At 39.6% G+C, this 72,089-nt stretch overlaps 2 protein-coding genes across 3 annotated transcripts; both read right to left on the bottom strand.

Moving 5' to 3' along the window:
- Nucleotides 1-1,123: 1,123 nt before the first annotated feature.
- Nucleotides 1,124-2,146, bottom strand: LOC149063743 (uncharacterized). The gene has a single exon (XM_089255661.1). The coding sequence runs from the start codon at nt 2,144-2,146 to the stop codon at nt 1,124-1,126; it is 1,023 nt and encodes a 340-aa protein (XP_089111787.1).
- Nucleotides 2,147-36,908: 34,762 nt separating this feature from the next.
- mEFG1 (mitochondrial translation elongation factor G 1) lies at nt 36,909-70,989 on the bottom strand. Of its 2 annotated transcripts, none has more exons than XM_089255664.1 (18): nt 70,905-70,989; nt 68,091-68,117; nt 65,156-65,275; nt 64,717-65,054; nt 64,473-64,589; nt 62,577-62,650; nt 61,006-61,082; nt 58,443-58,597; nt 57,455-57,533; nt 57,116-57,355; nt 56,202-56,348; nt 53,159-53,206; nt 52,898-53,050; nt 48,142-48,234; nt 43,243-43,318; nt 39,705-39,773; nt 38,577-38,737; nt 36,909-37,153 (listed from the first exon to the last, which is right to left on the bottom strand). In XM_089255664.1, exons 3-18 carry the CDS (start codon nt 65,162-65,164, stop codon nt 36,980-36,982), a joined length of 2,010 nt encoding a protein of 669 aa, XP_089111790.1. In that variant the 5' UTR covers nt 65,165-65,275; nt 68,091-68,117; nt 70,905-70,989; the 3' UTR covers nt 36,909-36,979. The 2 variants fall into 2 exon arrangements, with proteins under 2 accessions (XP_089111790.1, XP_089111789.1); XM_089255663.1 differs by having other exon boundaries at nt 70,774-70,975.
- Between the last annotated feature and the right edge of the window lie 1,100 nt (nt 70,990-72,089).

Genomic DNA, 72,089 nt, shown 5'->3' with positions numbered 1-72,089 from the left:
GGACCAACAGATTTAGGTCTAAGGTAACTCCAGAATTTTGTTGGATTGGTTTTTAAGTAATGGGGTAGAGAATGAGAGAGGTATCTGGACTTTTGGACGGAAATGAGGTTTCTGAGGTCTCGGGTGGAGGCTGAAATTATGGATTTGAGTGAATTGGATTTGTTAGTTTTATATTTGAAGGCGATTCGGCGGATTTTCCTCTTTAAATGAATAATATCTCTGGTGATCCATGGATTAAAAAAAGACTTAGGAGAAACATTTTTAATTGGAACTGTAGTTAAGCATTTGTCTATAATACATTTAAAAGAGGTCCAGAGGGTGTGGATATTGTTAGAAGAGGATATGGATAAGAAATCATTGAAGTGAGAGCGAAAAATATTTTGCATAAGTGGATAATTTGCCTTGTTGAAATTACGTTTAGGGGCGAGTTTGTAGGATGGGATAGAGTGGCGGAGGGAAAAGTTAATGACTGGGATATTATGGTCGGAGCAACCCTCAAAGATGGAGGTGGAAAGGACTGAAATTCGATTGGAGGTAGCAATGAGATCTAAGGTAGAGCTGGAGTAGAGGGTGGTTCTTGTGGGTTCAAAAATGGATTGGACCAAGTTAAATTTAAGGAAGATATCTAGGACTTTGTTATTAATTCCGTGATTGCCGGACAGGGATTCCATATTTTTCCAGTCAATGCCGGGAAGATTCCAGTCTCCGGAGATAAGAATAGAATGTGTGTTATAAAATTTTTCAAGAATAATTTCCAGTTGTTCAAAAAGGTGGAAATCAGGAGAGGGAGGGAAATAGACAGAAAAGATGGCAAGTGGGGGACAGTTGGGTTGAAGCCATTCGGCTCCAACAATTTCGAGTTCGGAATCTAATAGAATTTCAGTTAAAGGGATAGATTTTTTGAAAATAAGTAAGACCCCGCCCCCCCCCCCCCGAGTGTTTCTATCCTTTCGAAAAGCATTGTAATCGGGTGGCAAAATTTCGGAATTAGAGATTGTATTATTTAGCCATGACTCTGTAACACCAAGAAAATGGGGATTATGGATGAGTAAGAATGATTCTAGAAAATCAGTTTTGTTTTTCAGGCTGCGAGTGTTAATAGTTCCCAACTGGTAGGTATTTTTTAATTTGGAGGTTGTGTAGACGGAAGGGTTGCTCGGGGGGAGTAGCCTAAAGGGGGTACCGGGGAAATATGGGAGGAGAGGGAGGGCATAGAAAGGTTCGAAGCAGTATGAGCGGGGAAGATGGGGCGGATATCATTAATATCGGGATCCCAGACATATTTGGTATTATTTATGAGTGCAAAATTGTGGATAAGTTTTACTTTAATGCCTTCGTCACGGTATTTTTGACTGGCTCTCCAAATTTGACCACGAAGCTTGCGTGTATCGAGAGAGAAATCTTCTGAGATAGATATGTTGCTGTTTTTAAGTTTCGAGGCATTTTTTAGAATCTCACTTTTTATTTTAAATTTGTTGAATTTTATTATGGTAAGTCTGGATCCGTGGGTCTTTTTGGAACCTAATCTGTGACAGCGGTCTATCTCACTAGGTGTAATATTTACGTCAAGGTGATCAGAACAGCATTGGATGATTTTGGATTCGAGGGTGGAGGAGGACTCGAAGTCAGATTCTTCAGGAATGTTTCGGAAAATCAAGTTATCCCGTCGAGAACGATCCTCAAGATCGATGACTTTATTGGTAAGGGAGGATTGGAGTTCAGAGAGATTAGAGGAGAGGTCGTAGACTTGGCTTTGGAGTTCCACTACTGGGGAAAGTTTTTCCTCAACTGCACTAAGACGGTGGGATAGATCACTTAGCTGATGACTGAATGAGTCCTGTTTTTGGGTGAGGAGGGTAAGTTTGTCAAGAATGGCTACTTGGGTGTCTTGAATATTACGGAGAATGGATGAGTTATCCGAAAGAGTCGAAGATTCAGACGAAGGATTTGATCTATTTTGAGAGCGTGTTGGGGAGTGGCTGACCCTAGGCCCAGGGTTGGATTCGATATCTCCCGCCAGTAGAAGCAAGCTAGCCAAGTGGGTAAAAAGGACAAGAGGGAAAAAGGGAAGAGGTTTTGAATGGAGCAATTTCGAATGGTGGTAACAAGGACCGGAGCGAAAAGGGTTTTTCTTTAGAGCACACATATATTTTAAGTTAAAAATTGATGGTTGAGCAAAAAATAGAAACACACAGTACATAATAATTTTAAACGTCGGATGCAGGATCGACACAAAGAATATTAAATTTATAAAGATTAAATAAGTTGGTATGAAAATGTGAAGCGAACTAACCTGTAAAAATAGACTTGAATATAACATTTTTTTTGACGAAATGTCGATCCTGCATCGTGAAAGTCCATGGGTAGCGACACTTAAATACCAGCGGTGAAACGCCCACTTCGACAGCGAAATCCAGGTGGCAGCAGTAGTTGCGAGACGAGACCACTCTCGGGGAGGGGTGGTTTGGCGGCTACGTTCCGAATCGAATGGTGACGTCATACGGCTCTTGTATCGGGAGGAGATGGCGGAGAAAAACCCAGAGACGGCTGCGAGACGAGACCACTCTTGGGGAGGGGTGGTTTGGCGGCTACGTTCCGAATCGAATGGTGACGTCATACGGCTCTTGTATCTGGAGGAGATGGCGGAGAAAAACCCAGAGACGGCATGACGAGTATTTTTTCCTCCCAGAAGTGTACAGTAGAGAAGAGTCGATGGTTCCCGCAGGTTTATCACCAAGAAAATCTGTAAAAATAGACTTGAATATAACATTTTTTTTGACGAAATGTCGATCCTGCATCGTGTCTCTACTTCGATAAAGTAAGCCCAGAGCCGTCTCAACAGCATCGTAGGCCTTACCTAGCTATATATACACCTGCATACCACACACAATTTGTATACTTACTCTCTCAAAAATGTTAACCACATCAAATTATTACCAGGTCTTTCCGTCACTCGAGGCTCACGAGCCGTAGCATGACAGGCACAGAGAAAATGACTCTTCTGCTCTCTCCCCCCCCCCCATAAAAATATCTGCTTATCAATTTGCATACCTATACTAGAAAATTGTAAACAAATCTAACTGTCATGGGGGGGGGGGGGCAACAAAATCACTCGAGTGCTTAGGGCCTTCATATGGGTTAATTCGGCCCTGCACTGTTAGCAGCCTGTCATTTCAACTGGAGAATCCACGAGACACCCAGTCTCTGTCACAAGTTCCTGTGCAGTTCTTCTAAGCAACGTAAACACTCCCCCCCCCCCAGGGGGGGGGGGCCTCATCTTCTGGCGAAACCACAATTTTTATTGATATATATCAAAGGTTACATATAGTGCATCGTAATTAAAGGTACGTAAATCGAAGAATCAAATGAAAATCAAAGTGCAACGGGCACCAATAACAAACAATTTTAGAAAGTTGCACAAAATCGTATCTCAAAACGCTCAATCAGAGGTTTGATCGATTTGAGAGCATCCGATTCCAACTCGGACAGTTCAATCCCACGCACCAAGTCCAACTCATTCTTTTATTTCGACTGATCAAACAAATTACGTTATGCCGAAATGCTTACGTTGCTTCTTGCGGCATAGCCTGGGCGTCTAGCGGTTTCTCCAGTTTCAGTTCGAGACATTGCAAAAGACGGGTTCTGGCGATGCTTCCAGAAGCGCAGTCAAGAGTCGTGTTTATGGTTTTACTGCGTGTGGGCAACACGAATTTTGCCGCCCTTCTCCCATTCCATTCAATTTTCTTGCCCACTCTTTCCTCGAATTCTCCACCCCGTGGTGTATCTCGCTTGGCCTTCCCCCCCCCCCGTACCACTCCTGTAAGTACATCTGTGTCTCTAAAGTTACTCTTATAGTCATTCACATACTTGCACACTGTTTTGGTCATTCACATGCTTGCACACTGTTTTGGTCATCCACGTGCTTGCACACTGTTTTAGTCACTCACATGCTGTGTTTATACACTGTTTTGGTCACTCACTGACCTGGTCCTTCACTCTGTAAATCACTCGATTGTTCATTCACATGCTTGCTCACAATCTAAGTCACTCTTTTGCTCCCTCACGTGCTTGTAAATCCTCTAGGTGTCACTCTTTTGCTCCCTCACGTGCTTGTAAATCCTCTAGGTGTCACTCTTTTGCTCCCTCACGTGCTTGTAAATAATCTAGGTGTCACTCTTTTGCTCCCTCACGTGATTGTAAATAATCTAGGTGTCACTCTTTTGCTCCCTCACGTGCTTGTAAATCCTCTAGGTGTCACTCTTTTGCTCCCTCACGTGCTTGTAAATTATCTAGGTGTCACTCTTTTGCTCTAAATGTCACTCTTTTGCTCCCTCACGTGCTTGCAAATACTAGGCGTCACTCTTTTGCTCCCTCACGGGCTTGCAAACACTAGGCGTCACTCTTTTGGTCATTCACGTAGTTCCTTGCTGCCTGGGCAGAGGTGGATTTATTGAGGGTCATACAAATTTCGTCGCCCTTCTCCCATTCTGCGAATTCCCTTGGCGACCTATTCACCAAATTTGCCGCCTCTGTCTGAAATTGTCGCCCTGGGCTATATCCCGCTAAGCCCTCCAGCCCTGTAAATACGCCACTGGAAGCAGCGGTGGTAAAATGTGTTTCGACACTCAAGGAGACCATTTTCAGGATGGTTGTGCGTTCACTATCCTGAATTGTTCAAGTTAACGCCAAGTGCCTGAACCTTTGGATACTCGCACATAAAACATGATTAAAAAATACCAGAACGTTTTTCGATAGGAATATTCACACTATTTGTCAATGTAAGGGGTTGATGTATTATTTCAAGCAGGCGCGGATTCAGGACGATGTGATGGGTAGGGCGAATCGTGTAAGTTCATTAGATCGTCCCATATTTTACGGGACAGTTAAATTTTCCCATATTATTCTACTCATGGGGTAGGAGAGCGGTCGTTCCCATCTCCCCTCCTCTGGATCTGTACCTGGGTGAAAGCAGACAGTTTCAGCTACGAATGGAGCGGAGCCAGGCACCTTCAGCTGCGAATGAAGCCAAAGCAGATATCTTCAGCCGCGCATGCAGCTAAAAACAGACATCTTCAGAGTCTAACGGAGCGAAAGTAGACATCTTCAGTTTCCAATGGAGCGAAGGTAGACGTCTTCAGCTGCGAATGGAGCGAAGGTACACGTCTTCAGCTGCGAATGGAACGGAGGCAGCCATTTCAGAGTCTAATGAAGCGAAGATAGACATCTTCAGAGTCTAATGGAGCGAAGGTCTGCTTTCACTCAGCAAAAGAGTGACACCTAAAGACGTCTTCAGCTGCGAATGGAACGGTGGCAGACATCTTCAGAGTCTAATGGAGCGAAGGTAGACATCTTCAGCTGTAAACGGAGTAGGGATAGGCATCTTTAGCTGCGAATGAGCCGAGACAAATATCTTAAGCTGTGAATAAAGCCGAGGTTGACATCTTGACCTCCGAATGAAGCGAAGGCAGACATCTTCAGGTGCAAATGAAGACTAGGCAGATATTTTCAGTTGCGCATGGAGTGGAGGCAGACGGATGCAGAGCGATGTGCCGGAGAAGTCACGTACTGTGCAGGTGCAACAGATCATAATCACATCCCGTATTTTACGGGACAAAAAAAAAATTTCCAATTATTATTCGGCTCTTAGGGAAGGGGAGGGGGGCGATCGCTCCCATCTGGATCCGCGCTTGATTTCAGGGGGGTTTACGTGCTGCTCTATCAAATGCTTCAGGCAAATCCGGAAAGAAATTAAAGAAAACAAATGCCGTTTGGCTAACAGATCGGACAAAGGAAAAGAGATTCATGACATTCATTGAAATGCTTCGGTGTTCATTAATTATCAGATGAGCAACAACAACATTATCTGCGTCGGAAAAAAAGATGGCGGATAGAAGACAACAACTCCTTGCGGAATCGATTCTCCCCTCAAAAAAAGAAGGCAATTAAATGCTATTAATCTCACGCGCACCTTTTTAATTAACTGCGAAGGATTTACATTTGGGACAAATAATTACGGAAACAAATTAATCAATGATTTTTACATTATTTATTCATTCTAACTGTTGATTAATTGTTTCGGTTTGCGCTTGTACGTACTGCAGCGGGTTGATTAAATTCTTTTATCTGGGGAAACATTTAGAATCGATTAATCGAAACTGTTGGAGGTTAACGTAATGGGCATCTCCATTGTAAAAAACAACAACAATTTGAAAAAATATTGGCAATCTAATATTAGTTGCTAAAATTATCACTAGTTACAGACAAGTATAATCAACTAAAGCAATTCACCGACATCAGTTCAACATGAGTGAATGAATGATCGAGTGAGCAAGTGAACGAGCAAATGAATCAATGAGCGAAACCATCCTGTCACTAGAGCTGGCTCGCTCTCGCTCACTCACCAGGTCACTCAGCCAATCACTGTAGGTAGCTCTTTGTATCACTCACTCACAGGTTCACACCCTGTGTTATTCACTTTCTAGGTTGCTCATTATATCACTCACATACAGGTCAGTCACTCTCACTTGCTCACTCACTGTGTCATTCAATCACTCTCTATCTTTCTGTAGGCCGGTCACTCACTTGATGTCTAGGGCTCCACTTAGTCATACACTCATGGCCCCCACATCCTCGAGAGGGGCCCCCAGGCCGGAATCTTTCGAGGGCCCCTTCTGTAGTTAATTTATAGCGTGAAAAAGCAAAAAATGATGAGAACTGCCCGGGCCCCAGGGCTAGAGCTCTGTCAGCCCCCCCCCCTTTGTGGGGGCCATGCATTCACTAGCTGGGTCACTCATTCTATCATCAACTCACTAGGTTGCTCACTGTTACCACACAACACACTCAATCACCAGAACGTGGGTTGAACGGAAGTGCTTGATTCAAGATGGCTGACGAAGGAGCTTACAGTAGTTTTCGCGGCACAAAGGATTATGGGAGAGAAGGTCGGTGACGACCACCAATCCACCCCAAGAAAGATGGGGTTTTTTTGTGATGAGCTTCTGTCCCACCTTTTTTTTCCCCATGTTGCCATGAAAAGTTGCCATGCCGGTAATTATCACCAAAGCGACCCCCAATCTTGCACATGTGAACGGGGCTATAAGGTCACTTACTGTATCTCTAGGTCGCTAACTCACTAGTTTTCTCACTCACCAACAGTAACCACTCTGTCACTCACTAACTACTGTGTAATTTACTGATTCACTCACTCGGTCATTCCTCGCTCACCCTCCTGCTGGCTCACTGACTCGTGTTGAACGGTTGTCGGTGAACCGTTTTAGTTACTACCAACTGTTTTTTAAGGGTTTTGAACTTGAACTTTCATTCGAGGTTGGGTTTCGTGAGATTTGAATGTGGTTTCCCGGGAAAAGTAAAATGCGTGTGTGGTTTAGTAGTAGCAGCAACGTGTTCACGGGGGAACGTAGCGGCCCAGGGTGGGGCAAGTTCAAAGGGGGCGGCAGATTTGAGGAATGAATGGCCACAGAATGGGAATTCAATCACAACTGACTTTTCATCGAATCTCTCCTCTTGTGATCGCCTCACTATTTATAGCTCTGGTCGAAACTTCGAGGAAAAGGACATTCCACAAATTTCTATTTCATAATACCAGGTTCGTGGCGCCACTGTCTGGAGGGGCGGATCCCTCTGGAATGTTCTCGACCCCTCCACCGGTTCTCCGCTAATCGCACGTCTTTGCGCTAAACCGAAACCGGTATCAACTGCTGTTGCCAACAGATTTCGATATTTCTGAGAGCCATCTATCATCTATAGATCGCAACATTGCCCCCTTTCATAGAATTGTTCGTCCCGACAATTCAGTCCTTTGATCGGCGGGTTGTATTCACTGTGGTAAGAGGTAAGAGGCCACTCTGTTGAAGTGGACCACCTTGCACTTATAGGGCACTTCGTGCTTAGGGCATCAAGAGAAAAGGGGCACCACGAAAATTTTTTGCTCCCAGTGGTTAGGGAGCTAGCCTTCCTAACAACTGGACGTCTTCATTCTAAAATACGTGAAACATATTTTATAGAATGATCACGTAAAACGCATTCTAAAACACATTTCACGTGATCTTTGTACAACGGAATTTCCGCGATCATTTTAAAGTAAGTTTTCTGGTGGTCTTTCGATAACGAGGTTTCATTCATTGTTAAAATGAGTATCTCTCTTGGTCCGCCTGTGACTAGCTTCCGTGGACTTTCAAAGATTCCTTTGTTACCTCTGTTAAAGGTTCTTGTGGTTCTTCTGTAACATGGTTTCAGTGGTCTTCCTAAGGATTAGCTTCCCGTGGATATTGTATGGGGGTCATTCAAGTATTACGTCAGCATCGGGGGGGGGGGTTCGGATTTGCTGACAAAGGGGGAGGAGGGATTTGGAGGTTGCTTACGTCATCAACCACCCCTTTTTGAAGATATGAAACATTCTAAGCTGCTGACGAAATTTTGCTGACGGGGGGGGGGGGGGGGGGGGGTGTCAAAAATGGCTAAAAATTTGCTTACGCAATACTTTAACGGCCCCTATGGTAAAGTTTCCGTGATTTTCCATTCGCGTGCACTGTTAGCCCATTTATCAAGGAACAAGAATCGACGTCAGCTCCTCTCATCCTGACGTTTTTTTATAGCGCCATATCACGTCTTTCATGTGCTCAAATTTTCGGGGTCCCTCACGATATAAAATTTATTGATGAGTACTCATATATGAGGTAAATGATCTTCCTTGTCTCCAAGTCTTAGAGGTCTCCAACCTTTCTTTTTTTCTCATAAAATAGACTAGAGACGTGCCAGTTTCCCCGATGTGGGGGGGGGGGGGGAGGCACCTCATGATGTACTTGTGGTCATGCCGGAACCTCCTCCTTCCCCTTGCTGAGTGATCCGAACAAGTAAACATCGAGTCTTCCTAATAGCTGCGAAATAGAATGCCCAATATCCACTCAGGATCCCAAGAGAATTGGTTTGTGCTAGCGGAAATGCCACAAAAACTTTATGGATTTCCCTCATTGGCTTGAATTTCCGTTGCATTTGGAGCACTTGAATATCTCACGAACCCAGTCGCCCGAGCATATAACTTCATCTTAGCAAGCATGTCCTTCTTAAAGGGTGGTGCGGACATGACACCAGTACGAGACGATTAATATTATTGGTTTTTTTTTCGCACTATAAATTCACTAATATAAGGGCCCCCCGAATATCACAGGGTCCTTCTGTAGAATGTCAGGGATGGGTAGTTAATTGGGGGGGGGGGGCTGAGTTTGGTCAAACACCTCGAATCAGAAAGGAAGGACCGTATTGAAAAAAGTTTTCACTGAATCTGATATTATATATGTCTTAAACCGGGATTACTCTGTAAAAGTTTGATAAAAGATGAAATGGGCGAAAGTGTGCTAAAAACTGTCGGACAACAATTGTTTATGAACCTCAACAATGTTTTTTTTGAATGTTTACTTTGGTTGCCGTGGTTCCCAAACAATGCGTTTCAGGCATGTTTATTCCTTCACAATGGTTTGTTACTTCTTTAATGCTGCCAGTAAATGGAGAAAACCGGGCATTATAGCTGGTCTATGTATATACAGAGTGTCCTTTTAGTGCTAGCACGGCCTTTATCTCATCAACTGTCCGTCGCAGAGTTATGATTCTAATTCAAAAAATGCTCAAAAGGCGTGAAAATACAGTGTATAACAAAATTAAAAAAAAATCTAAATTTTTATACCGTCCTCCCCAGTGCTGCAACTTCCAATTAGAAAGTTATTGTCATGTCTATCGTGATGCCAACAAAACAAATTCCATGTTTCTAAGTGAAATATTCACAGAGATATTCGAATTCGGAAAACAGAGGAAATTTGGGAAAGAACAGCATTAAATGCGGGTAAAACGGTTTTTCCGCATTTAACGCTGTTCTTTTCCAAATTTCTTCTTGGCGCATCGGGAGAACCAAAGCAACAACTTTCTAATTGGAAGTTAGAGCACAGACAGACACGAGACCGCCCAGAGAGCACAGTTAGAGCAAAAGGGGGATCGTATAAAAATTTTGATATTTTTATTTTGCTACACACACTGTATTTTCACACAAAAGAGTTAGTACGGGGTAAGACGCCTTGATATACGAGCGGAACCGTCAGCCATTTTGGTCCTCGCTGAGGTCCTACAGGGTTGCTGCACTTAATCGTCGCTTCGAAAATGGCCGCCAAGTAGATTAAAGGGTATAAGGGGGTTCTATAAGACGCTGTCGCCACAAGAATTACCCCGTACTAATTCTTTGGCGACAGCGTCCACCAATGGATGGCGCTGTCCGCGTAATAGGGAAAAGAGCACGCCTGCGCGATGGAGGAACTGGACTTGCGTTTTGCGGCCCAAACCAGACAGTCACGCGGTCCGCTCGTTCTTGTAGGTGCGTACAGTTGCGTCCGCGGATTGAAGTAGCGGTTTCGCAAGCTTCAGTTCGTCTGGGCCAAGTGCGCTGATGATGAGGTGGAACTTCGTGAGATGATCTTTGATCTTGTGAATGAAGAACGATGATTCTACGCTGCTGAAGAAGAGTTCAGGTTTCTGGCTCCAGAAAGGTGGCAGTTTCTTCACATTCGTCGCCATGACAGCATGGGCGGAGATACGGGGGGGGGGGGCGTCAAAGGTGGAATCGACTGATCTAATGTATATATGAATTGACATCATCATCATCTTGCCCCCCCCCCCAGCAATAACGACCGTGCCCACCCCCTCCCCAAACTTCCAAGTCTATTTCCGCCTATGCATGACAGTAATAGAAATTAAGGCAGAAGAGCGTTCGGGATGGGCCGAGTTACCAATTATTGTAGGAGTGTGGCGGTTGAAGACAAACATTTCCTTCTACAATTAAAAGATATAACATTTATTATATAACTAACCTACCGAAATGTACAAAAACTAGCGGACCGCGTCACTGTCTGGTTTGACCCGCAAAACGCAAGTCGCGCTCTTTTCCTCTTACGCGGACAGCGCCATCCAGTGGTGGACGCTGTCGCCACATTCTTGAACGCCTGTTGAGCATCTTTTATAGTGGAATCATACCTCTGGGTTCGTTCAATTATTACGTCACCATCGATGGGAGGAAGGGGTTTCCGATTCGCTGACTTTTGATGTGAAGAGGGGGGGGGGGTTGGATGATGCTTACGTCATCGACCACCCTTTATGAAGATATGAAATATCCTTAATTTCAACTTATTCGGTGCGCCAAAAAATGGAAAAAACCTTTCGATAGTTATTGGACACTTGAACTAACATTCTACCTATTGACAAGTCCCCTACAGAGCCACTTTAGTGATCTCTAAATGTTTCACGGTTCCATCAAGTGCTCTGGGAATGTTTCCGGGCCGCTTAAGTGCTCTGGAACTGTCCCACGCATCATTCAAGTGATCCGTAATTATACCACGGATCACTTAAGTAATCTGGGAATGTTCCGCGTGCAACTTGAGTGATGTAGTACCACACTGGGGACCGCTTAAGTGCTCTAAAACTGTGCCACATGTCACTCAAGGGATCTCTAAATGCCACGGATCGTTTAAGTGTTCTGGAACTGTGTCACGAGTGACTTAGGTGATCTTTGAGGCCTACTTCAGTGATCTGAAAATGTGCCACGGGCCACTTAAATGCTCTGGAATTGTGCCACAGGTCATTTAAGCGATTTGTAAACGTGTCGCTTAGTTTATTTTTACAAAATTAGGTTTGGGGGGGGGGGGGGCAAGCCACATCAGATAACCTCCAGGACCACATTTGGTCGGCGGGTCAAGGGTTTACCATATATGGCTTAAAAGGTGGGTCGCAATGAATTTCTTAAAGAGAAATTTTTGAGTTCTTACCCTTCAAATAGCTTTGAAATCAACAGAAATCGATTACAATAATACACATGTAAGGTATTTTCTTTCGAAATTTTAATTTTTTTTAAATATCATATTTTTTGCATTAAAAAATATTTTTTTGTCGTCTGGGCGGGGGGAAGGCGCACAAACCTCCTACGCCCCCTCCCTCGTTTTTGATCGCACCAATTTGCGTTAGGAGGTAGGGGCCAGTGATGACGAAATTTTGCTGACAAGGGGGGAGGGGGTTAGAGTTTTGCTGAGGGGTCATTCAAGTATTACGTCAGCATCGAGGGGGAAGGGGGTTTCGGGTTTGCTGACTCTTGATGACAGGGGGGGGGGGGAAGGTTTAAAGGTTGCTTAAGTCATCAACCACCCCTTTTTGAAGATATGAAATATTCTAAGCTGCTGACGAAATTTTGCTGACAGTGGGGAGGGAGCCAGTGTTTTGCTGACAAGGGAGGGGGTCAAAAATGGCTGAAAATCTGCTTACTTAATACTTGAATGACCCCTCTACGACGGACGGTTGATAAGACAAAGGCCGTGCTAGCGCTTATAGGACACCCTGTATATAAAATTGATTTTCTGTCTGTCTGTCAGACAGACCGACACAATTTTAGACCGATCGTCGCCAGATTTTGCACATATACGACACTGGGTGCTAATTGAACGATAGGCTACATTTATAGTAGGGCAAAAAAACCTTTCAGGCAACAATGGTTTTTGGGCCTCAACAATCACTTTCGGAATGTTTACTTTGGTTACCATGGTTCCCTAGCAATGCGTTTCAGACGTGTATATGCCTTTACAACGGTTTGTCACTTCTTTAATGCTGGCAGTATTGTGTGCACATGATAGTTTATTCCTTTATAATGGGGTGGGGGGTTGTTACTTTTTTCAACCCTTCCAGTAATTGAAGGAAACCCGGGCAGAGCACCGGGTACTATAGCTAGTTGACTATAATTTTCATTCAATATCGATCCTTCATCAGTTTTCAATATACAAACTACACTAACGTTGTGGAATGAATGGCAATTGAACTGATCTCCGCACAATCGGATATTGTGTGCTGGAGTGGTCGGTGTTTTCGACTAAGCGGGGCAGAATGTAATTTGAAATTACCTAAACCCTATGCCAGAGCAGGGCCGTAACTAGGATTTTTACCGCCCCCACAGATTTAAAATTCAATAATTTTGTAATGGTTTTCTTTGTTTCCCCCCGAAAAAACTGCCGCCACCTAAATTTTGCCGCCCGGGACAGTTGCTCCCTTATTGATATACCAATAGAAGGTGGATAATAATAATAATTGGATGCACCTTTTGTAAAGAATGTAGATAATTTACGTATTCAAATAAAGCATGCAGGGGATTTTTGGGGTCGGGCCTCTGGGGCGGTGGCGGCTCTCGGGTTTGTCGGGTCTGTTCGGGTTTGTAAGCCCCATGGCCCGTTTTGAGTGGGGGCTGCGGGTTGCTCTGGACAATGGGGGGTAGGGTGCCCAGGCCATTCAGCCTGGAACCCCAATCGTAGGGACTGAGGGCCGCGGGGTTTGTTTTTTAAGCCTTGTGGCCCGGCGCAATTGGTTCTCTCCAGCATGGCCCAACCTCTCGGGGTAATTGGCGTATATCCCCTTAGGGACAGAGCCTGGGTCATGTCTGGTCTTAAAGTTGCTCCCTTATAGTTACGGCCTTGTGTCAGAGCATGTGATAATGTAGAGGGCTATACAAAAAAGTTCTCGCACCTGACTTCAAAATATGCAAGCCCTGCGTTGGGAAATTTTAAACAGTTTCGTCTTAAGAAGCATGGGGCCACACCCGGACACGAACTGGAGGGGGGGAGGGTTTCATGATAATGAGATATTCTAAAGATTTTCGGGAGATTAAACACATGCTAATATTGGTAAGAAAACGCTCCTAGTCGGGGGGGGGGGGGAGCAGAAAAATCAATTTGCCCGGTCCACCATATTTCACTTGAAACTTTATTTTTTCACAGCCCCCTGTGCCCCCTCTCCCTTTCAGCGTTTGTCGTGGATCCTTCCTTTCATCTGATTTTCACCCGGCAGCACACCTCAAAATATCCCAGGACCGCGGGGGTGCATATGAAACCAACCAGGTTAAGAACCACCGCTTTAGGGAACCCCTAAAAATATTCCACACCCACTGATATCCATGACTGTTTTGGAATACGTAGCGATGTCTCGGGGAACCTAAGGGTTCCTCGGAACCTCGGTTGAGAAACCGTTGCTGTGTGCAAACGATCCGATTCCAAATCGTTTTACGGAGTCGCATGCACCCTGCGGTGTTTATATTTCCCTTCCTCCGGATTTGGTGAGTTTCTCGTGTGGCCTTTTCCCATTTAAAGTGCAAGTTTTGGGTCGATTGTCCTTGGCATTCAGCACGCCATCGAATGGAACGCCGCCTGGTGGCTAATTAGCGAAGCCACGCGAAAAAGTCGTGTCCGGTTCTAAAAATAGAAGATTAAAATGGTTGCCATCACGCGAAAATCCCGATTTCTCCCTGCTTTTTTTTTTTTTGCGCGTGTGGGAATTTTACGCTCGACGCGTTCAGACGTTCGATGTGTTACGATTACGGGAATGTTAATTTCTTTCTTTAAAGAAATACGATGAAAATATGGCAAATAAGAAATATGTATATGTTGCTGCCAAAGCCCGAAGCGTGGGCGATTCCCCATGGGGCCGGCCTCTTTGCGAATTGGCCAGTCCGAATTCTAGAAATAATTCGGACTTTGACCGGCTATTTCGCGATTTGGCCGAAGATCCCCTGACGAAAGCGCGATGTGCTGATGTAAGACGGCCCGATAGGAGCCAAATAATTTTTTTTTTAAATCACCAACGTGATTGATATACAGGGTGATCCGAAAGTCACAAGACTTTTGGAAACTCAATAACTTCTTAAATGTGTACAATATAGAAAGATGCGATTTTCACAGATATGCTTAGATAGGATTTCATTTTTCATAATTTAAAAAAAAATCGGAATAGTTACGTTTTTTTTAACAGATGGAGCTATTGTATAATGTCAAAAAGTACTTAACATGCATTTCATAAGCAGATGAGTTCATTGCTTAACATCCGCACAAGGATATATTCATGGCCCCCACAAGGGGTGGGCTGACAAGGCTCCATCCCTGGGGCCCGGGAGGATTTTTTAATCATTTTTTGTTTTTTCACGCTATAAATTCATCATAAGTGGGGCCCCGTGAAAGTCTGGTCGGGGGGCCCGTAAAAGATCCCAGCCTAGGGGCTCTGCTTCAGGATGTGGGGGCCATGGATATATTGCTCAGAATCTTTTTTCAGATTACGATTTTACTGTGAATTATATCAAAAGTTCGATACATCCTGATTTGTAGACATGTTATCTTTGCGAGAAAAGCCTCGTTCAAACTGCAGTGCCATCTGTTGAACAAAAAATTTAACTATTCCGAATTTTTTTTTATTACGGAAAATAAATTCCTAGATGTTTCCAAGCATATCTGTGAAAACCGCATCTTCTTATTGCACATAGTTGAAAAGCTATTAAGTTTTCAAAAGTCTTGCGACTTTTGGATCACCCTGTATGTCTGTATTGGATTAGCTCCATGTGATGAGAGAGAAAAAAAGTGAAATTCGGAAGAAAAAAACTATTACCGCATCCCGACTGTCGTTTGATGGGTCGCCATAACTAACGTGTCACGAAAAAATACGCCAACTTGACGATGATCCCGAATCATGGCATTTTTTGATATCGGACTTTGGCTCGGGATCACCGGCCACTTCGCGAACAACTGGCCTTATCGATATTTAACGAAACTGGCTAATTCGCGAATTGGCCAATTTCGGGCTTTGGCAGTAACTGGCTACTCAAACCTATGTAGTGCCTCTTCTGGTGGATGTATGTCGTTGAATGTTGGTAGATGGGTTATATGAAACATTGGGAGTTGGTGGGAGGGGGGGGGGAAGAAAACTGGAGTATAAAAAAGCACCACTTTTTCACCTGGTGGTCAAAAATTTAACTATTTTTTATTGCAGTTTTCTTTTTTCCCCCATGGTTCATATATAACCTACATGTCGTATCAAGTTCCAACGAAATACGTCCACTAAAACAGGAGCTACATTAGTGGTCTAAGTATTGTCAGTTGAATCCGGACTTTGGTCCTATTGTTATCGGACTTAGGCCTGGGATCACCAGTCACTTTTCGAACTGGGCCGGGTCGATATTACACGAAATTGACCAATTCGCGAATTGGCCGATTTCGGGCTTTGGCAGTAACGATATATACAAGCTGAGTTCTTGCCTCTAGGACTGTGAAGGAATAATTTCCGCCCTCTCCCCAAAAGCATGGAAGCAAAAAAATTATAGAAAGACAAAAGTTATGTCCCGTAAAATACGGGTACGCGGGACGTATGTGCCTTTTTTTATTACCTATCCTCCTTTCAGGTCAACCCCTCCAACACATAACTCACTCTCCTAATTTATCTATCAATCCAGAAACTCCTAAGGGGTCATCCAAGTATTACGTCAGCATCGAGGTGGGGGGGGGGGGGTTCGGATTTGCTGACTTTTGATGACAAGGGGGGAAAGGGGGATTTGAAAGTTGCTTACGTCATCAACCACCCTTTTTCGAAGATATGAAATACAGTATTCTAAGCTGCTGATGAAATTTTGCTGACAAGGGGGGAAGGGGGTCAGTGTTTTGCTGATAAGGGGGGGGTCAAAAATGGCTTTTAATATGCTCTGACGTAATACTTGAATGGCTCCTAAACAGTTTTTTCATTTCACTCCCCTTTTTTCATTAATTAAAAATATATATATACATTCGCCCTCTCTCCCTAGACTTGCAGCTTTCACCGCCCGGCTTCCACAAGAAGCGAGCGATATCGCCCAATTCGAGAAATACGAGTAGAAGTACTTTATAACGACAGCTCACAATTGAACTGGAAAAATTGACGTAACAACGTTATAAGCGAATGTTTTTTATAACACATTGGCTCTTTCACAATCACCAATATCCCAGTATCCACGAGTACCCCGGTGCCCGCCAGGTTCACATTGACGCCCGAGAATGACTACTACACATGCACCTCATGCAGATTCCTCTGCGGAGCCTCTAACGAATTGGTACATGATGGAATGTGCGTGTACGTGCAGTGAGCCTGACGTGAAGTTTATTTCTGTGTAAACGCTTGTTATGTATAGTGCCGCCATCAGTTTTCCCTAACTATGAGTGAAGTGTAACGATTGAATAATTGTATCTTTGATCTCTCGGCCCGAAAATGACTATAAAACTACTATTTCATGATCATGAAAAAAGCCCCATTCGGCAATAAATATGTATAAAAGTGTTCTCTGCCCCCAGGCATTTAAAGGTTGATGGCAGCCCTGGGTTAAACCCGATTATCTACCCACGGCTTCAATCTAATACTTTTTTGCAGCCGGGTAAACAACGGCCAAGTAGCGTGGTGGTAAGATGCCCGTCTACCACCGTGAAGGGTGCTGTCACGGTCCCAGGTTCAAATCTCGGGAAGGTTGCAGATAAGATATTTTCCCTAACGAGCTTGAGGCAACCACCGATAGACGCCAACTCACTAATGGCAGTAAATTGCAATAAAGTGACATGGCCAGAGTTGGTGAAGTAAACATACCTCATTTTAATGTAATTTCACCCTCCTAGGGGGGAAGGGTTGCCAAATTCGCCTTTTAACTGCTCCTTCTACATTACAAGGGGACGCTGAATTGCGTGCTTGCCCCGTTCACATTTACAATAAAACATCCCGGGAAGTTCCCGGTAACGGAGATTTTCGCTACAAACCGTTCACATGACGTTAAGCTTATGCCGGTAATATTCCCCCCCCCCCCCCGCTCTTCTTTCCGGAAGTCGTCACTGGTTACGTGGGTTGAACGGAAGTGCTTGATTCAAAATGACTGACGAAGGAGCTTACAGTAGTTTTCGCGGCACAAAGGATTATGGGAGAGAAGGTCGGTGACGACCACCAATCCACCCCAAGAAAGATGGGGGTTTTTTTGATGAGCTTCTCTCCCACCTTTTTTTCCCTTAGAGGGGAAAAAGTTGCCATGCCGGTAATTATCACCAAAGCGACCCCCAATCTTGCACATGTGAATGGGGCTAAGGTATCCAGTTGCTTCCACAGCTGGTCGAAGAATCAGAATCGTTTTAACGATTATTACTGTCGTATATGTATCACATAAGTCAATGAGAGGAGCTCTCTTTTCCATATTTGGGAAAAAAGGGAAAAAGAAAAGTGGAAACTCGGACAACGGTCAAGTCAAGGTCAACCCTCTTTTTTTTTGTGTTAGAAAAGCAGCGGCAGAAACTCATCTCTCGTCAAGGTCGCTTCAATGGACCATTCAATTCAGCTGCGGAGGAAAGGAATAGAACGCGGGGGGTGGCCGGGAAATGGCTCCCGTCTCCATGATAATGAAACATACAGAGGAAAATACAAAAGGAATTCTCTAAAAAAAAAGCGGGGGGGGGGGGGAAGTAGTCTTTCCCCAGCCGCACACCGATATAGAAGAACGGCGTAGAGATTTCGGTACCGTTCGACGTAAAAATGTCATACATCTGTAGTTTTCGACATAGAGAAACCGACGTCGAATATATTTCAACCGATATCGTACAATATAAAATCGGGATTCATTTGTCGACGAAATTCGACTTAGAAAATCCGATGTAGTTCTAATTCGAGAAACGAGTCCTTTCTTCTCCCTGCCGCACACTCCATGAATTCAAATAAAATCGATAAATCAAGTATTACGTAATATTTTAGATCCCCCCCCCCCTCGTCAGCCACAAAATTCAATCTAAACCCGTTTTAGTCACAAAATTCAAATCTAAAACAAAGCAATTTATTGGTGACAATATAAAAGGCAATTAAATTTTCATATAACACAACTGCCGCTGTGGTGGTCGAGTGGTTATAGTGACGGACTCGCGATGCGAGGATCCGGGTTCGAACCCCACAGGGGTGGGTCGGCTGAAGTTGGTTTTCTGTGGTTCCCAACTTCAAGGCGCAAATGCGAGCCGATCTCCCCGTTAAAAAGTTTCGCCACAGAGAGCAACAGTCCTACAACGATAAATCATTCAATCATAACACTTCACTCATAGTTAGAAAAACTGGTGGCAGACGGCAGCGCAAGCATTACAGAGAAACAAAAAAACTTCACGTCAGGTTTCACTACACGTACATTCCCGCATGTACCGATTCGTTGGGGGTTCCGCGGGGTGCATGTGTGGTGTAGCAGTAGTAGGTAGGGCCTCCAAAAAATGGCTCCGGGATCCATGATGTTCTTAAGTCAGCCACCTCGTTGGGCAATTTGCCTGTTGTGGTGTTGTATTTGTATAACTTACCCGTTCTGTGCTGTTTATTTTTTTAATTTAACGTTAAATACGAGTAAATCAACGCACACCCCCCCCCCCCATTCAAACTTGGACTCGTCTGTCCAGCACGTGCACTGACGTAATAAATCGGATTTGCCGATAAAAAGCTTTCTCCTGATCCTGCAATTTGCCTGTTAATGGAGGAAAACAAGAGATTCGAGTGACTTTGAAAGCGGCGTGCTTGTAGGCGCCAGAAGGGCGCGGTTGCAGTATCTCCGAATCCGCTAACTTTCTTGGCTTTTCTCGCAGTACAACAGTATCTCGAGTCTTCAAAGAATGGCAGCTAAAGCCAGTAAAAAACTGCGAGCGTAAATCGCTTGTGAACGAAAGAGGTGCCAGGCGACTGACACGCATTATGTACAGCAATTTGTTGCGTCGTATTTCTTCTGTTGCTGCACACGCATTATGTACAGCAACGGAAGAACTACAACGCAACAAATTGCAACGCAATACAACTCAGGATCATCGCAAAGCGTATCCATACGCTCTATAAGACGGATCTTAAAACGAATTGGTTTTAAAAGCCGGTGACCAACAAGAGTCCCCCACCCCTTGATTTCGCTACAAAACCGAAGAAAACCTTTTGTGAGCTAGACAACGCCGAAATTGGACATTTGATGAATGGAAGAAGGTAGTCGGATCCGTGTATGGTGGAAACAGCCATGGATCCGGCATGCCACGTGACAACTGTTCAAGCGGGTAGCGGCGGAATCACGGTCTGGGGAGCATTTTTCTGAAATATATAAGTAGATGGCCACACTAAAAATCAAACATAGCACTACATACACACTTACACTGTTTTAGGTATACACACACACAGTTACACTTCCGGCACACCTCACTAGGTAGTAAATCGCCCACAGATGGCGATAGACCTGAGTTGTGCTCAGTATGAAAGAAAAAAGAAGAAGAAAGAAGGTCCTTCATATTTCAGTTTCAAAACTCGGTCAATTCTGGTGCCTACCTCACAGGGGCGTAGCCAGAAATTTCGTTCGGGGGGGGGGGGGGGGGAGACCAAAGTGACAGAACAATGGATTTGACCATCTTTTTCCCTTTTTTCGGTCATTTTCTCACATTTCGGGGGGGGGGGACCAGACCCCCCAAGTCCCCCCCCCTCGCTACGCCCTTGCTACCTCACATCGTTGTTGACCACGTGCACCCGCTTATGGCCATAATGTTTCCTGATGATGATGGCTATTTCCAGCAGGACATGCATGACCCGAAGCACAAAATCTGAGCTTGTCATCCGGGTAAGGTATCCATTTTAGCGCTCCCCCGTCCCACGTAATTTTGAATGAACAAAGAGTAAACATGGCGCCCTTGTTGATCCCCCCACCCCCGGTTTTTTCTAGTTGCGGCTCTGCTATAGGTTGTCGAATATTACCAAAGCTAGATGTAATCAGCCTGAACCCTGGGTCATTAATTCATTTAATAGGAGAGAACCACTGGGGCTACAATCCAAGATTTTTCAGCCTTTACATTTTGTGCTCTAAATGTTTTTATGAATTGAAATAGCTTTTCGCATGCTCTCATGTGAAAGCTCTCAAGCCCCTCTGCCCAGAAAAAGATCTGCGTACACACAAGATTGGGGGGGGGGGGGAGGGGTGAAGACTTGAAGGGGTCAAGGGAAAAGTACAGTAGAATGGAAAGCGATATCACAGCTTAACCTCTGTAAAAAACGCCTAGGCTGCTGCCCAGGTCCATAATCAGAAATTTTGTTCGGGGGAACCAAAGTGATAGAATAATGGATTTGGCCATCTTTTCCCCTTTTTTTGGTCATTTTCCCACATTTCGGGGGGACCGCACCCCCAAGTTCCCCTTCCCCTCGCTACGGTCTTGCTGCCGCCCGGGTGCACTGCACTCTTGCTTAAGCCACCCTTAGCGGAGTTATAATAGACCTTCTATATACCTACCCTAAGCGACAAATTTGCAAATTAATAAAGTGGCCCTCACACCTCTTAGTCGTTTAATTAATAAAATTAAAAACGATTTTGAAGCAAAAATAACTATCGAATTGTTAATCTCCGATTGCTATCAGTTTTCTATAACGACCTGTGAGTATTTCGATTTGTTCTTACTAGATGGCGGCACTACATTTCAACGATTCACAGATACTGTTTTAAAACTATGGTAGGCTTACCAACCGTACTTCTTTTTGGTGTCATTAGGAGCGTCCTCCTGTTTCGGAATATTCGTCATTTTTGTCCTCCTATTCAGGTTCCCAGAATCATTTTCTTTAAAGGGGATTTTTCTTTTCTTTCCAATCTGAAACATATCTCTTTATTGGTAAGAGTGTTTGCATGTGTGTGTCTTTCCCCCCCCCCCCCCCCCACACACACGTTTTTTACACGCACCAATGCCCTCGAAATTCCCAAAGGAAATCAAGTTGCCTCGGAGCAGGGCAAATGCTATTCTAACCATGGCCCAGATTGCCCCTGGATAACGTGAAAAGACAGTGGGAGAAACAGCTCCTATCCTATGGGGTAACCTATTCCCCCCCCCCCTTACAAAAATAAAGAAAATAGGATGCCAACAGTGCCGTCTTAACGTATGGGCCCACCCGTCGGGCACGGTCCGGGGGCCTCACAAAAATGAGACCCAGTTAAAATTTTCGAGAATTTTGCCAGGTGGGATCTCAGAAAAATTACTTGGCCCGGGGGCCCCCATGACGCTCTAAAGACGGCCCTGGATGCAAATAACACTCAATGCTGATTCCTCAGGGGAAAAAAAAATCCCATAAGATAAAAAAAAAAAGTATAGAAAGCAAGCCACCCCCTCCTTAGAAGTAACTGACCAGATGGTGGGCACAACCCATTTAAAGCGAGGGGAGAAGAATCTTGGTCAGAATTTGGAAGGTCAGAAATTCTGAAGGAAAAAAAAATTTAACCAAGGACGGTAAGAGATTAAATAAGCTTGACAAATGTAAGAGCGACATATTACTTTTTGTAGATTATGACAGTTCCACTTCACATGCAATGTACATGTATATGTTACTGAAAATCTGATAAATCAGTAATTATGCATATTAACCGGCAATTATGTACAACACCAATCTTTTCGGTAAATTTGATATACACTTTTCGATATTTGTCACTTTTACTGATAATCCCCAGTAGCACACCTATGTAGTACGTCGTAGAGATTTCGATACCGCTCGACGTCGTTGCTGATATCGTTCGACGTAGAAATGGCATGCGTTTGTCGACGTAGTTCGACAAAGAGAAATTCGGATTATTTCAAAAGAGGCTAATTATCGTACAAGATATTATCCTTCTAAACGAAATGCTGTGAAAATGGAGTAAAACTATTTTAGAGAAAGAAAAAGAAGATATTTTGGCGTTTATAAAGTGAGTGAATACATTTTTACTATATCGTTCGATATCGGACACGTAAAAATTTCCTACCTCTTTCCGATATTCATTCGACTTTCTGACGTCGGACCGGTACCGGTACGATATCGTTGAACTACATGAGAATTATGTATAATTCCCGATTGAAGTTGTTAAGTACGAATTGTGATAAGTATGGAAGAAATCATGCGGATTTATCACTTAAATTCAACCACGTATCAGTTTCTCCCACACGTGATGGGTGCGCTACGCATATTTTATCAAAAAACTAAATTAAATGAAAATAAGTGTTATGAGAATTAAAAATAAATTATTATCAGCATTGGAATGCTAGCTTTCTTCACATTTATCAACATTTTTGAACATAAGCTACAACACTGATGGAATCCATCATGGGGCCCCGGGCTAAGTGATTTTTCTGAGACACTGCCTAGAAAATTCTTGAAAATTTCAATCAGTTTTCATTTTTGTGAGGCCCCTCTTCTCGTGAGGTGCCCGGGTAGGCCCATGCGTTAAGACGGCACTGTCCATCACCCCTAGACTGAAACTTGAGCAACATATCCGGTAAATTTAAATAATTTACTGACGATTTATCATATTTACCAATACGAGCTGGGGAATTACACGTAATCAGAATCACTGATAAATGTGAAAGCAAAATTTATTAAGCTTATGAAAATGGTCGGTAACTATGCGTAATAGATTACGTATAATAACCGGTGTTTCATCAAATTTCCGGAACGGTTCTGTTTTTAGTTGAGAAAAATTATTGTAGTGGTGTGTGTGTGTGGGTTTCTTTTTTTTTTTTTTTGCCAGGAAAAAGTGGCGCCATCTGCTTGCAATTTGGGGAAAATGTCATCGAGGATGCATGAGCAAGCCTCCTTTCTCAGTTTACGAACGAATATAGTAAACCTATACTGGGATGACCATACGTCCCGTATTTTCAGGGCAGCCCAGGTTTTTTCCAACAAAATTTATTTAAATACTTGAATTTATTAAATTATCAAAAATGCAGACACAGATAATTTTCATAACTCAATGACTATAAGTTGACATTATTTCCACTGATAGGCCTATATTTGTATCTTCTCTGAATGTTACACGTATTGACAACACTTGAGTTGTCAAAAGTGAGTTGAAGGATTTTGAAATGTTTACTGGGCAGTATTTCTTAATATACGCAGCTGCGAATAAGTAAATTTCGTTTAATAGATTTTATTCAGCATCTTGTGCGTCGGGAGTAACATTAATTTTTTAAATAAAGCGTGGCCTCTGAATTTCTCCGAAAATAATTTTTTTATTGTATATTTTGCAGAATAAACATGCAGAGAAAAAAGTGCAACTGCAAACAAATATGTGAAAATGTTGAGTCTTTTTCCCTTCATTCAGAACTCTCTCGACTCACCACAAACGAACTATTTTGAAAATCTTTTCAAACTTGGCGATTGGAAACAGCTACGGTATTTGTGGTAAGTTTTGTGCATTAAACTGGTAATTTTGCCGTCATTTGGCCTCTTTTTGGTGACAATTGGCAATGCCCTGAATTCTACCGTATTTGCGAACCAAATTTCCCGCATTTTTCTCGAGAAAATATGGTCACCTTATTTGATACCATTGTTTTGACATAGATTGACCATGCTCCTTACGATTGGCTATACCATAGGTGGCCGGATGTCCCGATTTTTCGCTATTTTTGGCCCTGGGACAAGCAGGCGTCCTGATAATATTTATTTCATTAAATTGGAATAAATATTGCAAATAATTCTAACTTTCAGCTACATTGGATATTATGCTGGGAATTTATTATTTCACTGTTATAATTTTCCCTGGTATTTTATGTAACCAAAGGAAGCCGAACTCATTTCGAATCATTCCAGTCCCATACCATCCAAGTTAAAGAGGAGTCATTAATATTTCTAGATTGCAAAGGGGTACCAATATAGGAGTCAGATGAGAAAAAATAATTCTTTTCGATGTTCTGTATAATAATAATGTATGTTATATGGTACCGCGTTTCTTACTTATACGTAATCAAAATATTTCGAACACTTTTTTTCATTCGAAATTGTAGATTAAAAATTAACTTCGGACATCTGTCCTCAAAAACCCAGTTAGAAAGTTGTTGGCCTGTCTCCCCTGAGGCCACCAAAAAAGTCCACGTTCACAAACGTGCAATTTTTGCAAAGATATTTGAATTCAAAATTGGAGGAAAGTCGGTCCCTTATTTATGCTGTTATTTCTCAACTTCAACTTTCCTCCGGTTTTTGAATTCTAATCTCTGCGAATATTGCACTTGGAAACATGGGTTTTTTTGGCCTCGGGAGAGAAAGGGCAACACCTATCTAATTGGGTTTTTGAAGACAAGGTATCCATATAAAAAGTTAATTTTTTTTGTTTTAATAGCTATACAACTCCTTGCAACCTGAATGACTTATCTGAGTTCCATACGTTGCTTGAATACTTTTTCTAACTGGAAGTATGCCACTAGGATCAACTGTTCCCCAGTAAAATGCGGCAAATGGAATTAAGTAATCACCCTGTATAACATATCTAATCGTTTCGTTAAACAAATCAATTTAAATTACAAACTTTTTATGCAAATCTTAATTGGATTGATTGAGTCGATTAACTCAACCAAAATTTTAAACTGACAAATTAACAATTGATATAAATAAATATAAATTAACAATTGATCGTTTAATCGAACTAGACCTAATTTTACTATTTGAAAAGGATTGAGGAAAAAACATTGATTGAAAAAATAATAATAATTAAATTAAGAAAAGAGAACCATTTGAAACTTACACAGGACCAGAAGAAAAAAGAAAAACTGATTAAATAAAGTCATTCCAAAACATAAAGATGATAATCAGCTTGAACAAATACTTACTCAGACATTTCAAATACCAAAATCATTGAGAAACCTATAGAACCACAGTCATGGAAATTAAAATGGCAGGCTTTCACTTTCAAAGCATTCAATCCTGAGGACTTAAAGATGAGGACTTCTGTATCAAAAGTTTCCATCAGCAGCTCATTTGCATTTGACAAAAGGGTAAAAAGAAGAAACATCATGAGACATGACGGAAAAAAAAACACACGCACACACATCCATCCCTTTCACACATAATTAGACAGGACAACACAAAAAAAGACACTAGACAAAAAAAACACACCTATATCTTTCACACATATAATTAGACAGGAATACGCAAAAAACACATATCACAAGACCAGGATAACACAAGCATTCATACCTTTCACACATAATTAGACAAAGACAACACAAAAACACATCACAAGACAAGGACAACACAAGCATTCATCCCTTTCACACATAACCAGACAGGAAAGCACAAAAAGCACATATCACAAGCACACATCACTAGACAAAACACAAAAAACACATATCACAAGACAAGGACAACACAAGCATCCATCCCTTTCACACATAACCAGACAGGACAACACAATAACACATCACAAGACGAGGACAACACAAAAAACACACATCACAACACAAGCATTCATACCTTTCACACATAATTAGACAGCACAACACAAAAACACATCACAAGAGGAGGACAACAGAAGCATACATCCCTTGCACACATAACTAGACAAAACAACACAAAAACCCATATCACAAAACAAGAACAACACAATCATCCATCCCTTTTACACATAATTAGACAGGACAACACAAAAAACACATATCACAAGATCATCGATCCCTCTCACACATAAGACAGGACAACACAAACAACATATATCACAACACAAGCATTCATACCTTTCACACATAATTATACAGCACAACACAAAAACACATCACAAGACGAGGACAACAGAAGCATACATCCCTTGCACACATAACTACACAAAACAACACAAAAACCCATATCACAAAACGAGGACAACACAATCATCCATTCCTTTCACACATAACTAGACAAAACAACACAAAAAGCAATATCACATGACAAGGACAACACAAAAACACATCACAAGACAAGGACAACACAAGCATCCATCCCCAGTGGCGTCGGAGCCGGGGGTGCTGTGGGTGCTCGAGCACCCACGGAAGTTTGTAAAACGGGTCCGAGCACCCACAGAATTGATTCAGAAATCGAAATTTCCTACATGGAACTCAAGACGAGCACCCACAGGTTCGAACACTTCCGACGCCCCTGTCCATCCCTTTCACAGGACAACACAAAAAGAAAATATCACAAGACGAAGAAAACACACATCCATCCCTTTCACACATAACCAGACAAGACAACACAAAAAGCACATATCACAGGCACACATAACTACACTGGACAACAAAAAAAACAAGTATCTCATATTCATGTTTCACACATAATTAGACAGTACAACACAAGATCATAAATGGAATATGCAACACTTACGTATTTCATCTTTAGATTGAAATTTACAGCTGATTTGTGTATATAAAAGACCTAAAAATAAAGTGAAATACGATGTGTTACAATAAATATTAAACACTCGCAATCACATCTGAGTAAGTCTATGGTCACGTGGGTTAAGGCGGAAACACACAACCCTGACGTGACGTGGTACCATACGTTAATGTTTGTGATATAAATTTCTTCTGTAGGTATGTTCGCACTGTGCTGACGTGACGTGGGAATGTGCCAGATTATGAAATCTGACGTAACACGCCTTATTACGTGTCATAAACATATCAAACCTTTCAGATTTTCGTCAATGGCATGTAAAAACGCCATCTTTGTTTTTTTCGATTCTTTTTGCTTCTCGTTCGTGTTTTGATCTTTTTTTTCTTTTCTTGTTTTTATTCATTTGGGTTTTTTTCGTGTTTGCATTTATTTTTGTTTGCATTTCGACGATAAAAGAGGAACTTCTCGAACATGTTTGGTCAAATTATCTGCTGTATGACCTTATCAATGGGCCTGGGTCATAATCCCGACACGGTCGAATTTAAGATTTAGTTTTGCCATATAAGCCGCACTTCGCGCTTTCTGTCGAGATTTGCATTTCTCGTGGCGAGGGCACCGGTAAGAATAATTTGCATCAAATACATTCCATTTATTTGACCACAATTTATTATTCTTATCGGCGCCCTAACGTCCCCTCGCCGCGAGAAATGCAAATCCCGACAGAAAGCGCAAAGTGCGGCTTATACGGTGGAATTAAATTTTGTTAATTCGATCCTGTTGGGATTATGAACGGAACCACCTACCAACACCGTCTATAGTAGAAAGCCTCCGCGCGAAGCTCATGACATCACTGAAGTCTTTCATTTCACCTATAGTCACTGGATGCGCTGCAAAAAATGTAAAGATTTCGCAGACGACGACCTGCTATATCTAATGACAACAGGTTAAATGGACGACTTCAGTGACGTCAAAGCTTTGATAATTAATGTAATTAACTACAGAAAAAACTGAATTTTCCAACCCATAAAATTAACGTATTATCTAAGGGGGTGCGGGGAGAAAAAAAGGTTAAAACCACTGCTTTAAAAGATAACACAATGAACATGTAAACCAGCGATTCCCAACGTGGGCGTTAACGCACCCTGGGGGGCGATGAAATGTTCCGGGGGGGGGGGTAGAAGCTACGGGTATAGCATTGTTTCTCATTGCCAGATCTGTATCCCAGTGCTCCATCTGTCTGGAACATAGACTACAGATATATTATTCTAACTCTGTGGTCTGGAAGCACGTACAGGGTACGCCAATACGCATCTAGACGCGTGATTCACGCATCAAAATTCACTTTCACTCCGAATTTCGTTGAGGATTCGGAAATACTCCTTCAAATTTTAGGTAGTTTTTTTAATAGCGTTATTTCTCATTGATTAAAAAAAATACCCCTCGTTCTACAAAATAACTCTTATAACTTTGGAGAGGAGTGAAATTACTCTCCAAAATTATATTTTCGGATAACACTGAGCACATAGTGTAGTTGAGCGTAATGCAAGTTAGTAGCGATAAAAAAAAATTGTCCGCATGTGGTGAAAAAAACATCATTCATCGATCATCATAAATCTGATGCAAAAGCTCAAGAACATAAATAAAAATTAATCGCTCACTGCGAAAGAAATTGGTGTCAATGAGATAAGAGAAAAAAAAAAAAACCAGCAGGTGACGACCGATTCATATGCAACATATTCCAAAACGTTGGTAGTTGCTTACATTGGGGTGAGAAAAGGAATGCGTTCTGTTGGCAACAGCAATAATGTACATCCTCGTGGCCGCTTACAATGTCAGTTTTGTCACCAGCAAGTTGGCAGATTCTTTCCGACTTCGGAGAGACTAAACATCATAATAATGAAACAAGTAACCAACTCATCACACCACAATTAGAAAATGCTATCAAAGCGTTTGGATTCGACCTATGTCGACCTTCCTAGATACAGTCAAATCTTGATCAGTTGAATGCGCAGCAGCCGACAAAAAAACTTCGAGTTATCGTTAGTTCGACTTATCGGAAATTCCCATTTTAGAGTGGAAAAAAATAAATATTTATTTAAAAAGAAACAGTGCTATTTTTACATACATCGTATTATTAAAACATGTCAAACTAGTAGAGATGAGAAATAGAAATTATAAAAAATATATAAGTTATTCTAATTTAATCATACTTAATTCCTGAATGAGAATATTTAGAAATGAACATATACTGTATTATGGAAACAGACGCGTACATGATACTCCCACAAATCAAACGAATTATAAACAAAGTTTGTACAAGATTATTTTCTGTCAAAAAAAATGCAGTGATTTTTTTATTCTCTCGTTTTGTTCTTCTTTCGTAAGTCATCCACTTTTTGCAAGTAGACAAATCAATCTGCTAAATTCTGCAGTTAAATGCTAAATTCTATATCTTCGACAAAAAAAAAAATCGAGTTATCGTTAATTTGACTTATCGAAATTTCGATTTCAGAATGGGAAAAATAAAAGATTTATTAAAATAACATAGCAATTCTAATGCTAAATGTAGAATTCTATAGCTAAATTCTATTGTTAGAGCTAAATTCTATAGCTAAATTCTATTGTTAGAGCTAAATTCTATTGTTAAAGCTAAATTTTAATGCTAAGTGTTGAATATTGCTCAATGCTGCGTAAATGTTGAATATTGCTCAATGCTGCTTAAATGTTTAATATTGCTCAATGCTGCTTAAATGTTGAATATTGCTCAATGCTGCTTAAATGTTGAATATTGCTCAATCCTGCTTAAATGTTGAATATTGCTCAATGCTGCTTAAATGGCGAATTGACTGTATTTTCTATTCTTCTTCGAGGATTCCATTTTCGTTGTCCGACGGAAAACAAACGCGTGTTTGCTGGGAGCAGAAATACTCTACCGCAAGGGTGCTCAACCTTTGTGGGGATTGCAGGCCACTTCGCTGGTTTGAAAACTCTGTCGGGGACCACTGACGTGATCTGTAAACGTGTCGCAGGTCACTTAAGTGATCTGGTGGTCTGTAAATGAGTCGCAGACCACTTAGATGAAATGAGCATGTGCCGCGGGCCATTCAAGTCATCTGGAACTGCACCGCTGCTCACTTAAGTGATCTAATAATGTGCGACTTGATTCATTTTTACAAAATTTGGTTAGAGGTCGTAGGCCACATCAGACGACTCAAATGCCTGCTGCAAGTACCAGCTCACATACACAAATTCACAAACTTATTCTCAAAAAAAAAAATCTTTATAACGTATAATATATTATCGACGTACTTGAAAATTCAGGCAAAACTTTTTTTTTTGGAGGTGAGGAGAAATAATTGTAAAATTAACGCAAATTTGATAGTCAATGACTATCAATTTATATTCATTTAAAGACAGAAATCATTTCAAAATTGATGATAGTTCATATTGAATAAAAGAAATGATAACCAGAATCACATGGAAATTTATATTTAAAGAAAATAATAATTTCAGAATTAATTTATATAGAAGTGACGCATATTGATATTTGATGAAAAACATTTCAGAATTAACATAAAAACTGATATTTTAGGAAAGCAATGAATTCAGAATTGACGCAAATCGATATTTAGTGAAAGAAGTAAGTTCAGAATTAATAAGTACTTTCAAACTCGATACAAATTGGTATCTAATGAAAGAAATTATTTTAAACTTGATAAAAATTGATATCTAATGAAAGAAATTGTTTCAAACTCAATACAAATTGATATCTAATGAAAGAAATTATTTCAAACTCAATACAAATTGGTATCTAATGAAAGAAATTATTTCAAACTCAATACAAATTGGTATCTGATGAAAGAAATTATTTTAAACTTGATAAAAATTGATATCTAATGAAAGAAATTATTTCAAACTAAATGCAAATTAGTATCTGATGAAAGAAATTATTTTAAATTGATAAAAATTTATATCTAATGAAAGAAATTATTTCAAACTCAATACAAATTGGTATCTGATGAAAGAAATTATTTTAAACTTGATAAAAATTGATATCTAATGAAAGAAATTATTTCAAACTCAATACAAATTGGTATCTAATGAAAGAAATTATTTCAAACTCAATACAAATTGGTATCTAATGAAAGAAATTATTTCAAACTCAATACAAATTGGTATCTGATGAAAGAAATTATTTTAAACTTGATAAAAATTCATATCTAATGAAAGAAATTGTTTCAAACTCAATACAAATTGGTATCTAATGAAAGAAATTATTTCAAACTCAATACAAATTGGTATCTAATGAAAGAAATTATTTCAAACTTGATAAAAATTTATATCTAATGAAAGAAATTATTTCAAACTAAATGCAAATTAGTATCTGATGAAAGAAATTATTTTAAATTGATAAAAATTTATATCTAATGAAAGAAATTATTTCAAACTCAATACAAATTGGTATCTGATGAAAGAAATTATTTTAAACTTGATAAAAATTGATATCTAATGAAAGAAATTATTTCAAACTCAATACAAATTGGTATCTGATGAAAGAAATTATTTTAAACTTGATAAAAATTGATATCTAATGAAAAATATTATTTTAAACTTGATAAAAATTGATATCTAATGAAAGAAATTATTTCAAACTCAATACAAATTGGTATCTAATGAAAGACATTTCGAAACAAGCCCAAACTAATATTAAATGAAAGAAATTATGTAATTCAGAATTAATATTTAATGAAAGAAATAATCTCAGAATAAACGCAAATTGATATTTATTGAAAAATAAAATTTTTTCAGAAGAAAGAATAACAGGAATCATTTCAGAGCCAGGGGCGCATTTATGGTTTAGCCGCCTGTGGGCTACAAAAATTTTGCCACCCTTCTACCATTCCAGCCTAATTTTCCTAACTATTTTTTCCTCGAATTCGCCACCCTGTGCTATATTCTCGATTGGCCTCTCCCCACTCCTGCAAATACACCTGTGTCTCTAAAGCCATTCTTTTAGTCACTCGCGTGCTTGCACACCGTTTTGGTCACACTGTTTTGGCTATAGAAATTTCGCCACACTTCTCCCATTCTATCAATTTTCTTGGTCACTCATATGCTTGCACACGCTTTAGGCCACTTCCTGACCTGGTCCTTTGCTCTGCTGGCCACTCGTTTGCTCACTCACGTGCTTGCGAACTCACTAGATCACTCTTTTGGAAGCTCATTGACCTGGTCCCTTGCTGTCTGGCAGAGGTGGGTTTATTGAGGGTTACAGAAATTTCGCCATCCTTCTCCCATCCTACCATCTTGCTTATCCATTCTTGCTCACTCATTCCCCAAATTTGCCGTTCCCCTCTGAACTTTCCGCCTTGGCCCGATATGCCTGCCCCCCCCCCATAAATACGCCACTGTTCAGAGCTAACGGAAATTCATATTTAATTCGTTTCAAAATGCACAAGTCTTGAATACTTTATGATCCTCGTTTAACGCGGGATTCCCGTCCACCCTCTCATACAGACGTCCCATTGGCACTCGAAAAGATTCGAAAAACCCCTGTGCGACAGGGCCCGTTCTCCCCCCATATCCTGCAGCAGGCAGTAGTATTGGGCTAATTGAATTAGAAAAAAGTGAAGTTTGTGTTTTTCGGGGCTCTTTAGAAGACGCACGCCTGGTGCGCCCGCCATTAAATCCGCCTCTGGCAACAGGGCATCTTTAGCGGGGCTCCTTCTATAGTGAATTTAAAGCGTGAAAAAAAAAGATACATCTCGGGTCTCAGGGCTGGAGCCCAGTCAGCAGTGCCGTCTTCACACTTGGGCCCACCCGGACACAGCCCGGGGGCCTCACAAAAATGGGAGCTGATTGAAATTTTCAGGAATTTTCCACATAGGGCCTCAGAAAAATCACTTGACCCGGGGGCCCATGATGCTCTTAAGACGGCCTTGCCGGTCAGCCCTATCCTCGTGGGGGGGGGGCATGGCAACACCCACTAGAAAACTTAGTAGGTGTTGGCCATGGTCCCAGCCAAGGCCGCCAATAGTTAAGACACGACTGACATGGCCTCCTCGTATCCGGAGCACATGGACGGAGATACGGAGGGCGTGGGGGCCATTGCCCCCCCCCCCCCCAGCGTCAAAGGTGGAGTCGACTGATCTAATGTATATGAATTGACATCATCATCGTGCCCTTACAGACTTCCAAGTCTATCTCCACCTATGCCGGAGCAGGGCCCCTAGATCAAACTTTCAAGGACCCCTTTGATGGGTAATTTATGGCGCGAAAAAACAAAAATGACGAGAATCGTCGAACCTCCTCCCCCCCCTTGTGAAGGGCCATGGCCACTGAAGCAACAAATTAACTTATACCCGGATTATGAATGGATTCGCACGACCCATACATTAAGAACCCCAGAAATAGCCTATGTTGAATAACTTTAGGGGCCCTGAAAATTAATGGGGGTCATCTTCTAGGCAATTTTCAATATTTAACTGATAATAAAAATTATTTCAGAACTCACCCGAAAGGGAAGAACGGAACTTATCAAAATTAATTTTCCTCTTCTGAATAAATCCAATAATTAAAAAATTCACAACTATATACACTTTCGAAAAACAACACTCAAAGCGCGGGAGACAGTACAGTAACGTACGTCACTCGCTAGTGACGTCTGAAGCGCAACTGCGCAGTAGAATTTCTGGATCGTCTGCTCCAAAGCGCTTGAAGAGGAGCTCTCTTCAAGCGCTTTGGTCTGCTCTTGCTCTCTCTCTCGTATACGCGCGGGAAATTTTAAGCACTCTCATTGGTGGGTTTGACCTTCTCTCGCATCCGGGGACTTTTTACTTAATTTGTTTATACTGTGGGGGGAGAGAAACACAAATCGTCTGCTCTGTCGCATATTTTTGGGTGAAAAATATTAAGCCCTTCTTATTGGTGGATTATCATTGCCCCACATCCGGGAATTTGAGTTTTTTTAAAGTTTTTAAATACATTATCAATGAGGAAGAAGCGAGCAGAGAAGGGAACGGGGGGGGGGGGGAGGAGAGTTGCAATACTAGTCACGTGACTCTCCTTCGAATCCATAGCGTAATACAAAAACGTTTTAGGAAATAGTATTAAAATTTTTAATGTATTATTCAAGAAATTACAGTCGAATCTCATTTTAACGAATACCGTTACAGCGAAAAAATCCCGTTTTAACGATCGCTTTTCTAATCCCCCAGATAAGATTACTTAGGAATGAAGCAAAAACTAGGAATTATTTTGTAACGAAATTTCGATGCAACGAAGTGATTTCTCCGGTCTCGTGGAGTTCGCTATAACGGGATTCGACACTGTAGTTGAATCAAAGTTTTCCATGACATTTTAACTGCCCCCCTACCTCCTAACACATATTGGTGGGGATCAGAAACTTACGCGGGAGGGGTGGGGGGGCTCGTGCACCTCCCCCCAGAAGAAAACAATATTTTTATACCTTTATATGTTATTATAATCAATTTCTGTTAGTTCCAATGCTATTTGAAAGGTAAGAACACAAAATTTCTCCTTAAAAAATTCATTGCGACCCACCTTTTAGGCCATATATGGTACACCCTTGACCCACGGACCAAATGTGGCCCTGAAGGTTATGTTTTGTGGCTTGCCCCCCAAACCCAATTTTGTAAAAATGAAGTAAGCGGCACATTTTTACAGATCGCTTAAATGACCCGTTGCACAATTCCAGAGTATTTAAATGGCCCGTGGCACATTTTCAGATCACTGAAGTAGTCCCGTGGGATATTCAAAGATCACTTAAGTAACCCGCGACACAGTTCCAGAACACTTAAACGATCCGTGGCACATTTAGAGATCCCTTGAGTGACAGGTTGCACAGTTTTAGACCACTTAAGCGGAACCCCCCGGTGCGGTTCTACATCGCTCAAGTTACCCGTGGAACATTCCCAGATTACTTAAGTGATCCCTGCATAATTACGGATCAGTTGAGTGATGCGTGGCACAGTTTCAGAGCACTTAAGCGGCCCGGAGATATTTCCCGAGCACTTGAAGGATCTGTGAAACATTTAGAGACCGCTGAAGTGGCTCTGTAAGGGATTTATCATCAGGGAGAATGTTAGTTCAAGTGCCCACAAACTATCGGAACATTTTTGTGCGCACCGAATAGGATGCCATCAAGAATATTTCATATTTTCAAAAGGGTGGTTGATGACGTAAGCATCATCCAAATCCCCCCCCCCTCCTTGTCATCAAAAGTCAGCAAATCCGAAACCCCCCACCCCTATCGAGGGGTTAGCGCACCAACCTCTCGATGAGTATAAGAAACAAGCCTGCCGTTCGGAATCGGCAATAAATTGTGGGTATCAGTCTAACTTAATACTTGAATGGCCCCCTTTCCTTAATTCTGGAATTCTAGCTTCCATTAATTTTGGAATTATCTCTTTTTTTCCTTCATTATTTATTATTTCTTTTTTTTTATCTTTATTATCTTTATATAATTATATTTCATTAATTTCATTATTATCTCTTTCATTAATGCTGAAATTATCTCCTTCCTTAATTCTGGAATATTATCTCTTTAATTAATTCTATTAATTTTCGAAATTTTCCTTTCTGAATTTATCCTGCCCAGGGTTGCAGCTGGGGGGGGGGGGGGGAGCAAGTGGGTCTGGTTCCCGGACGGTGGAACAGAAGTGGCGTCGAAGTCCCTTTTAACCGCTTCTTCTACATGGCAATGGGCATCAAAAATATTTGCACACGTGAACGGGACTTATGGCATGAAAACAGAAAAATAGATTTAATCGTCCAAAAGCTGGAGTCCTGTCAGCTCCACGACTCGCATCGTGAAGATCCACCATCGTCATAGTGGTTGTGGGCTGAAGTTGGTTTTCTGTAGTTCCCAATTTCAAGGCGTGAAATGTGCTTTAAATGCTTACATAAATATACTTTTTTAAACTAATCTAAATCTCTGTATGTTGGAAATGAATAAATTTGATTTGTACAAGATATACGGGAGACTGGATGTTGTGAAGATATTTATTATTTGAGATGTTAATTTTTTAATGAAGGAAAAAACTCATCTCTGCCTCTACCGGGAGTCGAACCCGGGTCCCTCGATTGCCGGACGAGTGCTCTGACCACTAAGCTACAGAGGAGATAGAGATTTTCCTTCGCTAGAGCGTATATATGCCGAACGAAACCGATCAGCTAATAGCTCATGGACGACGAGCCACCAGAGGGCTATATATATGACATGAATGTCGCTCTCCACTTGTTAATACAAGATATACGGGAGACGAACCCGGGTTCGACTCCCGGTAGAGGCAGAGATGAGTTTTTTCCTTCCTTAAAAAATTAACATCTCAAATAATAAATATCTTCACAACATCCAGCAAGAGTGTACCGAATGCTGCTACTTTTGATTTGTCAATTACATAAAACCTTCTACCCCCTCCCCTCTTTCCTTTGTCACCCTTCTTCCCCCCCCCACAACAAATACTAACATTTTTTCCTATATACCCCTCTCTCCCACTCCTTCCTCTTATATTTTTTATCGAAAAAATCCCCATTGCCGAGCTCACAATGGTGAGTTATGGCGGGAACCATCATATTTTGTTTTTTCTCTCTCTCTCTCTTGGTAGCTTTTTCCCTCTCTCTATTCCCTGCTGTTAAAAAAATGCTTTTTTTAATGTCTGTTTTGACCTAAACTTCCCAGGTTTGATTTGGTTGTTGACACTCGTCATAACAACCCCAATCGTCCTGTCTAAAACGGAAAGGATGTTGCTTCGAACCGAAAACACACATATAGGATAGTCGTTATATGAAAACATTTGAAACTTACTTTTCCTACCAGTTGTTGTAATGGAATGATCGCTATAACAATCATCGACCATCCATATAAGTATGGTGTTTTGTTGATTTATTAAACAAAGAAGTATAAGAACAGCGATAAATATTTATTTTTCCCAGTATCATCTACAAATTGTGAGAGCGATGACCACAACGCTTAGTTTTTCTTCTTCCTCTCTGTGGGCAGAGAGTCCTCATATTCCTGGATGAGTTGCTGTTGCACATCTTGTTGCGCTGGTGAGTACCTGGAGTATTCCATACTGTATTCGCCTTTACCCTGAGTGGCGGACCTCAGTTCAGATGCATATCCGAACATTCTGTTCAAGGGAACCTTCGAAAAAAAAAAGGTATTTAGCAAATTCAGAGTAAATGTTTTATAACACAGTGATTCTCAATCTTTCTGAACACCTCTTCGGCAATTTTTAGCAGTAATTAGAAAAAAAAACTGCATTTGAAGCAATAAATTGCAATTTTTGGCAAAAAATGTAGTGATATCCCTTATTTACGATAGCAATTTCCTGCTTTTATCGCAATTATGTATGGTGAATTTATATATATATAAGTATGAAGATATAATTTTGTTTGAACCCACATGGATGTTACTAATACAGTCGAATCCCATTTTAACAAATACCATTATAGCGAAAATCCCATTTTAACGAACACTTTTCTAATCCCCCAAATAAGTTTACATAGGAACAATGCTATGTAACCTGGAATTCCCTTATAACGAAGTGATTCCTCCGGTCTCTTGACATTCGTTATAACAGGATTCGACTGTATCAGTTAGGGGTCATTGAAGTATTACACCAGCATAGATGGGGGGGGGGAATTTGGGTGATGTTTACGTCCTCACCACCCTTTATAATAATAATAAATACTCTTAATTGCATCTTATTCGTGTGCCAAAAAAGAGAAAAACCTTTTGTTCTAGTTTGTGGGCACCTGAACTAACATTTCCCCTATAGTGATAAATCCCCTACAGATCTACTTTAGTGACTTCTAAATGTTTCACGGATCCAAGTGATCTGGAAATGCGTCCGGGCTACTTAAGTGCTCTGGAACTGTGCCACACATCACTCAAGGGATCTCTAAACGGCCACGGATTGCTTAAGCATTCTGGAACTGTCGCGGGTTACTAAAGTAATCTGTGAATGAGCCACAGGCCTACTTATGTGATCTGAAAATGTGCCACAGGCTATTTAAATGCTCTGGAATTGTGCCATGGGTCACTTGAGCGAACTGTAAATGTGTCGCTTAGTTCATTTTTACAAAATTAGGTTTGAGGGGGAGGAGGGGGGGGGCACACATCAGATAACCCCCTTAGGTCCACATTTGGGAAACGGGTCAAGGATCTACCATATATGGCTTTGAGGGTGAGTCGCCATGAATTTCTTAAAAAGAAATTTTTAGTTCTTAACTTTCAAATAGCACCCCGTACATTTCTGATCCTACCAGTGCGTTAGGTGGTGGCAGAGCTGACGAAATTTTACTGAAAAGGGGAGGTCAGACTTTTGCTGACGGGAGAGGGGGGGTCAAACTATCTAAAAATTTGCTGACGCAATACATGAACGGCCCTTTACAACAGATAAATAATTTTATCAAGTCTGCCTGCGTACCACCTATGCAATAGCCACAGACTATAGGTAGAGAAGCACTGGTTTATAACAATTAGTTTTTTTCAAATGTAAACACAATATTAGAACTCGAAAGACAAAAAAAAAACTACTCAAATGTTGAGAAAAAATATTTACCTCGGATATGATGATACTCCAGTTCTCGGCAGAGTCTATTGATACAACTAAACCAGATCGCTTAGTCAGCTGAGAAACGATACTGCCTTGAAATTCAATGGGAACGACAACCTCGACCAGCATTATTGGCTCCAATATGTGCCAGTGACCTCTTTCAAAAACTGCAACACATTGAAAAATTTAGCGATAGTCGTTATGTGAGTGAACAGCATGGGTAGATACAGAGTAATGGGGGTTTTTTTTTTTTGAGGGCTGGATAAAACTTTCCTGAGGGCCAGATTTGCCCGTGGGCTGGAGTTTGTGCACCCATGCTCTGAACTGCTAATACATGTTAATTATTAAGAAGTCACCAACGAATAAGGCAAATACACGAAAAATGCACAAACTCCTAATGCATTTTTGACATACAATGGGTATTGTCTTTGTAGGGAAAAATATTCAACCACTTATCACACTGACCGCGGGTCCTACTTTGATTGGATACTAAATCTTAACTCTTGGTTGCTCAGCAGAAAAAAGTATGTCTCTTCCCATCAAACGTTGTGATCAGAATGAAGCTGAGAACCTGTGTGTAAGTCTGATGCACTGTCCTGATTAGACGCTTGAGAAATGGAACTACCCGATTGGTGTATTAGAATTTTCTTAGAATTCCGTTTGTAATGAATCTGGTGGTTGTATTCATCGACAGAGTTTTACTGCAATCGAAGGTTAAAGTATAAAAGATCAACACAGGTGAGTTAAAATCCAGAATTTAACCAATCTGTTGTGATCTCTAATCTTTGAACCTGCAATCGCAGTTAAACTCTGTCAGTGAATACAGCCATAAGCCATGCCGCTGGGCAACCGAGAGTTAAGATTTAGTATCCAATCCACCTGGGATCCTCCTTGGTCAGTGCAATAAGTGGTTGAATATTTTTCCTCTGAAGACGTCACCCATTGTGTGCCGAAATAGACTTTGTGCATTTTTCGTATATATATTTGACTTATTCGTTAGTGACGTCTTAATATTCTTGGGCAAAGTTTCTCTACTTTTCCACATGTTATATATAATTACACCTTCTTTCTTAGAAACATCCCGATATCAGATCTCAGATTCACAGACAGAATTAATATATCCTTAATTTTTACCTTGCCTCATCGCTCCTTGAGCAGCTTGAATGAATGATATTTCGTTTGAATCAACGATGTGATGAGCGCCTGCAAAGAACGACAACACATTACTCAAATCTGATAATGAATGATGCCTTTATTCTGAAACTCACACAAAGCACATCTCATTCTATACAGCAATGCCCCGGCTAACAAATTTTCCACTAACAATGATTTTTTTTCGTGATTTTTCTGCCTTGGCTAACGAATACTTTAGTTGATATGGATGCACATGCTAACCTAACACAGACATTTTGAGTTCAATTTTCGTGCCAATCATCATCAGAGTTTCTTTCACTCGAGCCCGATTGACTCATGTCCATCTTGGGATCTTTTTCCCTCACACACATGTACTTCCGCTTCTCTATTTTCTAAAAGTTTTTGATCCATGTCATGTGAAATGAGAGATTTACTAATATATAATGCATTTAAAAAAAAAGAGATCATATGCAGATATCTTTTAGAAGGAAAAGGATCCTGTTCCACTGCATAGGACCCCTTTATCCTATACAGAGAAGCACACATTATTTCTGTGCAAGATTCTCAGCATCAAACTGAATAGTAGGGTGGCCCTTATTTTTTAACTTTTTAAAGGTTAAGCTCCCACCCCCTCTCATCTTGTTCAACAAAAAAAAAACAATGGGTGCAAAATTTCAGCTCAATCGAACAACTGCTATGCAACCCTCAATTGCCTTGAAGTTGGAACATAATAAACAATGTTAATTCCTTATAGGCAATGACCAATTCTGTTCAAAAGCGGTATACTCTTCCCCATCTCGACTATCATCTTCTTTTCTACGAGAAATTTGTGAGGACCCATCCAGGCAACCTCTGCGATTGTTTAAAAACATTCTTCCAAAAAAAAAAAAAAAAAATGACAGAAATGACTTGGTAACAAAAGCAATTTTTGGCCAAAACAGCGTACTAGCAACCACAGATAACTCTTTTCTGTTCTCCTCTCAATATATATTACACTCTTTTTTTTTTTTTTTTTGGAGTCTTCCACAGTCCAGTCTGTCAACTCTCTTCGACAACACACAAAGCAAATAAGACGACATGTAGGTTTTGAAGAATGACACTCTTTCCAGACCCACATTCAAAAGCACAGTTGCAAATGTGTAAATTACAACGTCCAATATAAATAAGTCAAGGGGAAGTGGATGGTTTTACTACTGCATTGTCCATCCTGTTTTTAAAGGGATTTGTTTAGATGCCTACTGTTCAATGTCAGTGTAGTCGTTTTTAACAAATGAAGCATCTTAATTTCTAACTCTTTGCTGAGCGTTGTAAATATTGTTTATGCCTCTGCGTGTCCTAAAAGTAGAGAAGACAATTGAATGCTATTGGGTATCATCAGAGTCACAAAACCCAGAATAGGCCTACGTATCCAACTGCTTTGTTACGCAAACTGTTGTTTCACCTATACACAAAATGTAAACCAGAATGATGAATGAATGATTACTGTCCAAGAACATGAAAAAAGTATAGTGAATACAATATTATTTAATAAACCAAATGGTCCACATACACCTCCACCGCACAAATAACCTGGAAAAACAATACAATTTCTGTTTTGGCAGAATCATTAGTTGCAATCTACTACATTTGCATTATTTGGTGATGATTCCCTTCTCAATGGAAATCAAATTACATGAATTTTGTTGATAGGATTTGGTAAAAAGTAAGGCAAAACCTAGAAAGTAGGACATTTTACCAAAAAGGTAGGACAAGTGGAAGCCCTGAATCTACCTTTCTAACTAGAATCATCTTTCCATATTGAAGTGACTTTTTCGAGGAAATCGGTGCTGATAGAAAATCTTGTGAAGAATTTGTCTTTTGTAACGCTTGGTACAAAAACAAACTTGTAAAGGAATAAAAAAATCATTTTGATGCAGAATGTGCCTCTTCGGTTGATTTTTTCTTCATCTTCTTCACCTTTGACTGCTTCCAGTAGAATATCTGAGCCATATTTGTCTTAACCACTGTTGAATTGAAACACTGTCATCAAATAATGATAGAGCCAGAGTTTTGGAAACTAAGTACCCCAGAGATGGTTGGAGAGTTTCCTCGCAGTACCTTACTGATTTCTGGATCTATATATCCTGATAATTTACCAGTTGACACATGAATAGGAAATCACGATAAGATGCTTTAATACAAACCCATTCAGTGTTACAATAACATTCTCACAATAGATGAAACTCTGAAACAATTTACTTTAGGCCAGGATAACACTGTAAAAGTTTTAAAAAAGTTCTTTAATAAAACTTAAAAAATACAACCAATAAGCATAGCTGATCAAATTGGATTGAATGTAATAGATGATCTTATTGGTTGCATTTTTCAAGTTTTATAAAAGGATTTTTTTCAAACTTTTATAGTGTAATCCCAGCCTTACAGATCCTTGTCACAGAGACCGTAAAAACTACCCAACTGCTACTAAATCTTCTCTTAAACAGGGATCACACATAAAAGTTTGATAAAAGTACTTATACAAAACTTATATAAAAATGACACCAATGAGATTATTGATTACGTTCTAGAAAATACAACTGATGACCTTATTGGTAGCATTTCAAGTTTTATAAAAGGACTTTTATCAAACTTTTACAGTGTAATCCCGGCCTTAGGAAAAAATAATGTTCGTTTGTTTGTATTATGTTTCGATTGTGTAAAAGTTATTGCTGTAGGCAAAAATGTGTTTCTTTTATAGAAGTTGTGTGTGTTATTAAGAAGAACCTAATGCTTCTCAAATTTTTCATGCTATTCCAGGTATTTTTCGAATTGAGACAAATTTTTTTTGGGAAATTGGATTCAAAATGTTTTTAAGCAACCGCTGGGGTTGCTCGTATGTGTCCCCATAAATTTTTGTACAGAGAAAAGACGAAGATGGTGGAGATAGGGAAGAGTATACCACTTTTGAACAGAATTAATCATTGCCTATAAGGAATTAACATTGCTTACTATGTTTCAACTTCACTGTGTTTGAGAGTCACCTAGAAGTTGTCCAATTGAGCTAAAGTTTTACACAGATAATATTTTTTGTTGATTGAAAGAGGATTACGGTGGTAGAAGCAGCAAAATTTTAACGTTCAGAAAATTACCTGTCGCTAAGAATCACCCTACTGAACAGTCTGGACTTTCTTTTCTCATCTGTATGTATCAGTGCATAGAAGTGAACTGACTAAATCCTTGACCTAACTTGGTTGTGTACATACTGCGAAATGAAAAGATTTTCAACATCACTCTGTAATTCCCATTTATCCAATTTCAAAGCTGTTTATTTTATCCTTTAGTCAGTTTTTCTAGCGCGTCCTTGGTGCATTACAAAAAAACCAACTTTAAATTTTGGGCAGTACCTGCAGCAAATTAAATGATTTTCCCATAGAAACCTATGGGGGTATCACAGCTAACGAACATGATTCCGGACAGAAAAAATTTATCTTCATTGGCCGAGGTTGTCACTGTACAGTCAGAGAGAAAAATAAGAATCGAAACACAAGTCATCGATACTTACCATCCAGTAGCACAAATTCTATGCCAGACACTTTGTGACCAGAAAGAACACCTTTCTCAATTTCCATGAAGAAACCCTATGTGATGTAGAATTTCATGAACATATTAGTCATGAAGACGTTAAGACATGTTCAGAAAACTCTATAAGGCAACGGATGATCAGTTCTGCAATTAAAATAGGTTGCAAAAATGTGTAATATTATGAATAAATTTGTCGCCGTTTTTTCAGGAGTATTTCTTTATTTTTTTATAAGGTGTTGCCGATTTAAATTTTATGTCAACAAAAACATTTCCATCAATTTTCCCCCTCTCCAAAAATTATGTAGAATAGAGGGATTCAACCATTCAAACAGCATGGGCCAGGGCTGGAAGTAGAGAGGGGGGGGGGCAATTTTAGGAGAGAAAAAGAACATCAATTATAAAATTATCAAATTTGAAAGTTGTGGGAGTGGCAAAAATCCTAGGAACAGTCCTGGCATGGACTGTATATAAAAATTCAAAATCAATAGCTTACTATCCGAGGATGATGTCACTCTCCACTATCCATACAAAGGTTTTAACAGCTGGCTGATGCGAAGATATATTTAGGAAAGAGAGAAAACTCAACTGCTCTTGTGGGAAATCAAACCCACATCCTTTCACTTTCCAGGTGAACGCCCTAGACTACAAAGGCAACAAATATCTTAATCTTTCCTAGGAGCTTGTATGCACTGAATGGGTCCATACATAAATGGTCTCGAAGGAAAGATTGAGATATTCGTTTCCTTTGTAGTCTAGTACCCTAAGGCAGTGTTTCTCAACCGCCAGGCCCTAACACTAGTCACACCGAGCTGTGAGTGATTCCCAGAATTTTGTTTTTCCCATCAATTTCTCATTAGTTGGGTGTGTGACCGGCCTTTCACTTATGCAATAGAGATTTACCGGACCGCTGGCTTCCAAAGATTGAGAACCACTGGTCTAGGGTGTTCACCCGGAAAATGAAAGGATATGGGGTTCGATTCCCCGCAAGAGCAGTTGAAATTTCTCCCTTTCCTAAATATATGTTTGCATGAGCCAGCTGTTAAAAACCTGTGATAAAAAATAATATAAACTGTGATGATTCATTCCATGATAACTCATTCACATAAAAAAAGGCATAAATCTGCATTCAATCAATAATGTAATACAATAGTAATATCTACGCATAGAAGATCGATTTTCTGTCTCTGCGTGCATATGTTCTCTTCTCCATACAAATCTACAATTTCAGACTGATTGTCACCAAATTTGGTATATAGGTTATACAGTTAAAGTGTATAATTCAGTGATTTCATAGAATGACTTGTTAAAGTGTAGATTAAACGTGTTATTTCACCCTTTTAACCAGCTCTATTCTATATATAAGATAACTGAATTATACACTTTAACGGTAACATATATACCAAACAAGGTCCAACTTGAATGAAAGGCTACTTTAATAGTTCGTCAGAGCAGGGCAAAAAAAAAAAAAAAAAAAAAAAAAAAACACTGTTGGCAAAAATGGTTCATGAGCCTCAACAAAGACTTCTTTCAGAATGTTTACATTGGTTACTGTAAACATTCAAGCAGTGAAGAAACTATGGTTCCAAAAAATGTGTTTCAGACATGTTCATCCTTTCACAATGGTTTGTAGCTTCCCTTATGGTCCCAGTATATGAAGAAAACACGGGCAGCACTAGGCATTTTTGTTAGTAATAGATAATACAATAATGTCAAAGTGAATATACACAATGCAATAACTTCACAAATTAACCTACTCTACAACAATGAGAAAAAGACCAGCGCTATTGTTTAGGACTCGTTATTATGTGTCTGCTCACCAGAATCTTTTTCTTTTTGTGAAATTCAACTTTAAGGCCAGGATTACACTATAAAAGTTTCGTAAAAGTACATTTATGAAACTTGAAAAATTCAACCAATAAAAACATCAGTTGTAGTTTGCTTCTTAATGCAACCTATAACCTTATTGGTTGAAATTTTCAAGGTTTATAAATGAACTTTTATAAAAGTTTTCAAGTGTAATCATGAACCTAGAAAAAGTAACCTATCCAATGTGGCATTTGCTTTTGCCTGCTTTTGAGGATTTCTCGACAATGGGACATTGCATTGTCATTGGACAGAATCATTTTTTGTATCGCTACAGATTTATATAGGTGGTTCTTTTCTACAATATACATGATAAGTTCAACGTTCACTTTTACCACGTCAAACATGTACCTAGCAATTGAAGCAGAAGCCTCAATTTCCTCTCTCCCCCCCTTTCATTGCAGACTTGTTGGTAGATTCTTTAAACATTGGGTAACTTCTCATTTTTGAATGGTTAAGCAGGAATTGTTTGCTTATTAATAGCCGAATTCATATACTGAAGTGGGGAGGGGTGGCATTGTTGTCTTAAGGCACGAGCACAGCCCCTAGGGCCTCAAGTGCAGAAAAAGCCTCACGAAAATGAGATCTAGTCAAAATTTTGACAGTAAAGATGTAAATTGCATAGCAAGTATTTCTGGCCAGGTGTGGGGAAGGGGGGGGGAGAACAGAAAAACCACTTTGCCAAGGAACTTCTGATGCGTTAAGATGCCCTCAAGAGAGGGAGGTGTTACTGCTTCCATTCAGAAATATACAGAAAATAGTAAACATCTCAAGGATTGTTTCCTTTTTGTCCCTATAGTGGCATCATCTATTGGGAAAATAGATGTTACTAAGAATGTGAGTGCAGGCGTCCTCTTTTCTCATTTTTTGAATTTGGTAACCCTATAGGGAGATGTTTGTGAAAATTCTGGACAGGGAGCTATTGTGAAGGGTGAAAAAAAGATATCCCCCCCTTGTTATCTATGGGACAATATCGATTTTGAGGAATAACATTGAGAATTAATTGTGTTTTTCGTTCATACTTTGGGAAGCTTTTCAATGCTACTAGTAACACTTGAAATCGATAGAACAGCCATGTTGATACATTGTTTCAACAGTAGTTCAGCAATCAGTGTGCCTTGGCATTTCATAGTACTGCTAACATCCATTGAAATATTCTGAAATTGGAATTTAATTTGCAAGGTGGCGGGAACATAAAAAAAAATTGATGATTTCTTCCGTTTTCTATAAGTTAATGGCGCAATTTTTTTTTTTTTGTTGATGATTTTATTTTGATACCGCTTGGTGGAACTTTTCAATGCAGACATTTTTAACAGCATCACATTTTTATTGTTCGATCCAAACAACTGAAGCTAGAAGTAATTGTTGAAACAGGTAAAACTGTAGTTTTGTCACATTGTTGGTATGTTATGCTTGCACCAAGACTACAACTGGGAGCAGGGGGAAAGCAGGCCTGGTGACCTTACAGAAGGATGGGTAAGAGAATGCGGAATTCACAATTCCCATCAACTTGGCACTTTTCTGTGTCGAGTCACATGCGAAGACACAATCTCTTTGGCAAACGTTGGCTCTTATTCATGAGCTAACCGTTCAAAGCCACATTTAATAATGTAGTCACATAGCTGCCAACTTTAAAAAATTTAAAGTGTGACTATTAGAAAGGTTTTTTGCGGATCCAAATTACATACAACGATAAATATAAAAGATAAAAAAAAAACAATGTAGGGATTTCTCCCTTTTGTCAAAATGTGACATCGTGCAAGTCATCGTCGATTCGCACCAAGTTTCCAATCATCACCAACCGGTACATTAAATTACCTGCCATTTCTACTCAAATCAAATATCGCCAATGAAAAAAAAAATTGTCATACTGAGCCCTGAAACGAGACATACAGACTCAATGGTACATATGGTCATCACACTAGAGGGACCAAAATCCCTTGCTTGCTCCGGCTGACAAAGTATCTAGTTGCTGCCCAGCATATGGTCAAAGTAGATACAAATTATCTCAACAATATCGGATATCAAAAAACCGAACTAATGCTGGCTGTTTGGCAAATTTTGTCCCTCCTCCGAAAATCATGTATTTTTTTCCTGATTTGACATAATGGCGACCATTTATATTATGCTTGTGATGTCATTTCAGTGATAAAAATGAAAGCAACAGTAATTTTTCCAGGTAAATTCTTTGGAAATAATTTTTTTTCCCCTAAAAGTAGGGATTTTTTACAAACACGGACAAAGTTTGGGAGTCCGTCCGGGAGATGGAGTAGAAATTAAAAATTCAGGAGTGTCTCACAAAATTTGGGAAACTCTGTAACCATGCAATCATCCCACACTTCATCTTCAAGCCGAATGATGGAGGGAGTTGCTTTGATGACCCCATCTCAGGCTTTATCGATGATCTTGAGTCAGTGCAAGATATGAAAATGGTTTTTCCAAAACTATCAGATGGTAAGGTTTGCTGAAGATTACATGTAATCCTACAGTATGTGTGTGAGGGGCCGAAAGCAAAGAACCATCAGTTCAATCATGATCATATAAACAAAGCACAAAATCTCAACTCCTAATGTGAGAATCATCATTCGTTTATTGAGTCAAAATTTTTGCTTGCATATAAAAGAACTGCTAAACCGCACCTTGTCCATATTCCTGTATGGACAAGGGTGCATATGGAATGTACACATAACAAATGGGTGCATATTGGAATGTGTGTGTGTGTGTTGTGAACCTAAAATGGAGTGTTTCTTAGGAATGCTTGTCATGCGTTCAGGTGGTGCTGCCATCTGCCTTTCAAATTCGGAAGCAGAAAACTCAGCAGGTTGTGTTGTTTGCAGGTCTCATTGCTTGTTGTGTCATGCATGAATTTTTCAAATAATGTAGGTCTGATTGCTCTTTGTGGAGAGGCTTTTTAAATGGGAGATCGGTTTGCGTTTGCCCCCTTTGATGCTATATATATATATATATATATATATATATAATTAATATAACAATGCAATGAAAGAAGAAAACTCACCTTTTCGATAGAAGGAATGAATGGCCTTGGTACGTTTGTACCTGAGGTTAAATCCGTGAATATGACTTGAGTGTTCTTGGATGCGGGAAGAGGCTAAAAAAATAATTAATTCTAATTAATCATGTGCTGTTATAATAACTGGAAGATTTGCCGATAGGGCCCAACTAGATGCTTGGTTAACTGGCGCAAGCACATATTTTGGTGCCCCCCTTGTAATGTTCAAAGAGAGGGTAAAAGGTGAAATTTGCACCACCTGCTTCCCCCCCCCCCCCTCCAGTTGTAGCCTTGCTTGCTAATTTATATATACACAGACCTCTAAACTCACAGAAGGTAAAAACCCTGTAACTTCCTTATGATAATTCTGCAATTCACTTAGAAATCTGACATTTCTGGATATTATGTCAAGACAAGCTCAGAAAGAAAAGTAATCTAGTCTCCGCTGACTCAAACCCAGGTCCTCTTGCAAACCAAGCAAGCGCACACGCTACTATATATACTACTTAGGGGTGGTTCAAGTATTACGTCATCATCGATGGGGGGGGGGCGGGTTTGGATAATGCTTATGTCATCAATCACCCTTTATGAAAATATGAGTTGGATTCAGAGGGCAGAGCTGATTATGAAATTTTGCTGACGGGGGGGGGGGGGGGGGTCAAAAGTGGGCAAAAATTTGCTTATGTAACACTTGAACGGCCCCTTAGGGATGAGACGATTTGTGATTTAGCTGAATACTAAAATATTCAACTAATGTTTCGGCTGAATATTGAGTATTTGGCAGCCGAATATCAATTTTCAGAAAATTCATCACAGTTATAAATAAAATTGTTGTTGCATGTTGCAACTTCTGGCTGAGGGTGCAGGTGTAGCTCAAAATATTATAAACAGTGGTCAGATTACAAACTTTGGTGAATTGCAATCTCCAGCACATTCCCTATATGTTAGAAGTTCCTCAGGAATATTAACGGGGGGGGGGGAAGGCACGTTTGGTTTAATAAAGCTGAATTGCAAGCACATGTACATCATGACCATGGCATACTCCGATTCTGTTGTTGAACAACAATTTTTGTGCTTCCAACCTCAGGTTGGACAACATATTTAACATTTCTTAAGTAAGTTGTAGTTATTTGTTCAATTACTTCGTTTTTTGTGATGTTTCCATGAATTATGAAATCATGAAATGCTATAATTAAGGTATCATTTTGCCATGACTGGCTATTGTTTCCATTCTGCGAGCAAATTTCCCACATGTTGGATGATGCCATTAATTTTACATTTTCAAGTATTTTTCTCCCTTTACCAAATAAAATTGCATTTTTTCAGGAATATTCATGCCAATTTTCAAGTCATTTTGACAATTGTTCTTTTTTTACAGTGTTTTGAAATCAGAACCTTAGTTATAATCACCCTGTATATCGTAAATCATTGCTAATTAATCTGCATTATTTATGCTTCATTAAATACATTATATTCATTTACTTTTTATTACTTTTTGCAAAATAGTTTCCTAATTAAGCACACTGAAAGTAACTGGAGAAAAAAACCTTTATATACTATATGATTAATAACAACATTGAAAGAATTTTCAAACACACAGTAATCCATTGAGTTGAGCAAAAAATAATTAAATTGCAAAAGATGGTTTTTGTTAAAATGCAAGAAATTTTTGTTGATTAATTAGTATGGGAATAGTGTTAGTTACATTAATAACCATTTTATTTTAGTTAATTATTAGAAGTTTGATTTTTTAGAAATTTCATTGTTTTTAATGTTAATACTATTTAAAACAAAAAACCGGTTTAAACCAAAAAAACCTGGGGGTGTACCACCTTCTGATTTTTAATAACCAATCATCCATACGTAAGAATCGGTTCGTAAGAATCACGTTAAGAATCGAGCTCCGAATGCAACCACGATGTGATTGTTAAAAGTTATTCTTAAGGTCACGTGACGATGGACAGGCCGATAAATTTCCCTTTTGGGGAATTTCTCCATTGGCCAATCAGCACCTAGCTAAAAATTAACAACAGCTTGTTGTTGACAAGATAAGGAGGAAAAGAAATTTTAGAGCGACGCTAGCCTGAAAAAATGGCGGAGATTATTTCAGCAAATGTGAATACGGTTTTGAAGAAATGATAAATACATAATATTTTTTTAACATGTTACAGTAAAAAACAAACATATTCATACTTAATCATCCGATATGATTCGAATCAAAGATTCATCCCACGTTCACTGGGATGGATCCCTGCCACCCTCCATGAAGAGGGGCTATGCTATATATGTTATGGTGAAAGTGATAAAGAGCTGCGGTTATTATATAAATAATCACCGGCCATTTCGGTAAGTTTGATAAATTTTGCTCATATACCGTGAATCTATCACATTTGTAGGTCATTATGCATAATTGTCAAACCATGGTTAATGCGATAAATGAATCATCGTTGTGTTTACATTATGTATGTAAGTGAAGCTAACATTACATGACTAACAATAATTTTTATAATATGCTTCATGTTTCTTTAAATTAATTGTCATGGCGAAATGAACGTGGTACTGTACATGTATTGCATAGCTGCTTCGTGGCCGAATAAAAATAATATATAGTGATCAGATAATACACCAATATTAAAAATGGTCATCGCTTCTGTAATGTTGGCTTTTTCATGTACACCAAAGTACGTGAAAAAAACAAACGCAGCAGCAGGTTAATAATGATTTTTAACTTATGTAAAATTATATTTCGGCCGATTAAAGCTTTATCTCACATATTTTGTGGGCGAAATTCAATTTTCTCTCAAGTTTTAAACTAATAAAAAATTTCAAATCATATATGATTTGAATTTAATAATTCCATAATATGAGTTAATATTAAGTTCCCATAATATGAAAAAAATTGTGTTTACGACTCATCGATCATGATATTTATGGATTGAAAATTTGAGAATTATGCATAATCACTGGTAAATGTGATAAATGTGGCAAAATTTATCAAACTTTATTGAAATAATCCGATATTTTATCACTATTATCAACATATATGTGCTGTATATAGACTCTAACACTGTTTTCAACTCTCCCACACAACCTTCAGATAACTTTTCGATAATTTAAAAAGTCTGACGAATTCCTTATTTTGAAATAAAAATGCATTGTTAATTTTTTTTTCCATTTTTTAAAATATGAATCATAGAAAACTTCTATTAAAGAAAGAATTTAAGTTATCTCGCATAGAAGAAAAAAAATGTTTACTAAGAATCAAGCTAAGAAGTGGGTAGCCTTGGTTCTTAACTCGATTCTTAACTATGGAACAAAAACGATTCTTAGTTAAGAATGTGGTAGCAAAGTTCTCTCTCGATTCTTAACTAAAGATCAAATCCATAGTTAAGAAGCGGATTCTTATTAAGAATCAGAAGGTGGTACATCCCCTGGTTTAAACTAAAAAACCCGGTTTTTTTACCAACCCTGTCCCACGCACACATCGCCCCCCCCTCCCCAACACAATTTAACCCATTGGATTCCATGTTATACCTGTAGCTTCTACCGCCCCCCCTGGAACTTTCCATCGCCCCAAAGGGGGCATTAACGCCCACGTTGGGAATCACTGATCTACAGGAAGATAAGATGCCGAGGATCTTATTTATTTCACATTATATACACAACCAACACCAGCTTTGGTCAACTATAAAGCTCATTTTGACACAACCCAATCAATTCGATAAGTGCCCCCATCCATTCGTGATTCGGTCAGCTCATTTCTGAGTTTGATACTCGCAAACAGAAAAGATAATCTCGTAGCTTGATGATAAGAGCCTTACACTGAAAGAACGCATGCTCTGAAAACATAGGCTACTTTTCCTACAATGCATTACCTATTAGTTGAATCTTTAATTTTCCATGAAACGGTTTAAAGAATTTCAGAAAGAGAAATGTACGTGCATCTGAAGAAAGATTCTGAGGTGGAAGTGTTAATAGGGCCTCTTTCAGTAGCTCAATACGTTTCTTGTCTAGGTACATCCTTCAGTTAGGCTGGGATTACACTCGGTTACACAAGCTTTTTAACAAGACTTGGAAAAAAAAAAAAATCAATAAGCCTATTGCTTACATTTGCTTGGATGTAACTGATGTGTTGCATTATTGGTTGCATTTTTCAACTTTTATGAAAGAACTTTAATAAAACTTTTACAGGTGGCCTTAGCAAACTTGTGGTAGTGAGCACAAATTACACATTATTGTAGTAGAATTCTATTTTCAGTTTTATGTTTTACTTATCTTAAAAAAATTCACCATGACATAACCACTTGCACAGAAAGGGATAGGCATGCACCACACAATAAAATATAATCCGTAAATTGTTGATTTATATGAAAAACTCCAATTAATATAATTTTTTAAAATTAGTTGTGCTTAGATTTACACAGATATTCGGCTGGGTTGAATATTCGTCCCATCTTTAGTGTATACGGTGCCAATATTATGGAGCTTACACCCCCCCCCCCCTAATGGGACAGAGCCTGGGTCATGTCTGGACTTATGGACTTAAGTGGTGTATATCTATATGGTAGCATGCTTGCCTGGTCTTCAATTGGACCTGAGTTCGAGTGTCAGTGGAGACCAGATGTGTTTTTTTTTCGAGTTCACATCAGCATAATATCCTGAAAAATATCTAATTCCTCAATCTGTTTTCAGAGGAGACACAGTAAGGATCATATGCCATCATTAGCTATAGTTATCACGAGAAATTTGATATGCAACTTACTCGAACTTTTCCGATGACCCTGCCGTATTGCCCTGCGCCACCAGACTGCTTCTTATGTAAGTAGTCAAACTCGCAAGGTGACATCAAACTCTCCCTGAAAGATACTTTTGGCTTCCCTAACGAAACAGAACAGTTGTATTCTCTTTCCATTCTCTATAAAGATTGAAAGAATACATTGAATAAATATATTGACAAAGATGTGACACTGATTACAAATACCTGATACAACTTGATATCATTATTTTGGCCATTAGCACTCACCTGCACATATATTTCGAGATGTAGTTCACCCATTCCGGAAACAATACTCTGGAATATATATGAAATTTGATTTTGTAAAATATCTAAAACAAACACGCACCGTGTGATGCACAGATGGCAATCTTAAATTAAATCATCACTACCTATAATCTACATCAACAACAGGCAATCTTCATACAAAAATTCATACACGTAAAGATTTTCCCGAAAAAAAACGTTTGAAAAAGACTAAAACTAAACAAATCTGGACGATAAAATGAGTATGGGATATGTGTAACATTCTCCAGAGAGTGAACAATTTACTACAAGCTTACATTTTATTAGTGTTTCTTAATATTTTTACTGTTATGGAAACTTACACCTTTTTTATTCTAAGAAATATCTTTTACTTTCATTTTTTTGGCCAGGCAGTGTATTTGCCACAATTATTCACCTGTTATTTCTCATGAAGCCAGTACGGCAGAACCTCTCGATACCGGACACCCATGGGACCAAAACTTTTGTCCACTAACGGGGAGTGTCCGCTATTGGGAGATACAATATATACAGTAGAACATCATTTATACGCGTGACTTTTACATTTATACAACGTTTAGCTTCGGTTGCAATTGGTTCCTATATGTTACTGTGTGTAAAAATGATACACCTTTATGCACAATCATCAATTGTCTAGATAAAGTTTCATTAAACTTCACAACATTTATTACTCTTACTGGTGATAATGCATAATTTCCAAATAAAGTCTAATAAACATGGAAAAATTTATAACCTCTCTTCTCTTCATTAAACCAATTAATTATATTTTTGCATGTAAAATGTGCACTACACATATTTTGCAATAAAAAATTAAAATAAGTGTGAAGAAATGAACGTTCATAATAACATAATCAGTTATGTAGCTTTTTTCACATGTACCAACATGCGCAAACAAAACCAACATTACCATTTTGAATCAGCATCTTGGACCATAATTATTTTCAGTTAATCAAGTAATTAATTGATGTATTATCATATTTGCTAATACAAGCTTTTGATTATACATAGTCACCGTTGAATACGATAAATTTATGAACAAAACCCGAACATAAAAACCCGATTTATGAACAAAAATTCACAAATTAGAGTTTGCCTGATTTTACTGTCCGCTATCGAGAGTGTCCACTAATGGGGGAGTGAAATACATTAAAGCCCTATTCCACAGAACCGCGCATCAGAAAAGTTTCCATTAATGGGAGGTGTCTACCAACAGGGATTCCGTTAAGGGAGCTTCTACTGTAGTGAAGTCTGTGGAAATGAAAGAGCTGGCTCGGAGGAACTCTGAAAAAATGAAAATTCAAAGACTAGTGACTGATACAAATATGAGTAGTCAGGCAAAGAGTTGTAATCCCTTAACGCAGGTGCTTACAATCTTGAAGCCTGTTTACAGGAGACAAGTGATTAAGTAGTTAATTAAATTTCAAGTCGTCAAGTGTTCTAAAATCTGTCCCAATGTAAGTAATGAAGTAGTGAATGCTCATTGGATACTCGAGACTATGCCCACTGGTGCATGCTCATAGTGCACACTTAATCTAAAAAACAGACCAGACTCTATTTTTTACTTATCTACTTAATAACTTACCAACTATACACCTGTGCATACAGGCTTCAATGTTGGCATGCATTTTAAAGTACTTGACAACTTAAAATTCAGTTAACTAACATCCATCATCGCAGAACTTTACGAGAATACTTAAAGCTGGAAAGCCCAAATTAAGAGTATGACTGTAATTTGCATTTCATCTTCTAAGAGGTTTTTCTTGAGCAGACCCACAGTGAAAAATCTGCAAAAAGTAGATTGAATGTTTCTTAAAATTCTATATTACTTTTTCCACTGTTTCAAAAAATTAGGACCCAAAAGTTGTTTCAAAAAATTAGAACGCATATGGCTTAAAATGGATTATGACATGAATATTCTCATGCAAATTTAAATAAACTTGATCGAATAAGTGTTGTATGTCTTTTCTAGTTGTACACGTGAATCTAGAATAGTTCAATTGTCACATATAGGACATTTCTGCAAACGCAAAATTATGTCTATGTGTGTACTTGCTTGGACAATAGGGGTCATTCAAGTATTACGTCAGCATCGAGGAGGGGGGAGGGGGTTTCGGATTTGATGACATAAGATGCCAAGGGGGGAGGGGGGTTTGAAGGTTGCTTACATCATCAACCACCCTTTTTGAAGATATGAAATATTCTAAGCTGCTGATGAAATTTTGCTGACGAGGGGGGTCAAAAATGGCTGAAAATTTGCTTACGTAATATTTGAATGGCCCCATATCAGAAAATGCATACCAATATCATACGAATACACATTGTACTGCAGCCATCTTTGACACTGACCATGAATTTTATGCCTCAAAGCATTGAATTTATGAGGATCTGGATAAGACCTCAGCCATGAATTGTAGGGCCCATCAATGGTTGGTTTGCAATTGATCAGACTGTTTTTCAGCTCGACTCTACAATCTCTTGATAAGATCAGCATCAGGAATAGAAATCAGATATCACGAAATCACTAAAGTATCAATAATGTTTGATGGACATTTGCCGAATTCTCGATATGATCTGTGGTTTTCATCTTCAAACAAAGTCTTCAGCTGCTGGAACCAAGAAAGAGACCACTGAATCGGAAGACTTCTCTCAATGGAGGTGTAAATTAGGCTCCCTCCTTTTTGATTGCAGTAGTTGAAGACTTGTATGGAAATTTAATTTATCATCAATATTTTTCCTGCGTGAATTCCTGCAGCATCAACACTGCTTCTTGGTCAAAATCTTGATGACAAATGAAATGATCTTTTCCATAAAAATCTTCAGCTTCTGGAATCAAAAGGCAGAGAGCCGCATAAGATACACCTTCATTGAGAGGAGTCTTCTGATTCATTGGTTTCTATTTTTTGGTTTCGGCAGCTGAATACTTTGTTTGAAGATGGGAAAATGCAGATCGTATTACATTGGTAAATAGATAATTTCGCAGCGATAATAAGAAAACATCATTATTCACCTCTTTATTTTCAACGTCATAGTACATGTGGAAGGTGGGATCTTCCTTGGTGAACCTATTTATAGCTTTCGAAAAGTTGTCAGCATCTTTCTTGGTCTTTGGCTTTATAGACATGGATATAACTGGGTCTGGCACATACATGGATTCCTACCAATAAAATACACAACAAATGACACACGGTAGAAACAGTAAATTATAATGTGAGTACTAAGAGACACACCAATGAACATGAACTAATAGTATCTAATCTAAAACAGTAATAGTATTTCCTTTCACCCAGTATTGTCCAGACATCTGGCCAAACCTGATGCACTGAACTTCAGCACTGACAAGATATCTGCGTCTCATCAAAAGCTTTTTATTTTAGCAATGATGAGCCCAGATATTTTGCAAAGTTGATTTAAGCAATAGAACATTCTATCATATTCTTACACCTTGTACAGGAAAATTAGAGTAAGAAGGCAATGCAACAAAAGGATTTCTACAATAACATTCATAATACAGTGGGGCCAGAGCCGCCTGAACAGTATTCTACAGTATGGGCTTAAGCAACACCCCCCCCCCCAGAATTAATACAGAAATCAAAAATTCTTACATAAAGCCCAAATTGAACTCCCTGAAACACTTGACGCATTTGCCTGTGAAATGATTTACGTCCGGGAGAGGGTTAAAGCAGAACACTATAGAAGTGAAATACAAACTCACAAAGAAATATTTTGCCACTTTAATGGGCGATAACTTTTTTCTTATTCATTTTGTATCATGTAACATCAAATATTTGCTTTGATCTCTTCGATTATGTGCTACAAGCTGTATTATGCCATAATTAGAAAGCACAATTTGATCCTGGCTGTGTTTGAATAGTTGAGGGAAGAAAAAATGAGCAGAAACAATCCTGAAAAAAAAAAATATACCATTGTGAGCCTGAGATTCTTGTCAGTGACAAAAGTATCCCCACTCGCACAATCCAAACCAAAAACTGCACAAATGTCCCCAGCATAAGCTTCTTCAATGTCTTCCATTTCATCCGAGTGCATCCTCACCAGGCGAACAGCTCGAAATTTCTTTCCTGTTCTAGCATTGTAAAGGAGTTCACCCTTTTTAAGGCAGCCTTGATATATTCTCAGATAGGTCATTTGTCCGAATCTTGCAGCCTGGAAGAAAAATAAATGTATTAAACATATATCAAAATTATTATGAAAAGCATTATAAAGGTTTTAATACAGAAAAGTAACACAATAGCCATTATTCACCTCAAGCTTAAATGCCAAACATATAAATGGATTTGAATCGTCTCTCAAAGAGCTCATCAGAATCTTCTGCGTTTCACCGCTGAGGGGGAAAAACAAACAAAATCATCAATTGATAAATTTCAACATTTCGGTATTTGGCAGCTTTATATGGAACATTTAAATTGTTCTAGAAGCCATAAATTTTATCGCCAGAGAGATTAGACAGCGACTCAAAACTTTTTGGTCAACTTCTGTGTGCATGGAAAGGGGAGGGGGAAAAAGGGGGGGAGGGCACAGACAAAAATGAAAATTTACATGTTATCTATATATATATAAAATTCCTTTTCTGTCTGTGTGTTCTCTATACAAATCTTAGATCTAGCATCGCCAAATTTTGTATATGCAACAAACAGGACCCATCTTGAACGATAGGCTATGTTAAAAGTTTGTCAGTGCTGGGCAAAAAAACTGTAAGGCAACAATGGATCCTGGGTCTCAAGAATCATTTTCAGAATGTTTACTTTGGTTACCATGATTCTCAAACAATGCGTTTCCGACATGCATATGCCTTTATAATGGTTTGCCACTTCTTCAATCCTGCCGGTAACTGAAGAAACCCCAGGCAGCACTGGGTATTATAGCTAGTATGAAATAAATGCTTTGATCCCAATAGCCAAGATGGCAGCAGGCACTTTCCTGCAAGCATAAAAAAGTGCATTCCTCACACACGAACATGATAATAATGTGTTGAACATAAAAAAAACAACATTTAACAAGATATTTAAGTGAATTTCTTGAAAAAATAACCCCCCCCCCCCCAATGATCCATGCTTCACAATGTTAAACAGAATGAAACATACTGTGCCGTACTGAACACCTTACACATGGTTGCAGAAAATGGGAAAGTTTACATCAATATGGCAGCATTATATTTATAGAAATATTTCCCTGTAATACAAGTGTCTGCTAAGAGCAGGTTATGCTACAACATAATGCAATGAAATCTTACCCAGTTTCTTTCAGAGCATAATTTTTCACTTCGGAAGGATTTGGAAGATAAGACACGATAGCATCCAACACAGGTTGAACACCTTTATTCTTTAGGGCTGAACCTACGAGCACTGGAGTGAATTTCCTGTCAATGCACGTTCTTCGGATAGCATTCTATATAAACAAAAAATCTCTTCAATGATCTCTGGATAATTTTACTTGCATAATACTAAAGCGCATTTGCGAATTTCTATAAGCTTTGCCAGGTAATTTGATGCTAACATTAGGTAATGAATATATTTCCATCCTCTTAATTCTCTTTTAATCTACTATGCTTCGAGTTTTTAAAATGAAATAAGATTTTACAGTAGCCCTTTGTTAAAATGCACCTCGTTCAGAATGCCTGTTCTGACATTCCAGATACACACATTTAGATACCTCACACTTTTTACTAGAACTAAGGTTGAAAATTAATGAACTATCAGAATTGAGATAGAGTCGAATCCCCAGGCCCGTCATTTGGGGGTAGGTCAGAAGGGGGGTTGCCCCCCCCCCGGCTTTTGAAAATACACTAAAAATTATATATATATATATATGAGTACATATCTTTGCTGCCCCCCCCCCCCCCATCCCTGGAAAAAGTTGAAATGACGGCCCTGCGAATCCTGTTGTAATCCAACCATCCATTTCAAAGAATTTTGACACTATGACGAGTTTGGCATTATGGTCAGAATAGCGTTTCAGAGAAGCTCCATTACATAAATTTACATGTTAATTATGAACTACAGTGTCTCAGTGTCTTATTAGTATTACTCCATAAATAAAATAACCTATTTTATATGCATTCAATTTTAAGCTAAAAAATTCGCACAATTCTAAACATTGTAAAATTATTCAAATATATTCCTTGATATAAAACTTATAAAAACATACATTTACCTTTGAAATAATTTTAGCTCTGAATAAATTTAGCGACACATTTTATAAGTAAAAAAAAAAAAAGTGGCATTGTTTCTTTAGTCTGTATTGGTTTGATGATTACTAGAGCCTGGATTATATGTTTTAGTATTACCTCTTTTCAGCATTAATGCATACAAATACATAAAATCAAAGAATTTTCAGTATAAGTGCATATTTTTGTAGGTTTATTTAAGCTCGCTCATTTTTTTTTTTACAATTTTTCACATAAATACTGTTCATAATATTTGGCGGTACAATGAGGGGCGGGGGCGCTATCGTAGGAAGCCATTGAGCCGCTGCTAAAAAAAAAAAGTGGTAAATTGTAACTTTGTGCTTGAGTAACGAGCGGCTGTTTGAGAACGTCAATTCGAACAGCAACAGAGGAGCATTCTTGGTTGAGGAATGGTGAGGAAAATGGTATGAATTTTGAGATTATGCATTTTGAAGATACTAAGTTCCAATAAAGTATGTTTTGCTATCGCTGAAAAGCTCGGAAATTCATTGCTTGGAGCAACAGCCACCCCTGGAAGCTAACATTATAACAGGGTTTGACTGTATATTCATCGCTTACACTGCACTTTTAGTAGAGGGTGTCATAAAATAACTTTGCCAATATACGAGGCCCTAACAGCCGCAAAAATCAAGGAATGTAAATGAAATTTGTGATATGATGTTTCAAAATATGAGCTCGAGAATGAAGAAGAAAACAAAACCTTATTCCTCTGAGTTACGGCGACAGCACTAAAATTTTGAAAAATTAAAATGATAATATCAACTTTTATGCATTGATAAGTGAAAACCATCTGCATAGTGAAAAACCATGAATGGCATTTGGAAAGGTACTTGTGGTATCATGAGCTCTGGTGCAGGATGTAGTGAAAGAAAGATCTCACCAAGGGGTTGGTGTACTAACTCCTTAGTGGAGAACTTACTGTGGTAGTAATGTGATCTGCATTAGTTCCCACATTTTTTTGTCTGTGTTTAATGCATAGACACGGCCCGGGAGAGCTTTAAGTGCATAAGGAGCCCTGTGATAATGAGATTCGATGCTATGCTGTTCAGCCATGAAGAATATCACTTTTGGCGTGTGACAATGTTTATCTGTTCCAATGCCATTTATGGTTTTTCACTGTGCCAATCACTTTGCAATGCATAAAGGGGAGTGTTGTCATTTGAATTTTTCAAAATTATGCTACCGTAACTGTAACTGCGAGAGCTATGTTTTTGCTCTCTTCCCATTCTCAAGTGAATAACAATATCTCGATTCTAAAATAGCAATATCTCGATTTATACTTGTATTCCTTGAGATTTTCTGCGACCACTAGGCTCATAGTTATTTTATGCTCACTGTGCTTTTCAAGCTACAGTAGACTCCTGATAATTTGGCCATACGATAGGCAGGCCCTTCCAGTAATATACAGCATTTTTAGGCAGGTTTTCTTCATAGAAGAGGAAAACATGTCTGTGAGCAGAAATTTATATTACTTAAATGGACTTTTTCAATTAACTTCCAGTAATACAACACACCCTGGTTTCGTATGTCCAAGATTAACGAAAGTCTACTGTATTTCATTTGTCCCCCCGACATGTGCGATTTGTAATATACATGATGAAGTAATTACCATTATGTCTTCTTCGCTTATTTGCTTTTCTTCAAGAAACATCTCTCCCAGGACATCGTCACAATTGGAAAGATTTTCTGATGGAAGTCAAAAGAATAAAAATTATAGACAAATATCGGATGAAAGACTCACATAATAATTGCACTAGACCAGTAGTAGTAAGCTATAGTGTAGCAAAGGACTCTAGGAGGGGCCCCAAATCCGAGTTGAAAGGGCAAAATACACTTTGTTGACCAAAAAAAAGGTGGTTGGGCACCAAAAATAAAAAAATAAGTCTCACACACGGGCAGATATATTTTTCCAGCTGCATCACTATAAGCTGCAAACCAGTGTGATGATCGAGTGGTCATAGTAACAGACCTGGGTTTGACCCGCCACAGTGGTGGTTGGTTGAAGTTTTCTGTGGTTCTGGTTCCCAGCTTTAAGGTGTGAATACGAGCCAATCTCCCCGTTAAAAATTCTCGCCACAGAGAGCAACAGGTCTACAATGGTACAAACATTCAATCATTACACTTCACTCACTTCTGTAATATGGATGACAGTACTGAAAAAAACCAGACGTAACACTAGATGTGCACTTGGATTGTTAGGTATTACACTCACACTTCCAGCACAACTCACTTGGTAGTAAATTGCCTATGGTGATAGACTAGAGTTGCGCTAAGTTTAAAAGGAAGCAATGATGAGATCTTGCCTCGCCTTGATTTAAAGCCTCTTATTGCAGCATTGACAAACTCCCCCCCCCCCCCCAAGATATTTTGTAAAGTTGTTTCCTTAATGGAACACATTTTCCTTATTTCCCTTAATTTGCACCTACAGCGAATTGGAAGATGGTAGGAGGGGTGCAGTGATATTTTTCAGCAAAAAAAAAAGAAAAGAAACTGGATTTTGTAATTGAGTTTTACAAATGGCAAAATGCCTAGAGCAATGTTTCCAAAAGTGGGCAATATTGCCTCTTGGGGTGGGGGGACACTGAAGTGGGCCTCGGCAGGGGCAGTAAAAGCTACAGCTCTAAGCCAATCCTTGGACTTACGATCCCATGGGCTTGCCAAGTATGTATTTTCCCAAGCTTTTGTTCTGTTGCCCCCCTTCAATTTTTTCCCCTCATAGGCCCCCCTAACACAAGCTACCCCCATGATATCCCAAGCTAACAAAGTATTGTTTACTTTGGGAAAAACAGGCTTAGTGGAGTAGAGAGGGGGATGACATGGGTACATCATTTTTATGAAAAGGGAGTGACAACAAATAAGGTATATCCCTGCATAAGCCGGAATGGTGCCAAACTCGAGGGACGCTAGAGTTTTGAATGTTGGGGTCTGGTCCATTCCCGGCATATGCCAGGAAAAGCAAAGTTCAATAAAAATCACAGCATGCATTCGGCCAATTCGATAGATTTTTTTTTATAATAAAAAGATAGTTAAGAATTTCCAAGAATCTGTAATTTAAGTTTCCCGGCATGCTGGTCTCCCTAGATGTTTCCAGGCACACTGGCTAATGCCAGAGAATATGGTAAGTTTGAAATACTCTCTGGCCTAGAATTTACTTTAATGAGAAAAAAAAAAGCCTAATACCTATGAGCTCCTGGCGCCTGGCTTCCATTTCGCTTTTCATGTCCGGCGGAGGTTCAGCTTCTCTTACTACTTCACTGAAAGGAATCAAAAAGTTATGGTTAGTTGATATTTTTTCTCTTTTTTTTGCCTAAAACCGTAATTAACAGTAATCATAATGAGCAGTTAATAAAAAAAAATATTTTCTGTGCACCTGCGACTCAACGAGGTTCCATTGCACATACCAGGATTATGGTCAAAGCATAGGACTAAAGAATGTGTTTGGTTCACTAATTTAATTTTTGGCTCTGAGTTTGAATCAGCTGGGGCATGATCGTGGATCTAACTCTTACAATCATTGAAAGCTTAATTAATTTCCATGTTTGCTAGGCAGTGCCATCTTAAGAGCATCATGGGCCTACTGGCCAAGTGATTTTTCTGAGGTCCTACTGACAAATTCTCAAAAATTCAACCATTTCTCATTTTTATAAGGCCCCGCTTCTCTTGAGTTGAGGCCCCGGCCATGACCTGGTGGGCCCTTGGGTTAAGATGGCACTGTTGCCAGGTCACCATGGTGGTTTTGAAATAGATATTGGCGCCTGAAACTTTCGAAATGTGCATAACTTTCATATAAACTTTTGCTAATAAAGCACATACCAGACCAATGTATGCCAGATCACTGAAATCATTGGATTTCCAGAAGTTAGTTGGAAAAGAGATAGTATTTTTTCGGCTCAAAATATACTGAGAAATTGTATTTTCTGGATGTTATGCTGAAACTGATACTTGGAAAAAAAAAAGATTCATCTCCGGGAATCAAACCCGGGTCCCTTTGCGTACCGGGCAAGTGCACTAACCAATACTCCAGAGACGCACTTTTCAAATTCCTTATAAGACACATTAGCACCATCTCTTCATACAAAAATGCCAACTGGGGTGAAAACTGCTGTAGTTAAGGGAGGCTGCTATGTCTCCACTCACATGCTACTAATGCGTGTTATAAGGAATTGAAAAGTGTCTCTCTGGTGTATTGGTTAACGCACTTGGCCCGGTATACAAGGGGACCTGGGTTCGATTCCCGGAGTAGACAAATCACTTTTATTTCAAAATATCAGTCTCAGCATAACATCTAGAAAATTCAATTTCTTAGTTGGAAAAGTTCATTTATTCCAGCGGTTCTCAACCGGTGCTCCGTGTGCACTTCCCAGGGGCTCTGTGGCCACTCGAGGATAATAAAATAAGTAAATTTTTGATAAACAAAAAAAAAAAAAGAGGCCTAAAGGCTACCGCCATATGAATAATATACTAAAAAGGGCTCCACTATGAAATATACACTGAAAAGAGCTTAGCGAGCCAGAAAAGGTTGAAAATTGCTGATTTATTCATTTAAATCTTCAAAATTTCTGTGAACACACATGCAGTGACATGTTTTCTTCTTCTATGCTCAAAGAAAAAAATCGCAGGCAACTAGATGGGCTGGATTATTGAGAATTAATTACTAAATTTGAGTCTGACTACAACAAAAAAAGTTTCGGAATTTATATGATGCATCTCTACTGACATGAAAAAAAAGTCACCACGTCCTCGAAAAGTTCAAACAAAATATTATTTCAGACCTTTTCACAATTTTAACAAGCAATCATCACTAAGCCGTGGGGTTCTGACAGAGGCGGTGACATAAGAGAAAACATTGGCAGGGGGAGCTAAAAGTTGCTGGTCGTCCCGTATGTACAGAACTGAATCGCATACACAAGAGATGGGAGGTGCATTGCATTGTTTGTTTAGAAGCTATTGGGGTGAGGGGGGCCTCAGTCCCCTTACAAAATTTATTTCGGGGGCTCAAATGGCCTCAGCTCCTAGGTTCCGAGTCAAACAGTCAGCCAAAAAAGCATCAAAAATTAAATAAACAGATATACTTGCCCACTCTCTCCTTCAAAAAATAAAGCCCTTCTCTTGATAAGATCAACAACACCACAGAATTCGCTCTCAGAACCGATAGGGATCTGAACCAAAGAACAGTTTTGATTTAACTTCGACCTAAAGACGTGAAGCAGAGAATTTTATTTTGTGCAAAATCAATAATTTTCTCAATCAATGTAAGTGAAACAAAATATAAAAATAACGCTCGTAGAAAGCACATATTTATGAGTAAAGGATACTCAACCTCATATGGGAAAGTGCTCTGTATGGATTCGCGCTTCCTCTGTCCAGCTTATTAATGAACGTGATGAAAGGGACATCGTACCGCTTCATCTGCCTGTGCACGGTCATGGTCTGCGACTGTACCCCGCCGACACTGCACACGACGAGTACGGCCCCGTCCAGAACACGCAGAGATCTTTCCACTTCCACGGTGAAATCCACATGACCGGGCGTGTCGATGATGTTGACATTCATCCCTTTCCAGTGAACGTAAGTAGCTGCGGATTTTATCGTGATCCCTCTTTGTCTCTCCAACTCCATGGAATCCATCTTCGCACCAACTCTGTCTTTGCCTTTAACCTGCGAACGAATGACAGAAAATCGATGTAAGAAAAAAATATATCTGATAACAGACTCTCGGATTTCTCGAAAGCCTGTTTAAAGAAAAGTGTTAAAACTACCTCATGCATCTCTTCGATCCGTCCTGTATAAAACAAGAGGCGTTCTGTGAGAGTGGTCTTTCCAGAATCAATATGTGCTGAGATACCAATGTTCCGTAATTTCTCCACCGGGCTGCCAACCTGTTGTAGAAACATGTCACAACCAAACCATCACAATTAACAAAAGTCATATTTAGTTGATAAAAATGTGAAAGAATTTCTAACTACACTGCTGGCCACCCAAATTGCAACACCAAGAAAGATAAGAGATATCGCAACAATATTTATTTTGTAGATAACATGTTGACCAAGCATCAAATGATTAAATTTATAGACTTCTGTGAAGTGTGGTTCCTGCCAAAATCAGTAGCCAGAGTAGCCGCCATTGTTGGAGATCACCGCTGCCACACGCCTCGGCATTGATTCAAAGAGACTTTAGATGTGTTCTTGGGGTACAGCAGACCAAGCAGCTTCCACGCGTTGCCAAAGTTGATCTGGTGTGGCAGCTGGGGATGTAAGCTGGGTCAATCGTTGAGCAACCATGGACCACATGTTTTCTATCGGCGAAAGATCCGGAGAGCGAGCTGGCCAGGGAAGCAATTCAATCTGGCGATTGACGAAGAACCTTTGGACAATGCGTGCCACGTGTGGTCGCGCATTATCCTGTTGAAATATGGCTGTGGGCAAGCCCTGAAGGTAAGGAAGGACAACTGGCTCCAACACCTCTGAGATGTAGCGCTGGCTTTTTAAAGTACCGGCAATGCGTACTAGAGGAGTGCGGGAGTGATATCCAATACCGCCCCACACCATAATATCCGGTGCAGGACCAATGTGGCGGTGCATAACGCAGCTGTTCAGCATCCTCTCTCCACGGTGTCTCCAGACTCGAATCCGACCATCGTGCTGTTGCAGACAGAAGCGTGACTCGTCAGTAAAGACAATTTCATTCCATTGTGCCGTCCACATCCTTCTTTCATCGCACCATTGGCGGCGGAGACGTCTGTGGTTCTGCGTCAAGGGTCGACGAAGCAATGGACGTCTTGCGGACAGACCACTCTGCTGTAAACGGCGTCGAATGGTACGCGCAGACACTGGATGATGCGGTACAGACTGAATGTGCTGTGCTATGGTTCGTGATGTGGCTGAGCGATCCGTCACTGCCATACGCACAATACGCCTGTCATCACGTGAAGTGGTGCAGTGAGGTGGATGCGATCGAACACGTCGGTCCGTCGTACCCTCCTGCATCCAACGATCACATATCCGCATTACAGTTGTTTGGTTTCGTCCAACACGACTACCGATTTCCCTGAAAAATAATCCACAATCTCGGTAGGCCACTATCCTTCCTCTGTCGAACTCGGATACTTGATCAAAAGATGATCGCTGTTTTCTACGAGGCATAATTGATCGTTTTTTTGAAAAAACCACAAGAAAAACACAATTGCCGTACTTCAAATCGTCGAAATCTCCAAGCCTTAAATAGTGCTTTGAAGTGGCACCACAGGCGCGCGTGATGTGCGTCTGCGCTGAAATTCTAATCATTTGCATATCTCACCTCCGCTAATGCATGTTGTAAATTTCATATTATTTGCATGCTTCCTTCAGGGTGTTGCATTTATGGTGGCCAGCAGTGTACAATCAAGCTTCGAATACCCACAAACCCTCATTTATCTGGAACTCTGTACACTGACATCAATGTTAATGGTTTTTGGTGAAAACAGAGTTCAATTGTCCTTAGTGGGTGCAGGCGCAGATCTATAGGGAATATCTACAAGCGAAATGTGAACGTGATAATATATGCATTCAATAAACCAGTTGAAAATTATTTGTATCAATATTTTTGGTTGAATAACAAATTTAAGAAAACTTCGGCTAAAATACTGAAAAAACTGGGGCATTTTTTCACAAAAAATATAAAGAGACACAGAAAAAACTGTAACTGTCCCGGACAATGCGGGGACATATGGCCACCCCATCCACAACAATGTATAAAAAATAATAATCACGCCTCCCAACAGCGAGCTCTAGATCTGCCCCTGATTGGGTGCCAAGTTGCTGCCAAGACCTTGGGTGCAACCCAGAGCATTAACATAAGGAAATAAAAAAGCTTTTCTACCGCTCATTCATTTTTATTTTCCTTTTCTTATTCTTGCTTCTCCATGGCACAGTAATAATCTATGCTACATATTAGAATAATCCAAAGGGTACTCTGGTACTATCAAATTTTAAAAAATCACAAAAATGTAAAACGAAATTCACCGGAAAAATAAATTCTGCAAGGTTTGAAGTTGCAAAGCCTCAGTTCAACAGAAACAGTTCAGATTCGCGAGCCGTTATTATTGCCATCTTAATGCATCCGAACTGCACTTGTGATTAAATCAGAAAGAAATGTATGAGTTTATGACACGGCCGTTATTAATGTTATTTTACTAAGAAGGTTAAAAGAAGCTCTAATATACAAACGAGACTGTAAAGTCTGGCAGCAGCAGGCAAGCACAGAGGAAATAAACAATCGTGGTAAGCAAGGTGCAACATTTGGCAACTTTCTGAAGGGCATCCGAAGCCCACATGCCACCCACACCGTCATAAAATCATAGAATTTTTTCAGTGGTGGAGGCGTCGAAATCATGTTTGCCCATCCTCGTAAAAATCCTGATGAAGGTGGGGGCACTTCAGCAGCACCCTGACTCTCTATTTAAGTCCTAGCTGCAAGCGCAAAGCCTCCTCTTTAGGTTGTTGCCCTCAATAGCAGCTCCACATCCCCAAAAGGAAACCCATGAGGATGGACCCACAAACCTGAGCGACGGCCAAAGAAGCACCCAGCTAAGCCCCAGCATTCCCACAGGTTGCTGTATTTGTAACAAATTATTTACAACGATGGAAAAGATAAATATTTTGTGGCCGCAAACGCGCCCATCAGAAATAGCTTACGAATGCACATTATGATACTCACATTGACAAATCGGCATGGCAGAAGCACCTGGAAAAAATAATTATAACATTCATATAAGCCACAATACTAGCCAAAATAACATAGTTTTCATAATAATCTCGAACATAGGCATAAGTGTTATTGAGAGTGCTCCAAAACAAGCTCATTTGCAAAAAAAAAACACAGAGTGTAATTGTGTAATACAGTCGAACCTCGTTAATGTGAACCTACTTAACATGAAACTAGGATTGTGTGAAAAGAATTCTTGTTCCCCTCATTCTCTATGGCAATATATTGTTGAAAAATATGCTTAGCATGAACCTTTTAAAAAGAGAGTCGCTTAACGTCGAAGGATTTGTCAACCAAAATAATTAAATATGCTACGTAGAAAAAAATCTGGGAATGTGAGGGTTGGATGAATATCGTTAATGCGCTAGACAACGAACACACAACCTTGGTTGTCATTGAAGAGAGCTTTATTGACCTTGAGCTTGTGAGGGGAGTGACGTACACACTCTGAGTATAAGTTTCTTCCAGTATAAGTGTATTTCATGCCTTCTGGGGTTATTGTAAATAAAAAAAAAAAAAATAAGCTCATTGCTGTGTTGTTTTCAAGAGCTATTGTAACGATTTTAAGGTCATAGATGGCAGTGGGGTGTACCCTTTGTCCGAGAGGAAGAAAAGAAGAGCTGTTCACTCACTTTTTCTTCTTCTTGTTGCGTAGTGCCTGTAATTTTTATTCCTGTGTATATCGTATTTAATTTTGTCTTTCTCGTTATTAAAAAAAATTGTTTGTTTTCCATCATTAAATGATCAGTCATACCTGACAAGAACTCAAGGCTCTGTCCCTTCCAAAATATTAGCACGGGTAAAGGGCTTATATCCCGGAAGGTACAGAGCCCAGGTTTTGTCTGACAGGACATTTAATTTAATGTTCTACTATCTGTCATTAAATATTCTGTTTTTGGGATTAAATATTATAGTGATGGACCCACATCGAGAAGAACCCGGGCTCAAACCCGGCATGGACAAAATAACAAAAATTTTCAAAGTATGGCCACCAGTTAGAAATTTTGGAAGGAAAAAAAACCATGTCAAGTTGGTATTTACTTCGCTCAAGAAATCATATTCAAACACTTAATATCAAAAATAGGTTACTACTCTCGATAGCCATTGTGGTGGTCAAGTTGGTCCATAGTGACAGACTCGAGGTCCCATGTTTGAAACCACCCCCCCCCCCATAGTGGTGGTTGGCTGGAGTTATCTGCGGTTCTCAACTTTCAGGCACCACAGAGAGCAACAGGCCTACAATGGTACAAATATTCAATCATTTTTGACACTTCACTTTTGACATAGGTGGCAGCACTGAAAATCAGACACATCACTATAATACACTCAGACTGTTAGCTACACACACAACTCACTCAATGTTAAATTAGCCCATGGCAAGTTTCCTGACACACAGGGATTAGAGCACTAACCTCTCGATGAGTATAAAAAACAAGCCTGCCGCTCGGAATCGGCAATAAATTGTAGGTCCCGGTCTAATTAGCCCTTGTGTGCAGAAAAGGACTGTGGTTCGACAAAAATTATCAATGACCCATGGCAACAGACCGGAGTTGTGCTCGGTTTAAAAGAAAGAAAGCCGGTCTCAATTGGCGCAGATGTTTAAACTTTACAACATACTTTAACTAAGACTCCACATACTGTTCATCGATGGCACAGTCATTAGCATAATGGGCAGGGGCGTAGCCAGAAATTTCGTTCGGGGGGGGGGACCACTTTCATTTTGGGGGGGGGGACCAAAGTGACAGAACAATGGATTTGGCCATCTTTTTCCCTTTTTTCGGTCATTTTCTCACATTTCGGGGGGGGGGGGGGGGACCAGACCCCCAAGTCCCCCCCCCCTCGCTACGCCCTTGATAATGGGGTATAACACTGTGGATCTCGAGTTCGAATCCACACTTTGTCACCTGCAAACTTTTCTTTTCCTGTCCTTTGATCTTCGGTTTTGTGACGGTGCATGATATATTTTTCTCTGTGATTTTTTTTAAACCATTACACAAGTGAAATGAAGTTCATTCTGAAATACTGGCATAACCGAGTTTAAGCTCACTTATTCTCTAGGCTGATATTAACTGTCCCAACAACCCCGGAGGGTTGTAAGGTCATGATGTGCTTACTGCGTGGGGTGGCTGATTAACAAGCGAAGCGACAGCATGAGCCGTCATGACAAATTAAAGGATGGATTAATTTATAATTATTGCATTTATATTCGGGGTGATGGATCACGATGCGCTTACTGTGTGTGTATGGGGGGAACAGAACAGCAAGCCGTCATGAAAAAAAAAAAAAAACCACATCACCCATCATTTTTTTTTTTTTTGAGAGCGTTCATTCATAAACATTGTTTATTTCAGTGAAATCGCCAATCAACTTACGCGTTTGGCGATAAGTTACCAATCAAAACACACATTGAACGCTGCAGCAAGACCCTAATAAAACACCTAAGCTCAGGGGGTGCACAACCTTTTCAATCCGCGGATCAGAATCCGGTGTATCTATAGTTGTGTATAGGAGAAACACCTTCCGCGGGCTGAATGAACCTCGCGGGCATTGGTCAGCGGGCCGAAGGTTGGGCACCTCTGTTTTTAAATCATAAATAACTGAGTAATGATAGAGTAATGGCGAATTAGTTACGTACTTGTCGCCGAAACTTGTTACACCTCAAAATACGAATGTACATATTTAGAACCATTTTTTATGTTAAAAAGATCTTTATTTCTTCAGTGGAAAATAATGATTGGTTGATTAGAAAATTAATATGAAACTTGCTTCATTTCACTACCGGCTCATTGTAGATGTTGTTTACATCGTGACCTCCAGCTTGAGATAGAACTTCGAATGAGGGAATTTACGGAAAGTGTAACGATCCTGTCCAGAGAGCAGACTTTTTTCATTCAGTTCAGTTCCTCATGAGCAAAGCTCAAGAACTGAACTGGATAAGTTCAAGTTCTATTCCCCGTGATTAAGGAGACGTCCGAAACAAATAACCTTGAGAAAGCAGACGACAGGTGATGTTTTCGTCCATATTGTTAGTGCTGCCATCTATTCGTGAAGTTGTGGGAGAGACTCTTGCAGTGATTATGAATTTCGAGTAAAAAAAGCAGAATTTTTCATTCAGTTCAGTTCTTCATGAGCAAAGCTCACGAACTGAACTGAATAAAGAATTCAAGTTCTATTCCCCACGAATAAGGAGACGTCCGAAACAAATAACCTTGAGAAAGCAGACGACAGGTGATATCCATATTGTTGGTGCTGCCATCTATTCGTGAAGTTGGAGGAAGTTGAAGGCACTGAGCAGAATTTTTGATAAAAAAAGCAGGATTTTTCATTCAGTTCAGCTCCTTGTAAACGGAGCCCATGAATTGAACTGGATAAACAGTTCAGTTATTTTCTCGGAGTATAAGGAAACATTCAAAACAAAGCACCTGGAAGAAGCAGACGACCAGAGAAATATCCATAATATTATTCATATTGCAGGTGCTGTCATCTAATGCCAGATAGAGATGGCTCGTACGTAGAGTGACAACATGTCCCGTATTTGCCAGGATAGCTGTTTTTTTTCGTTTTTCTGACTGTCTCCACTTTTTTTGAAAGAATGTCCCGGTTCTTAACGTATTTTCAACGAAGCCAACTTGACGTTTATTCTTCAAATCAACGGTCATTGTTGCTGGGAAGGCACGATGATGATGATGTAAATTCATCTATACATATATGCATTAGATCAGTCGACTTCTTTAGCAACGTTTCCAAGCAATCGCTTGACACATTTGGAAGAAAAGAATTCTTCATCGCCCAATGAACTCTAACACAATTTCGAATCTTCTGACATTTCTAGAAGCCAATTTATTATTGCTACTACTACTACTACTTAACCGAACATACACATTCCTCTACGGAATTTCTAACGAATCGGCACATGCCGGAGAACGTGTGTTCTGACTTCTGACTGTATGC

Source organism: Pholcus phalangioides, unplaced genomic scaffold, assembly GCF_987345545.1.
Source record: "Pholcus phalangioides strain wild (caught in Gottingen) unplaced genomic scaffold, Ppha-v1.0 ptg000044l_1, whole genome shotgun sequence".
NCBI lineage: Eukaryota > Metazoa > Arthropoda > Arachnida > Araneae > Pholcidae > Pholcus > Pholcus phalangioides.
The sequence above is the reverse complement of the archived record's forward strand: the minus strand, read 5'-3'. Positions and strand labels throughout refer to the sequence as shown.

What these genes read in the sequence shown, in the direction of transcription:
- LOC149063743 (XM_089255661.1), bottom strand. Translation starts at nt 2,146, where the DNA reads ATGTGTGCTCTAAAGAAAAACCCTTTTCGCTCCGGTCCTTGTTACCAC.
- mEFG1 (XM_089255663.1), bottom strand. Translation starts at nt 70,827, where the DNA reads ATGGTTCTAAATATGTACATTCGTATTTTGAGGTGTAACAAGTTTCGG. An exon ending in TATGCTCTGAAAGAAACTGG is followed by an intron (nt 57,534 to 58,442) that starts GTAAGATTTCAT and finishes TTTCCCCCTCAG; the next exon opens with CGGTGAAACGCAGAAGATTC. An exon ending in GTTTGGCATTTAAGCTTGAG is followed by an intron (nt 57,356 to 57,454) that starts GTGAATAATGGC and finishes TTTTTCTTCCAG; the next exon opens with GCTGCAAGATTCGGACAAAT.